The following is a 69348-nucleotide window of genomic DNA, read 5'->3' as shown; positions in this document are numbered from 1 at the left end:
AGCCGGTTGGCTTCGGTCAGGCCGGCCCAGTAGCCACCTGCGGCCACCGTGCCCACAGCCAGGATGAAGATGACCAACATGTTGTAGTCGATGATGGGCTCAGGGGGCGCATACATGGCCACACGGACGATGGCCTCCCCATGAGTGTGGCTGAGGATGTCCAGCATGTCAGTGTAGTGGAGCATAGCCACAGGGATGGTGAGGTCTCCCAGGGGCTGGTGGGGATCCTGGGGCACCAGGGTGGTATCTGAGCACTGTTGGTCACTGACCCGGCCCACGATGAGCAGCCCATGGGCACCTTGGCCCTGAGCCAGCCAGCCTTTCGTGTGGAAACTGCAGTTACCCATCATGACCATGGCGGTGGTCTGGTGGAGGGGCCGCTGGCTGGGGGAGCTGAGCTGGGCCTGGTGGGGGGAATCCTCGCCTGGGCACCAGGGTGCCTTGGTGCCATCATACAGGGGAAGGAGTGGGGCGTGGTGCAGGTCCCGGGGGAGGGTGACGTAGTCGGAGCTGAACAGGATACAGTAGTCCTTGCTCCAATTCTCTGACACCACGTGGGCCACACCGTACTCTCCGTGGGCCATGGTGCTGATGATCAGGAGGAAGCCCACGGGGAGGAGGAAGCCCAGGCACGCCATCCTCAGCTCCTACTGCAGCATCCCCAGGGGGCAGCCCAATCCCCCTCCTAGGGGCGGGCGTGGCCCTTTGTCACAGAGCAGTCTGGACACCTGTCCTGGAAACCAGGGCCACACCTACTTAGTCATAAAGCTGTGTGGTCCCCAGCCGAGGGCGCTGCTGTGGGGCACAGGGTCCCTCTAGAATGATGTCCCACAACCCTGGGAGACCAGGGGAGAGGTCATCTGGACCCTGCTCTCTGCCCAGACCCTAGTGGGATTAGACCAGGTACTTTGAAATAAAAGGTGTGAGGACGGGGTCTGCAGGCCAGATAGGATTCTGAACCAACTTTTTTCCTTACCCATGGGGAACCCAGCCCAATGTCACTCCGCTCTAGGCCGTTTCTTTAGCTGTAAAGAAATAAGGAGGTTGAGCCAGAGAGTTTCTAAGGTCCCTTGGAGCTCTGAGCTCAGTAACATTGAGCACTTTTACTGAGGGCTTACTAGGTGCCAGGTACCCTAGCTGTATCTATTGCACAGCTGCAAGGAGGTGTCATTATAACTGCTCAGCCTGAGGCTGTTCCTCAAAATCGGTCCCCATTTCTACCAGGTGCATGACCAGATTTCATCTCCAACTCCACTTGCAGCTGGGAACAGACAGGTGACTAAGGAAACTGAGCAAAAATGATGTGAACTCTTTACATCAGAGGCTTAGGCTGACAGACTGTGGGGCTCCTGGTTTACCCTCTCTTTCCCTTTTTCAGGAGTCAGAACAAGGACAGGCCTGTGATGTGTCTGTGACAAGGAGGACAATGTCCTAAGGAATGGAGAGGAAGAAAGTGAAGGGAGCCAGGTCCCTGGATGTCCATGTGAAACAGTAGCCCAGGATGTGCTCTGTGGACTGCTACAAGAAAGAGAGAGACTTGATCTTCCTTAAGGCATTGATTTATCATGGGTCTCTTTGTTGTAGCCACTTAACGTTACCTTAATACACCCACTTCATGGATAAGTAAAACTGAGGCTTGGAAAGAAGCTCACATTGACACAGCAAAGAAGGCTGGGACTCTTGTGCTGGTTAAATGGACCTTGATGTCTCCCAAATGTTTTCATGCTGGATGCTGAGCCACTCTGCTGGCTGCAACTCTGAGGCCGGGCAGACTTCCCGCTGGAAAGAGAACTTGAACACTGGTGAGAGGTGAATTTGAAGTCAGGAGCCCCAGGTTTTGGCTCTGCAGGTTTGCACCCAGCTCCGTGGTGTGTGCTTTCACAGGTCACCCAGGACCTCCTGTCCAGGCTTCTTCAGGCCACCCATGATGGAGTGGAGTTGAGGAATGAGGTTTTCAAAGCAGTTAGCGTGTGGGAGAGTAACCCTGGGGCCTCCAGAACCAGAAGGGAGGGATTTAGGGGCTGGAGCTTGGCAGTCCAGGTTCCATTGTCCTCATGTTCTCCCCACTGGCCTGGCCTGTTACTCCAGCCTCTGCATAGGTTGTCACATGGCATTCTCCCTGTGTGTCTCTGTGTCTCTTCTCTTCTTTATAAGGACATAGTCATAATGGATTAGGGCCCACCCTAATGACACCATCTTAACTTGATTATGTCTGCAAACACCCTACTTCCAAATAAGGTCACATCGACAGGTACTGGGGTTTAGGACTTCAACATGCCTTTTTTGGGGCACAGTTATGGACAGCCCCACAACACACACGTAATTTTAACCTCTAAGGAGTCAGCATGCTTTATTTATTTATTTATTTATTTATTTATTTATTGAGACAGGGTCTTGCTGTGTTGCTTAGGCTGGAGTGCAGTGCCATGATCTCAGCTCACTTCAACCTCCACCTCCTGGTTTCAAGCATTTCTCTCCCCTCAGCCTCCCGAGTAGCTGGGATTACAGGCCTGCGCCACCATGCCTGGCTAATTTTTGTATTTTTAGTACAGATGGTGTCTCACCATTTTGCCCAGGCTGGTCTTGAATTCCTGGCCTTAAGTGAATCGCCCACCTCGGCCTCCCAAGGTGCTGGGATTATAGGCATGAGCCACTGTGCCTGGCCAATCACTGGTCTTTCTCAAGGACTCTTCTTCTTCTTCTTCTTCTTCTTCTTCCTTCTTCCTCCTTCTTCCTCCTTCTTCCTCCTTCTTCCTCCTTCTTCTTCTCCTCCTCCTCCTCCTCCTCCTTCTTCTTCCTCTTCTTCTTCTTCCTCTTCCTCCTCTTCCTCTTCTTCCTCCTCTTCCTCCTCTTCCTCCTCTTCCTCTTCCTCCTCTTCCTCTTCCTCCTCTTCCTCTTCCTCCTCTTCCTCTTCTTCCTCTTCTTCCTCTTCCTCTTCTTCCTCTTCTTCCTCCTCTTCTTCCTCCTCTTCTTCCTCTTCTTCTTCTTCTTCTTCTTCTTCTTCTTCGACGGAGTCTCACTGTCCCCTAGGCAGCCTGGAGTACAGTGGCACAATCTTGGCTCGCTGCAACCTCCACCTCCCAAGTTCAAGCGATTCTCCTGCCTCAGCCTCCAAAGTAGCTGAGATTATAGGTGCCCGCCACCCCACCCGGCTAATTTTGTATTTTTAGTAGATATGGGGTTTCACCATGTTGGCCAGGCTGGTCTCAAATTCCTGACCCCAGGTGATCCGGCCACCTTGGTCTCCCAAGGTGCTGGGATTACAGGCGTGAGCCACCGTGCCTGTGAAGGCCTCTCCTTCTATTACAGGTCCGTCTCTTACAGTCCCACACTGCTTTCCTTGGGAAACCCACAGGGATGAAACATCATCTCCAACATCAGCTGTTGATTCTTTGAAGTGGAGGGCGAGTTTAAAGGGCCCTGTGAAGTGGTCAGCAAGTGGAACCCACCTGTGATTCTGACAATTCTCTCCCACCCAGTTATTTACACTCGTCTCACCCACACCTAATTTGCCAATATTTTTGGTGACTCAACTGTAAAGTATCTTTCGAAGCATTAGCCTGAATTTTCGTAAGAAACATCTCTCCTTGTTAGTGCACTTCTGATTCATCAGTAATATAACATTTAGTTAGATTACAACAGTAATTACAATGACAAGTGAACTGTCAGAAACATGTTCGGGAACAAATGCAAGTGACTGGCAGACACTCCACCAGCCGGTGTGAGGAGAAGCAGGCAGAGCCCAGGGGAGGAGGCTGCCAGCTGTCCCTTCCGAGTGCTCCCATTTCAAAGGGGAGGTTGGCCAGGAGGGTGGTTAGGAGAGGGAGGCTCCCCCGTAGGGTTCTTATCACAGAGTACAGCAGTGTCTAAACTGGGCGCACCTCTCTGAATCCGAGCACATAGATGCTGGGCACAGCAGGGCAGGAGGGCAGGCAGCCCCTGACAGAGGGCTGCGATAGTAAAAGCCTTTCTGGCCCCCCAGCAATGAATGAGCAACCTAGGCTTTCACTGGGGGCCCTGTTCTCCACCCAGGGAGTCGTGGATCTTTTAAAAAACAAGAACCAGCACATCCACTTTGTCACAAAACCCAGACAATCACAAGCTTTGTGGAGGATATAGGGAAGCTGGGACCCTCATACACTGCTGGTGTATGGAAAATTGTGCCGCTGCTGCAGGAAACGGCTTGGCGGCTCCCAGATAAGTTAAACAAAGAGTTACCATATGACCTCACACTTCTACTCCTGGATATATATCCCAAAGAATTGAAATCAGGCCTTCAAACAAAAGCGTGCACATGCATGCTCACAGCAGGACCATTCATAATAACTTGGAATAGGTGGAGAGAACCCAAACGTCCATCCGCTGACGAATGGAGAAACTGCCGTCTCTCCACACAAGGGAATCGCGTTCAGCCATAGGAAGGAATGACGTTTTGATACCTGCTACCATGTGCATGGACCTTGAAAACATTATGCTAAGTGGAAACACATTATGCTAAATGAAGACGCCAGACACAAAGGGACACATATTGTACAATTAATTCTGCTTACATGAAACAGCCCAAACAGGCAGAGAGCAGATGCGTGGCGGGCAGGGGCTGGGGGAGGGGAGAATGAGGAGTGCCTGAGGGGTGTGGGGTTCCCATTTGGGGTGATGAAGAAGTTCCAGAACTTTTTCTCTCTCAGCGGTGACAGTTGCATGCCATTGTGTATTTAAAGTCACTGAATTGTGCACTAACATGGTTGAAATGGGACTTTTTTTGGGGATGGAATTTTGCTCTTGTCCCTCAGGCTGGAGTGCAGTGGCACAATCTCAGCTCACTGCAACCTCCACCTCCCAGGTTCAAGGGATTCTCCTGCCTCAGCCTCCTGAGTAGCTGGGATTACAGGCACGTGCCACCACGCCCGGCTGATTTTTGTATTTTTAGGAAAGACAGGGTTTCACCATGTTGGCCAGGCTGGTCTCAAACTCCTGACCTCAAGTGATCCACCCACCTTGGCCTCCCAAAGTGCTGGGATTACAGGTGTGAATCACTGTGCCCAGATGAAATGGAGCAACTCCAGTCCCCTCCAGCTGCTCTCTCCTCAGGACGGGTCTCATTTTAGTTCTTCCGGACTCCATCAGACCAGCACATGCCCCAATTTGGGGGTCTGCACAGACACCTCAAGCAGAGCTTGCTCCTGCCCCTTCTCCCAGATCTACCCGTGGATCTACCCAGGGCTCAGATAATTCTCGGAAGGCTCATTCCCTCCGAGACTCTGCCTGGGACTCCGCTCACAGAAGGCTTTCGCGGTATGTTTGATCACTGCTTCCCCAGGTCCCCCATCCCTGTGCCCACCCCCATCCATCAGCCCTGGAATCGCTCCTCTGGTGGCCACTTGGAGCCTTGGTCAGTGCCTTCACATGAGTGGCTGATGCTCCTTGAGGCTATGGCCCACTGCCAGGCTGAAATCCTGCTCCAAGACTTCAGCCCTGCCACCCTCCCCACCCCCACCGACCTCCAGATTCAACTCCTTTCCTGGAGGGCACCCCCTGCATCTGCGACTTTGTTCCCCACAACTCCCCCTCCCTCCCCGCACCCTACTGCCCCCTCAGCTGTGGACTGGGCTCTCAGGGTGGCTGCCCAGAGCAGGCTGGGATAATGTCTCTGCTTTCTACTTGAGGACCTACGTACACCTGGAACATTTAACTTCACTACACAGGGCAGCAAGGGCAACAAACCCTGGGCAGCGGGTCTCGGGAAGGGTGGAAAAGGGCCTAGTTCACCTGGCCCCTCACCTGCCCCTGCTGCCCTGCCCAGCAGCTTCCCCACTGCATGTTCTAGAGTGGATTGCCGTCCACTCCCTCCCCCTTCCCCTGTATTGAGCATGAGCCAGGCAGGCCCACTGGCTGCTGCCCCCATGCCCCTCACCCTAGCTGATGCCTGCTATGCCCCCAACCTGGGCTCCTTAGGCACCTAAGAGGCCCCCACCCCTTCTTCTGCCCCACTTGCCTTGGCCCAATGGGCAATGAGGCTGGGCAGCAGGGATCAGTCCAGGACCCCTTGGAGGGACGGAAGCTGGTAGGGCTGCTATCTGGTGGCCAAGGGTGGTCTCTGGCCTTATCTCCAAATAATGGTCTCGGTGTTCCCAACCCACTGAGAGTTTTGATAAATATATACAGCCCAGGTCTCTCTTGAGCCTGGTCTGCCAGCAGGACCTGCAGGGGCTGGTGAGCTGAGGGCAAGGGTGGGAGGTGATGCTCCGAGGTAGAGCTGGGATGGGGCTGGGGACAGGGGACTGGCAGCTGCAACTGGCTTGGAGGCCCGATTTGGGGAGTGGGCTGCCCGAGGCCCACGCTCTGCAGGCTCCAGTTCCTTCAGCTAGCTCATCTCTGAATGCTGTTTGACCACAGACAGGGGATGGAAGGATTTCCCTGGGGAGGGGATTGGAAGGGGCAGTGGGGCTGGGAGGACAGCCTTACTAAGAACTCCCACTGCATAGGGGTTAAGCTTCATGGATGCCTAGTGTAGCCTCCCTGGCTTTTCATCCATCCGTGGGTGCCATCAGGCAAGTATCTTAACCTCTCTGGGCTTTATTTACCTTATCTGTTAAACAGAGGTAACAGTCCCTGGCTCATAGGGCAGTGTAAAGAGTCAATGGGATAAACATGTGAGGGGCTAAGCAGCACCCGATGCCCGGTAAACAATCAATAATGATCAGTGTGGCTGTTAGCAAATTGTAGAAAGCATTCCCCTCGGTTTGAAGCAAGTGTGGGCAGCTGAGTTTGAAGTCAGTTGGCAGTTTGGATGAGGTGGCTCTGAGATACCCCTGGGCTGGAGGCCAGTGGCACACTGCCTGACTGGTGTGTAGGGAGGCCCACTGTGGTTGATGGTCGCCCCGGCCGCACTGTTTGAAATGAAGCATCATTTTAAGGAGTGGGGGTGTGGAGGATGTCGGGAAGCTGGGGAAGGAGATGCTGGATCCACAGAACTCTTTTTGCTTCCACCCAGCTGGGCTCGGTGGCTGGACACTGGTGGGGCCATCTTTGGGAACGTCCCATCTTCACGTGGGGCACGTCCCAGATCAGTCCGAGACCCTGAGGCCTCCTTGCTGCCCTCTTGCCACAGAGCTCTTCATTGGCTCTGGCCTCCCAGAACCCAAGCCCCAAAGACTTCAGTTCACTGAGGGGTGAAAAAAGCCTTAGACTTGGAACCAGACCTTCAACCTCAGGGGAGCTACCAGGCCTCAGTTTCCCTGGCTGCAAAACAGGCGGGTTACTACCTCTGTGGGCTAGTGGAGGATTAGAAGACAAATGTTATAAGGACATTTGTGGATGGCAAAGTAATCTACAATACCCACAATGAAAGTATTAGTCTATGGATTCAAAACCCACCTCACCCGCTAACACACGGTTTTCCCAGTCTGACTCCCCTCCCAGTCCTGGTCCCAGGAGAGCTGAGCCATCAGTAGCAGGGGGCTAGAGAAGGAGGCCTGGAGGTGAAGCTGAGGACCTCTGGGCAGGGGCTGTGCTGTCACACTAAGGGACGGGGAGGGGGTGGCCTGAACTGGAAAAACAGTGGGGTTTTGCCTCCACTGCTGTTCTGTGCCCATGAGGGAGGATGTCAAGGAGAAATGGGCTTAGGTGGGGGTAGCATTAGGGGACCGCAGCCTTTGGGCATGGTGTGGAGAGAAATTCTTCTAGGCATGAGGTCTTTCGGGTCTTGGAGGGCCTCCAGTGACCCTCCCCCACCACTGCAGCTTGGAGGGCCCCCAGTAGCTCCCCCAACTCTGTGTAGTCGCATGTGTGTTTTTTGGCTCATCACACCCTACTCACTCCCACAGGGGCCTCGCCACCCCAAGCTGCACCAGAGCGGAATGGCCCAGATGCCCCGTCTCAGGGATGCGTTCTCTGCGCTGAAGCCCAGAGCGCACGTCTGCCACGGGAGACAGAACTCTGGGCCTCTGGGCTGCAGGTTCTGAGGCTCAGATGTTTCTGGCTGTGCCCTGAAGCAGCCCCTCCACCCTCAGAATGGGAGGGGAGCCCCAGGCTCCATCTGCCTGCCCAGGGATTCCGCCTCCAGCTTCTCAGATGACCCCCAGACTTGTCTTAGAGCTGTCCTCTTGGTGGCCTTCCAGAGCCAGAGACTCTGAGCTTTGTATTTTTTGGGGTACCGGGGGTCCCCCCTGGGGTGGCTGCTCATCTCCCTCTCACCCAAGGCCTAGCACAGTGCTAAGCACACAGTAGGTGCCCAGAAGGTGCCTGGCAGTGAGAGCTGCCAGGAAGCCCACGCAGGAAAGCGAGGTGCGGCCAGGCTGTGCTTACGCACACTTCCTGGTCTGTACCATCCCTTCCCTGTCTCCCCCCTACCCCCACCCTCTCAGCTCCTCCACCCCTGGGGTGCGCCCCCCATCCCATCCCCACCGGCATTGTCTCGGGAAAGCCTTGCCTTCTCATGTCTCTGCCTTCACTGGGTGAGAGGCAGATTTGGGAAAGCCGTCTCTGTTGTGGCCATTAGAGACTCAGGTCACTTCTGGTCTCTCCAGGCAGCCAGGACCCTTTACTTGGCTTCTCTCCACTTCCCACAATACCCCCAAGTTGCTCTGGAAGCCTCCAGCCTGCCTCTGTCATGGTGCTCCCTGGGTCCTCCACCCCATCTCTACTTCAGGGCACAGAGCTTGGAGAATTGGCAGAGCAGAGTACCCCACAGGGCCTTCAAGGATATCCTTAGCTACCCCCGAGCCCAGGCCTTTCCCAGTGAAACCTGCCCTCCCTCAGCAGGTGCCGCGGGGCTCCTGGCACTGCGTTGACTTTGTCTGTTCCTGGTGTCCTGACGCTGCAAGCTCTTGTGTGCGCCTGGGTGCACAAGTGCACATGTGCATACATACGCCCCACCCATGGGCTCTCCTCCCTGGTTAGAGAGACCCAGAGACAAGGCCCGGGCTTCAGTGGGGCCCTGTGTCGAGTTCTGGTGTTCCACCCACACCCTCTGCCCCTCCAATGCAGCACACACTGGCTTCCACCCACCTGCGCGTTTCTGTGCCTAAGAACTCGCTCTGGCCCTCTGTAGCCTGATGTGGGAATGCAGAAGAGTTCATGTCCCCCTGGGAGCAGCCCTCAACCCACAGCTGATGGGAGATGGTGGATAAATACCCCAGCTCCCTCACCTGTTGGGTGGGATGAGGGAGGGCTTCCCCAGCGGAAGGGAGCTCCAGGCACCCGCAACAATGTTGGAATGTTGGTCCTGCCCCAGAGGCCACCCAGGGCTACAAGCTCCAGCTCAGAGTTGGGGGCACTGAAGCCAGCAGGCAGGGGAGCCCAAGAGCGTGCTGCCCACATCAGAGCGGCACTGGCCAGGGCTGGGACATACCTGTCTCTTGCTCACAGGCTACTGTGTCCCTCTCTAGCCTCCCCCCTTTCCCCTGCCTTCCTTGCCTGGCTTCACTCCCTGTTGCCCTCTCTGTACTCCCCTTCCCTCGAGTTTGCACAAGAAACCTCAGGGTCTCAGGGATGGTCTCTTGTGGTGCCCAAGCGGAGATAGCTGCATTTCTGGCCTGTCCGGTGGCCCAGCACCCTAATTCTGCTTCCCATTCCTCAGCTCAGCTCCTGCCCAGGGCTGGGACACACTCCTGTCTCCTTTGTTCCTTCCCCTGACCCATGGTGTCCCTCCTCTGCATCCTTAACCCTGGTCCTCCTCTCCCTCTACTTGACCTCCTCACAACAAGCTGTCCCTAACTAAGGGGGCCCTGGCCAGATCCACCTGTTCCTCGAAGCCCTCCCTTCTGCCCTCACCCCTCTCCTGGCCCTCAGGGGCTCTCCTGGCACCATCCTTGCCGGGGTGAGAGTGGGGTCAGGTTTCCCAGCAACACAACAGCCCCTGAAAGCTGGGAAATGGCTCCCACTTCTGTGAGACACCCTCTCCATCCAGCCCCCTGTGGAGTCCAGGCCTTCACAAATGCTGGTTGAAAAGATAAATATTATTATTTATACCAGCCACCCGCCTCACAGCCGATACCCTCATCTTCTAGTGCCCCCCAAAGCCCTGCTCTGGCTGTCCAGTCCCTCTGGACATGGGCAGGTCAGTGGGGGCTGTAGCCAGTCCACACCTAGAGTGTAAGCAGCATGTTGTCCCAAGAGCCACTTGGGCAGGAGCCTTCTCCTGGCTTGTTTAGCTAGTGGTCCTGCCCCAGAGGCCATCCGGGGCTACCAGCTCTGCCCCAGAGGCCAGGGCTGGGACACCCCTGGCTCTTGCTCACAGGCCACTCTGCCCCCTCCAGCACCCTCTTCTCACAAAAGAGGAAAAGGGGCAGGAGGTGACTGGTGTGGGGTGAGGGTACTGCCTGTGGTTAAGTGAGGGGAAGCTGGCCTGGCCTGCAGGGTAGTAAATGTTCAGGATGAAGGCAGCGAGGCAGGGCATTGCTGGTGGCAGTGCCACAGTGTCAATGAGGTTCTGGAGGCCTGGGGGGTGACTCTAGTGCTGTGGCCACACGTCTGACGATGACACCTGACTTCTGTCTCCAGGGTTCCTGAGCGAGGGCCCTTGGTTCCCAGTGGTGTCGGAAGGCATCACCGAGGTCCAGAGGCGTCATCGTGGTGAGTCAGAGGCTGTCACGAGTTGCCCATGATGCCCCGGGGCAGCAAACGGCCTCCCCACAGTTGCCGAGGGCAGCCCCAGGTCCCAGTGGGCTGGACTTCTTGTGCTCTGGGAGAAGACAGCCTTGGAGGGACGCGCGTGCTGCTGTGGGTGTCTAGCAGCCCATTTCCATTCATTTCCACGTCCCTTCTCCACGGAGGACTGGGCAGGGAAGCCAGAGGCCCCGGGACTGGCCCAGTCCTGTAGATGACTTTCCACTCATGAGCTACAGTCCTGCACAGCTGCAGGGGGAGAGTGGCCCCCCAGGCTGTCAGTGCCAGCTGCTCCTGGGGGAGTGGGCATGAGACCTAACAGGTCGCCTCCACAGGCAGGGTGGTCAGGGAGCCTGGCCATCATCCCCCCAGCCACAGCTCTTTGGGGGCTGCTCCATGACCTGCCAGCTCAGACTGCTGTGGACTGCTTGATGCTGTGAAAGCTGACACGGGTGGGGGAGGTGGGGATGGACATGGCGCGGGCCACTCGGGCACGGATCGAGTGCTTGTCCTGCCACCGGTGCCATCTCTTCCGGATGGCAGAGCGGACCTGTGGGCACAGGAAGGAGCACGACATCTGAGCCTGGGGCTCAGGACCCCCTCCCTCCCCTGGGTCGGCACGAGCAGCTGCGCAGGTAAGAGGCTGTGCAGGTCAGCTGAGTACACAGAAGTCCTCAGGAGGCGACGGCACTCACAGCCTTAACATGGCTGCTTTGCATATTTGCCAGAACAGATTTCTCAAGTGTCCTGGGGAAGGGGCACCCTTTTCTAACCCACACGAAGGCACCATATGGCCTTTGCCATCAAGGCTTCCTGCTCTCAACCCACACATATCCCCTGCCCAGGGCTCAGCCCTTCCTGGTTGTCACAGGCTCATCAAAGATACTGGAGCTCTGGCTTCCAGCCTGGTGCCAGCGGCCTCTGAGAGCAAAGGAGAGAGCTGTCACTGTGGGAGTGGACAGGTGGGAGGGGCCGGCCTGGGGCTCCCAGCAGCGTCCCCCTAGGGACCTAGGAGGAACAGGGAGGGAGAGAGCCAGCCCTGGGAGGGGAGGAGAAGGCTCTAGACCATCGCCAGCCCCAACAGGCCTTGCAGCCCTCAGCCCCGCCGCGGGGCCCCCAGGTCCTCACCTCACTGTTGAGGAAACAGTAGAACACAGACACAAAGAAGCCCTGGGGAGGAGAGAGGAGGCGTCAAAGGTCGGTCACAGGTGTTGCCCACCCAGCCTCTGGGCTGCCCCTTGCTTCTCCCTGGCCTCCTACCCTCCAGGCATCTGCTTGGGAGAATCCCCACCCAAGGAGGTGCCAGTGTGCCCCTCCAGGGCTGTACCTGGAAGGATTCCAGGAAGGAGTTGAAGTAGATGAAGACGACCCGGGAGACCTCATCCTCCCCGGGATTGACGAAGAACAGCATGTAGGTGATGCCCAGGAGGGGCAGCAGCACCAGAGTGGCTTTCACAGCCTTCCTGGGGTGGGGCAGGGGGGGAGGCTTGGAGTCACAGCCCACCCCAGGACTGGCTGCCCGCTGGCTCAGCAGAGGGCCAGGTCGGGGGAGGGAGTGGCAGGTCTCTGGCACGTGAGAGGCATGGGGAGCAGGGTTTCATCAGGAGGAGGCCTGGGGGAGGTGGTACCCAGTTACCTGTACTGAATGGTCTCAGACGTGGTGGATGCCCGGAGCTTGGTCATGAGGATGCGGACGATATTGAAAAGGAAGATGAAATTGATCTGCAATTTGAGTACACCAGCGGGCTGGAGTGTGCAAGAGGCTGGGGACCCAGGCTTCTCAGTTCTGGCCTCTCTGGCCTCAGTGCTCCTGCTGTTCTCCCTCCTCCTCAGGAGCAGCTGCACATCCCTGGCCCATGCCCCCTCCTTGGGTGACCCCCACCTCTAGGCAGAGGGGTCCTTTCTGTCCACGGTTGGCATTGATTGCCCCTCCCCACTGGGCCCTGTCTCCTGCCCCTACCCAGGTTCTTACCAGCAGGACCAGGATCATGGGGCCCTGGTAGATATAGTCGGTGTACACCCCAGGCCTTTTGCCAAACCAGCACCTAGAAGGCCACAGAGGAAAGGGGAGGAGTCATCATCTGCATCTGCCTCGGTGGCATGGGGAGGGACAGTGCTTGGCCAGGACAGGACTGGGGCTGGAAGCCAGGAGGTAGATGTCCCAATTCCAGCCCTGGCAGAAGGTCAAGTCACTTGATCCCACTGCCAAGCCTCAGTTGTCCCATCTGCAGAATGGACAGCATCCTCTGTGATGAGATGCAAAGTTGGAAGCAAGCATGGGGCAGGAGGCAGACAGTGGGAAAGACTGAGTGGCCGGGAACGGGCGTGGGCTCAATATGCAAGCTGCATCCTTGGCTCCTCCTCACGGTCCCCTGGCTGTGGCTGAGGCCCAGCATGTCCTCTGGGGGGCTGCTGGTGGGAGTGGCACCACACCTGTCACCCAGTGGGCACCCAGCAGTTCTCAATCTCAGCCCGAACCTGTCCAGTCGCAGCCCGAACGACCTTGAGAGGAACATCTGCACAGGTTCTACCTGCTGCAGGGGGTAATTGCTTTGCATTTTCCTGAGTGTCCCTCCAGCAAGCTCCAGGGAGGCCTGGGGAGTGGGTGGGGACCAGACAAACTGGAAGCCCTTATGTCCTCGTGGGTAAGAAGACCCCCAGTGGCTAGATCTCATAAGCCAGAAATTGAGATTTGTATACGAAACCTTTGGATTTTTTAAAGGTTGGCTACAAAATCGAGTTTCCAGAAAACACCCTGCCGGCCACACACAGCTTCTGTGGGCTGGGTCCAGTCCTTGAGCCTCTGGTCTGCAAGTTCGTTTCTGCTTTCTCACACCCAGATCCCCTCTGTTGCAGTGTTGAATTTTCACCACCAGGTGGGGCTTCAGAGCCGCTCAGACTCACTTTCTCCTTTAGCCCAAACAGTTTTTGTTTTGCTTTGTTTTTTGAGGCTTGTGGAGTCTCGCTCTGTTGCCCAGGCTGGAGAGCAGTGGCACGATCTTGGCTCACTGCAACTTCTGCCTCCTGGGTTCAAGAGAGTCTCTTGCCTCAGCCTTCCCAAGTAGCTGGCACTACAGGTGCGCACCACCACACCCAGCTAATTTTTGTAATTTTTTTTAGTAGATATGGGGTTTCACCATGTTGGCCAGACTGGTCTCAAACTCCTGACCTCAAGTGATCCGCCCGCCTCGGCCTCCCAAGGCCTCAGCTAGCCTGAGTCAGGAGGGAGTCAACCTCATAAACATGCAAGATAATCTTCCAGGCTCCTCCATCAGCCCAATGAAGCCATGCAGGCCCCCTCCCCTCCGTGGGGTGAGGAGAGGGCTTGTCACTGTGGTGGAGGCCACTTGGATGCCAGGCCAGTCAGATAGGTTCCTGGGAACACCTGTTTGGCAAACAAGGTCCTGGGGCTCCCCTGCCATCCACGTCCACCTTTTCTGCCCCCCTCTCTCTCAGTGGTTCTCAATCTTAGCTGCACATTAGAATCACCTGGGCAGTTTTCAAGAATTCTGGGTGCCAGGCCACACCCCAGACTAATTACACCTGACTCTCTGGCGGTGAAGCCTGGGCACTGGTACTTTTCGAAGCATCCCAGGTGATTCTAATGTGAGCCAAGGCTGAGCACCACTGCAGCAGAAATCAAGTTTCCAGGCACGACTGGAAACACCTGAGTCCGTTTCATAAGGAACCAAAGAACTTCAGAGCTGGAAGAAGCCTCTGGGATCATCTAGGTCCACTTCTGTTAAATTCACGGACTCTTCTATTAAGATGTCTTAATATTACGAGAACACATTTATACAGCATTTGCTCTATGTGCCAGGTCCGATTCTAAATGCTTAATATAGATGGACTGATATCACCCCACAGCAGCCCTTTGAGGCAGTATGTCCATTTTACAGATGAGGAAAGTGAGGCACGCTGCAGTAATCCGTCCAAGGTCACACAGCTATTTAATGATGGAGCCACGATTCTGAACCTGGGCAGTCTGGCTCCAGGCTGTTTCCTGTGTAAGCTCAAGGCAGATAAAGGAGGCTGGATCCTGCTTGTCCAGTCCCACCCAGGCAGAGCACAGGCAGGGACCCTCTGAATGAGTCCAACCCCCCAGATCCCTCCCTTTATAGATGCAGAAGCCATGGTCCTGAGGGGAAAGCCAGCATGGCCCAAGGCCCTTGGGAGTGTCACCAAGCTAGGCTGGGAGCCTAAACCTTGGGAGCAGGAAGGGAAAGGAGGTGACTTACTTCTCATTGTCGTAGTACAGCTTCCCAATGGCCCAGGCCACAATGATGGGGAAGGGCACACCTGGGGGAGAGATGGGCTGTCACAGAGCCCTCAGTGGGGGCTGGGGGATGTGGGCCTGGAGGACCCCAGTGCAGCCCAGGCTCCAGGCGGTCTAGGGTTACCCAGGGTGGATCTCAAACTCACACACCTCCTTCAAGGTGCTCCTGCTGCCCCCCACCCCCAAGAGGAGCAGAGGGCTATGGCGCACACCCCACTGCCCCAACCCGACCTCCATCCCTCAGGCCCCCCAGCCCTCTGGCCTGAGTCTGGGTGAGGAGACGGCAGCACGGTGGCTGCCACTGCCCAGGCTGGGGAGGTGGCTGCCCAGCTCACCCCAGCCGATGCAGATGAACATCCACTTGCGCAGCCGGTCGGTGGAGTAGGTGAGCACGATGGCTGTGTGCAGGTAGCAGCCCTCACCGAACATCCAGAAGAAGTTGGTCACATGGAAGTAGTTGTAGGCGGCGGTCACCAACCTGCACCAGCCCTGCCACCCCACCCCCAACCAAAGATGATGATGAGGGGCAGGGGCGGCACCAAACCCTGGCCCTGGGCCTCCCCCAGGCAGGACGGGGCACACCCTGGGATCCCACTCCTGTTCTGTGGGCTCCTCCTCTGCAGGGCAGGCCCACCTGGGCCCCTTCTCTGACGTGGGTTTGGCCTGACCTGCTCCCCGCTCCCCCGCCAGGACGCACCACGTTGCTCTGGTGGACCTCAGGGCTCATGGTTAGCTGCACCACGAACCAGGTGGCGTTGCGCAGGATGAAGGCGGAGATGAGGTTCCAGTGGATGATGTTTCGCAGGCACCGGATGCTCCTGGTGCAGCAGGGCAGGTGGATGATGGGAGCGACAGGAGAGAGAGGATAAGGGGCAGGCCACCCACATCACCCCAACCCTGATGTGTAGATGAGGAAACTGAGGCACAGGGTAGGGCTGACTGGCCAAGTCACACAGGGAAGTGACAGCAAGGCTCTCCTAATGCCCCATGGAGCCCTTCCTGCCTGCAACCCACCAAAACAAAAGCCCCAGGCTCTGCCTGGCACTCCATGGACCAGGGCAGCTGGCTTCCTGGGGATGCCTGCTTCCCCTGGGGGTGCCTTCCACTCCCTGCCATTCCAGGATGGACAGTCACAGGGGTCAGCCTTGCTCCCAGCCTCCAGCCCTGATGCTCGGCTCCTGATCCCAACCATCCCCATCCCTGGCTCTGCCACCTGCATCCTTGGCAGTAGTGCGGGGGCCCAGGTACTTTCGAACCTGAAATGGGGCACCACTCCATGGAGCCCCCACCTCCAGGGCTCCATCTGCCTGGTCACCCCAATGGGTGCAGCCCGTCCTGGGTGTGGGTGACATAAAACAAGCTTTGTCCCTCCCCACCATTCCAGCAGCTACTGGGGAGGGGGCAGAGCGGCTCTGCCAGAGGTTCCCGGAGACCTGAGACTCTCGGATAAGCCAGCCCCTGCCACCCTCTCCCAGCAACCCCCACCCCGACCTCGAGCTGCTCCTCTCACTTCTCCACCCTGCTCCTGCTCTAGGGCCCGGGGACAAGAGGACGAAGTGCTGGGGTCTTCTCACCTGAGCCGCAGGAAGAGGACAAAGGCCACCAGGAGGGCCACCAGGGAGATACAGTGGCCCAGGTAGTTGATGATGACTGCGACATGGTAGTGCACCTTGCTTTTTTTCTGGAGCAGGAGAGAGGGGCAGAGGTGAGCCTTCTGCACAGCCATGCCCTTGCGCCTGCTGGATGGGAGCCGCTCTATGAGGACATTGCCTGGGGGTGGCTGGGACGGAGCAGGTCATGATCTCAAGGGCCACTCCCCCTTCCTGAGTACCTGCTGTGGGTCAGGCCTCGCTGCAGAGCAATGCTGTCCAGTTTGAGGCTCTGTCTGTCCCTGAATCCCATGCTCTGTTCACTGCTCTGTGTTGTGTCTGAGTCTCCACATCACGTGGGATTCCCCACTCCACACGGACGCCCCCTCTGCACGCATAAGCGTGTGTGGCCGGCTCACAGGTGCGCCCTCACAGTCGCATCTGCCCATGCTGCCACCCGGTTGGAACACCAGGTGGACCTCTCAGCTGCAGAGACACCAACCTCCCGGGATTTATCTTCTCCACCCATTTCTGAACTGAGTCACCACCGTCTCGGCCGCCCTTGAATCCCTCCTGCTGCAACGCCGCCTGCTCCTGTGAGCGAGGAGGGGCCGGGCAGCTGCTGGGCTCTGGCATCCACAGAATCAGCCGAAACCATAGAAAAGTCTCCTTAGGCTCCATAACTCACTTTCCAGGGCCTTCCCCATCCCTGGCCCAAGGGGATCTGTGCAAAGTGAGCAGGATCCTCTCCCAGGACTGGAACACATTCCCCGGGTTTATTTCCTAATGAATTTAATATACTGATGGAGGTCACTGCCCTCCTCTTTACAGCAATCTTAAGTTCCAAGAGTGATGAAGCCTTCCCATTTACAGAGGATTTTCATATCTGTTATCGTCTTAAACCATCAGGGCAACCCCATAGGGGGAGCCGGAAGGGCTTCTGGGCTTTAGTTTGTAGGAAAACAGCACAGAGGTTATGTGGACGCACTGGAGGTCGCGCAACTTCAAAACCACCTCCTGCCTGCGCGTGCAGATGGGCAAAAGGTACAAAGGCTGCAAACAGGCCCCAGCCTATACCAGGGGACTGGCCAGTCCCCATGCCCAGCTCTCTGCAGACTCCTGCCCCAGAGCAAAGCCCCCATCCACACTTTTATAGGTCCCAAGAAGCAGGGCCTAGAAACCAAGAGCTTGACACGCAGTCGAACTCCGAAGCAGTGTGTGAGTGAAGGAAAGAAAGACAGGTGTTGAAAAGCAGGTGGCTTTGGGAAAGGAGGGGTCTCTGGCAGCACCTCCCTCCCTCCCCGTTTCCAGGCTCTGGGGTGGGGCTGAATGATCCTGAGGCACAGAAGCGGGTGACATGCAAGCGCCGAGAAGTGGGGAGCTCACAACGGCCCTCATCATCCTCTCAGAGCCACCAAGGAGCTACTCCACAGGCCTTCCTGTTGGAATTACAGAACCTACACAAAACCAGAGGTCAAGTCCAGCCCTATCCACCAGGCATCCCAGGAGGAGCCAAGACCCTATGCCCAGTTCCGCCCGGCCACTAAGGCCCTTCTGAAGGGGCATCCTCATCGGGAACCTCTTAGGTCCAGAGGCTCCTACAGAAGCTCTGTTCTCAGAGCTGGTTTCCAGGCAGAGGCTTTCTGGAACATGGCAGGAAATTACATTAACAACTCCAGCCTCCAAAGGACTGGGATCCAGGGAGGTGTAAACAAAGGCAGGAGAGAGACAGAGGGGAGTGAGGAGAGGGGACCCATCACCCATGCAAGTTGGGGGGGGGGTCGCTAAGCGCCTGGCGGCAGATGCCCCAATCGGGAGGCTCCGGAAGAGATGCACGGATCACAGGCTGTCTGGAACTGGTATTTAATATCCTTTTATTAAATTTTCCACAAATCCATGCTGAGAAGCCCCTGGGTAATGACAGCATGTGTGGAGCCGAGCATGGCATGACACCCCGGCCTTGTTCACAGGCCCAGGCTGGGCGGGAGGGCACAGTGTGCAGGCAGACCATTCACTGCCACCTGCCAGGCCCCACCTCGCTCCTGAGTCAGGCCGCACCAGGCCCTTGGGGTTGGAGTGGGGAGGAGTCATCTATTAAGCACCTGCTGTATGCTGAGCATTGTGCCAAGAGCTCTGCAGATGCCACTGCTTTTCTTTCCCACAGCTGCCCTTGGAGACTGCTCCTCTCATCCCAGTTCTTCCCGTCGAAGAGACTGAATAATTGGCCACGCCATGCAGCCGGCACTGGAACCTGAGTCTGCCTGGCTTTGAAATCCCTCTTTTCCTGGTTTCCCAGGGACATTTCTTTTTTTGGGTGGGGGAGGGATGGAGTCTCACTCTGTCACCCAGTCTGGAGTTGTGCAGTGGCAGGATCTTGGCTCACTGCAGCCTCTGCTTCCTGGGTTCAAGTGATTCTCCTGCCTCAGCCTCCTGAGTAGCTGGGATCACAGGCATGCGCCACCACGCCCAGCTAATATTTTGTATTTTTTGGTAGAGATGGGGTTTCGCCATGTTGTCCAGGCTGGTCTCGAACTCCTGAGCTCAGGCAATCCACCTGCCTTGGCCTCCCAAAGTGCTGGGATTACAGGCGAGAGCCACCGTCCCCAGCCCCCTGGGAGATTTCTGGGAGGACAAGCAGGAATTGAAAGCAGAGGCACTCTCTGGGGTGGTCTCGCTCCATTTTGGGCCCAGGAGCCTCGGGGGACCTCCTGCCAGGAGGATAGCACCCATGAGGGCTTTTCCCCAAGAGCCTGAGAGGGAGAATCAGGCGAAACCATTCCCGGAAGACAGAGTCTCAGTGTGGCTCCCTGAGCAGTTGGGCCTGGGCCAGGTTCAAGCTCTCTCTCTTATTGGTCACATCAGCATGATGCAACCTGAGAAACAGCTTGAGAAGACAGCTGGAGAGACAGCCTGAGGGATGGCTGCCGATACCCTGAGACAAATACACCCTGCATCACCCAAACAGAAGCCAGTGACACTGTGACATTTCCAATAACAACCAGAGTTCTGGACAGCATTATTTAGAGAGACAGCAAGGCCTTAAAAGGCACCTAGAAACACCCTGAGAGGTGGCCAGTGACACCTGGAGAGGAGAGTCAGCAGCACCCCCAGGGACAGCCAGTCACACACCGACCGACAGCCACGATAACAGCAAAGCAGCTGGGATGTCCAAAGGACAAATGGGCACAGCTACCCCTGGGGCCCTGACCAGCACTCCCTCTCCGTCCAGTCTGGAGACCTGAGACCAGCAGGCACCCCGCCCTAAGGAGGGTGGCACAGCATGGTACTTGGCAGAGGCCACTCCGCTGTACCCTCAGTGACCTGAATTGAATAAGCAATTAGTGCGCGGCTGACTCTGACACTACCTCGTCCCAGGTGCTGCAGTGCCAGACCCGTCCCGATGCCTCTCTGGGATGGTGGCAATGAGACCTCCCTTCCAAGCTCCCGCCGGTGCCCACTCCATTCTGGCACCTCCTCTCCACTGAAGTTGCCAGAGCTACTCCTCTTACCCCACAGCGGGCACTCACTCCAGTCCCTCAGTCCTCAAAGGGCAGCCCCTGGCCCAGCAGCAGCACACAGAGGAGCTCGCAGAGATCTTGAGGAAAGTGGAATGTGTGCCCTACGCTAGGCCCACGGAATCGGAGCTTCGTTTTAGGAAAAAGCACCTATACAGTTCAGAAGCCCTGGTCCAACCATTGCCCACCTCTCCCCAGACGGTGAGCAATGAACCTTGGCCCACAAACCCAGACCCCAGATTCCGTTTCATGTCCCACCAGTGTGCCCTCCCAGACTGCGCCTGAGGCCCAAGCTCCTGTGCTCAGCAGAGTGTGGGGAAAGGGAATAGAGTGTGTGCAAGTGTCAGGTGGGTAGGGGAAGGTCGGACAGTGGGGAAGGGAGTGAACAGTAGTGGAGGGAGGTGGTGGGGGGAGGAGAGGGTGCTGATACGGGGAGCAGGTGTAGGGGTTGTAATGGGGGCTCAGTGCCATCCCCGGGCCAGCCATGCATGCAACAGGCTCCCCAGTTGCAGGCCTGTTCCCTGGTGGTGCTGGCTGCGGGCAGATCTCCTGGGGTGCCTGGCCTTGGGGTGCCCTCGCAAGTCCCATTTCACAGGTGGACTTCTGCGAATCCATTATCTGCAATACCCCAGGGCGCTGGAGCTTAATTAGGGCTTAGCCCAGGCCCAGAGCTGAGAAACCTACCACTCAATTAATTGGATACTTTCCTCTGCAGTTCTGGGAGGGGTCTGGCGAGGCTGGGGGCTGGCAGAAGGGAATGGCATTTTCACTAATTAAATTAATCGATTACCCAGAGTGCTAGGCACCAGGCCAGCAGGGGCTGCAGAGGAAAGAGGCGGCAGAGCCAGGCATGGATGGGCTGGGGGGTGGGGCAGGTCACTCCCCCAGGTGTACATTACAACCTCCCCTGACCTCACAGGGGAGATGAGAGACAGGGGGCGGCAGGTGAATGGAACATCTCCCGTAGGCCAAGACAGGCCAACACCACCCTTCCATCCCCTGAAGGCAGAGATCTGAATTCCTGGCCACCAGTTTCGGGAACTCGGTGGGGTTAAGTTGCCTCCTCTAGGTCATGCAGCAGGTTCCCGTTGAAACCCAAACCCTAAGGTCTGTGCTATTCCCACTGCAATGCAAAGAGCGGGCTGATGAGACCGGGCTCCTGATCCTCTTCCTTGTCCTAACCCTGCTGGTGGAGAGAGGGAGAGACCCCTGTCCTGGCAGGGGTGGGCGTTGCAGGGCGGGCCGAGGGTGGCTAACCTACTGCCCTTGAGCCTTCGAAGGGTGCTGGGGAAAACGGGGGCTGCCGAGTGTCCCCATCAGCCAACTGAAAGGAAGGGGCTTACATTAGAGCAGGAGAGACAGGTGAAGACCCCGCCCTGATCCTCAGGAGGGTTGAGTGCAGGGCGTGAGGCTGGGACAGACAGTGCGGCCTGCAGCCTGACCTCGTGGCTTAGCTGTACCTCCTCAACACCATCCCTCTCTGGCATGGCGTGTGGTCCTGAGTCGCTGACAGCACTGACCCGCTCTTTTGAGCACCAGCCCCGTTTCCTTTCCTCCCACCTCCTCTACTGTGTGCCAGGCTACGGATTCCCCACATCCCTGAACGGTCTTGCCCGCTGCCACTCCCCCAGCCAAGGCCATCTCCTCTGGCCCAACTAAGTCTGCTAACCTGGAACCCCACCTCCTTCCCTCAGTCCAGGAAGAGCCCTCCTCCCAATCCCAGGACTTCCCAGGTGGGCTCTCCGTGTGGGGGCTTAGTAAGCTGGGGGTGAAGGAAAGTGATTCTTTATCCTTAACTTTGTTTCACGCAGATACCTGGCAGTGGGCAAAGCAGAGCCTGAGCTCCGAAGCCCTGGGTTCCAGGCTCTGACTTACTCTGGCCATGTGATCTTGTGTGAATCAGTCCCCAATTCTGGGTCCCAGTCTGCCCATCTGTAATGTGAATGGGTTGCACTAGATTAGAGTTTCTCACTTTTGCCCCATCAGAAGGCTCCCCTGGGGCACTCATGAAAGACAGATTCCCAGGTCCTCCTTGGACGGTGTGATTTCTTAGGTGTTGGGTGTGGCCCTGGGACCTGTATTTGGACAGGTGCTCTGGGCGATTCCATATACTTTTTTTTTTTTTTTTTTTTGAGACAGAGTCTTGCTCTGTCACCAGGCTGGAGTGCTGTGGTACAATCTCAGATCACTGTAACCTCCACCTCCCTGGTTCAAGTGATTCTCCTGCCTCAGCCTCCTAAGTAGCTGCGATTACAGGGATGCGCCACCATGCTCAGCTAATTTTTGTATTTTTAGCAGAGATGAGGTTTCATCATGTTGGCCAGGATGGTCTCGATCTCCTGACCTTGTGATCTGCCTGCCTTGGCCTCCCAGAGGGCTGGGATTACAGGCATGAGCCACCGCAGCTGGCCACATTTTTTTGTTTTGTTTTGTTTTTTAATGGAGTTTCCCTCTTTTTGCCCAGGCTGGAGTGCAATGGCATGATCTCGGCTCACTGCAACCTCTGCCTCCTAGGTTCAAGCAATTCTCCTGCCTCAGCCTCCTTAGTACCTGGGATTACAGGTGTGCACCACCACACCCGGCTAATTTTGTATTTTTAGTAGAGATGGGGTTTCACTATGTTGGACAGGCTGGTCTCAAACTCCTGACCCCACGTGATCTGCCTCTGGACGATTCTTATAACCAGGCGGGTCTGGGAACCTCAAGATGGGAGGGAGAGTCTCCAAGGTCTCTTCCAGCTCTGATCTTTAGGCGATGGGATTCTTGGGACTGCCTAGGTCAGTCCCTCTCTTCCACAATCAGAAGCCCTGGCTCTCAGACAGCCTGGAGTGTCCCCCCTTCTGCTCTTTGACCCCCGCCCTCCTCAGCACTGAGGGAGACAGCGTCGGTGGCAAAGGAGACCGAGGGCAACAGCAGTTCCAGGATAGATATATTTGTGCCTCTGCCAAAAATCACCCTTCAAAGATTATTCATTGCAGCACCATTTGTAATAACTGAGGACTGAGAATAAAGACTGGTTTAAATAAATTATGGTTCATTTTGTGATATTATGCAAATGCAAAGAGAATGAAGATGCTCTTTATGTACTGATATGGAACCATCTCTAAGATAGATGATTATATGAAAAAAGCAAGGTGTAGACAGTGTGCGTAATATGCAACATTCAGGTAAAAACAAAAAAGAATACGTATATATAATTACTCATGTATGCAGAGAATGTCTCTGGAAGGACACTTATGAAATTGGCAAAATGGTTGCCTCTGGGAGGGAATCCAGTGGCCAGGGATGGGGTGGGAGGGGACATTGTATTCCCATTTGTACCTTCTGAGTTCTGTGTAAGCAACATCTGCTCAGAAACATTTAACATTTTAAAAGGCTTTCCAAGGGCTTTTTCAAACTGCACTGCTACCTCCACCCCATCCCTGGTTCCCATACAGCCCCGTGGCTGGAACTGGATGTATCTGTCAGGCGTGTGTGGTGGAAAAGGGTGGGACTCCTGTGACCGAGTCTGGTCTCCCTTTGCACCTCCAGGACAGTCCCATGCCCAGTGCAAGCAGCTGCCCGATGAGCACAGGGGGAAGGAAGGAAGGAACAAGGACCCATCTCATCACCATCAGAGCTTGCCCAGTGCCCCATTGGTCCAGCCCGCCCTCGAGGGTGCCTGCTCATGGGCCATTTCCAAGTCAACAGCTCCAGCTCCCCAGTCAGCTTCGCTAGGACAGGGCCTTGACATTAGCCTCTGGCTCCCTGACTCCAAGAAGCAGGCACAAAACTCTGCTGGGGACCCTGGACCCCCCTTCACATGGGCAGCCTCATTCGGCTCAGCCTCACCTCCTCATTGAGGATCTCCTGGCACTCGGAGTAATTCACGCGGGCGGCCCAGCTGCCATTGGCCAGGCACTCCCGGTAGCCATTGTCTGGAAAAGGAAGAGAGAGGCAGTGATGGCAGGGCAGCCCGGGCCCCTCTCTGGCCATCCTGGCCCAGATGGATGCATCGATGGATCTGTAGATGGCCAGCACAGGCACCTGCTGGCTGGGGGCTGTGAAGCTGGGGAGAAGGGCTTCCTTACCACCCCCATCTTCCTGCCTCTTTCTGCCCACTGGCCTCCAGCAGGGGTTGGTGGCTCTCCCGATGCCCACCTGTGGACCTGGCTCTGCCCATTCAAGCTGGCACAATCATGCCCACAGGACTGGCCCGTGGACAGGCTTGGCCAGCTCCCTGGGCTGTTTCCTTTCAAGTCCTTATGTGGTGGCAGATGACAGGAAGGTGCTCTTCTGAGAAATCTCCTGTTCAGGGGTCTTGTAAGACAGCAAAAAATGGTGAGACCTCATGAGTCAATTTTCACGAGGCTGGGCATGACACGGTGGAAGGGTATGCGGTGACAGCTCACGTGGCAGGTGGCATGACAGGGCTTCTTGTGGTAGAGCCATCTCACAGAGGCTGCCGTGGGAGGTCCTCCCTGGCCGTGCTGCACATGGGGGCTCAGAGTTCACGGGGCAGATCTTGGGGAAGGTCCCCAGGGGGGCACTTCTCCATAGCAGTCCTGTGTTGGAAGGTTGTGGTGGGTGGGTGGGGGGAATATCCATGATGGAGGTCTCTTGGACAGAAAATGACAGGTGACAGGCATGTGTGGAGAGATGTCATCACTCAGGTCTGCCACAGCTGCTCCTAGACTGGCCCATGTCACTCAAGGAAGAAGGCAGCAGAGTGGTCCAGGGACATATGGAGGTTCATGCAGTCACCGGCCTGGATTGTGGCCCAGAACCTGTCACCTTCTAAGGAGATGGGGAGGGGCCCTGTGAGTCGAATTGATGTCTGACTTTAGAGCCCTGGGATGGGCAGAGCTGCCCAACGTGTTCCCCTCGCCCTCCTTCCTGCCTACCAGGCTCGAGCTCCAGAGTCCTGAAACCCAGCTGGGAAGGGACAGCACGAGTTCTAAATTCCATCTCATCTTCTCTGCTGGCAGAGGTCGCCCCACCCCACCCCGTACCCGGCTCTGGCCTCAGTAGCTCTAAACATGCTTCCTTGAGTTAATTCTGGCTCTGACTCCAGGCAGAACTGCCTGGCAGAGAAATGAAGCCCTGAGCATCTCCCCTGGAGTCTCCCTCACTGTAGGCCTTCCTGTGGCTCCCACTGGCCCTTGGGGCTGGAAGAGGGCTGGGAAAGCTGCTGGAGTCCCAGTCCTTGAGTCTGGAGCCCCATGGGGTAGAACCCTGTGAGGGTCTGGAGGCTGGGGCCCTGGGGCCAGCCCAGCTGCTGCTGTGCTGCGTGAGTGACCTCTGGGGACCCCTTCTCATTTATAAAAGGAGGGGCTGGACCAGCTGATCCCCAAGGGACCATCCAGCCTGGGAGTTGCCTCTGCTGGCAGCATCAGGACAAGAGGGTGATGATAGGGAGCCTGTCCTGGCCTCCCGGGCTGAAAGGTAGCCGTGGCCTCTTCTCTCTCGCTCTCCTCCCGTCCATTCCCCTCCTAGGTCCCTCTGCTGAGGAGCTGCTCAGCTACAGCTGGCCAGTGGGAGATCTGGCTAAATGGATTCTTAAGGCTCTTCCATGTCAGTGGACTGCAGTCTCGGGGAGCCTCAGGCCCTTGGGCAGAGTTGGTGAAGAGGCTGCTGATTCTCTCCTAATTGCTAAATGAGGGATGAGTTACCGGAGGGCTGAGGCTCACCCAGCAGGTTTTCAGGGAGGTCTGAGGGGAGGGGGAGGCGAGGAACCACGGCAACCCAGTGTCTCTGCCATGGCTGGGAAGTCCCGGGACCACAGACCGCTCTGAAATACCTCCAAGGAAAGGGGCTTGGGGACAGAGATCTGGTTGGCCGGGGCCCGGGGGTGGTGGGATAGGGTGGGGTGGTTCTTGAGTTAAGAGGCAGCATGGAGTAGTGCTAAGAGTGTGGCCCCTGGACCCAGACAGTCTAGGGTCAAATCCTGGCACTACCTTCCACTAGCTGTGTGACCTTGGGCAAATCCCGCAACTTGTCAGTTTCCTCCTCTGTAAGTTAGAGCCTCTGAACAGCGGCTCCTACTTCAAGAATTGAGTATTTTTAGTTAACATGCACAAGGTGCTTGGAACTGTACCTGGCATGTGATGTTGGCTGTTATTTTTATTTTTATTGTCTTGGAGCTATATTTATATAACCTTACACGAGACTCAGAGCGTGTCACTTGTCCCCATCAAAGGGTACTGGTGGATATTGTGGGAGAAACCCCCTTTGCTCAACACCCTTGCCCCCCATGGCATGTGAGGGAGAGCCAGGAGTCCCGCCAGAGGCTGCGTCACCCAGAGAAAGCAGGCTTTGATGGGAGAAAGGAGGTGATCTGAAAGAAAGCAGGCCCAACAAGCAGGGAGCCGCTGCCAGGGAGGATGCGACCTCCTTGTCTTTAATTGCTGAGCTGAGCAGTCCTCCCAAAGAATCACGGGAAAATGGATATTTTTGGAAATGCTTCCCATCCCTTTGAAGATCGGATGCAGCAGGAGGGAGGGCATTAGGGAGAAGGCCTAGACGTCCTGGCAGCAACTCATCAGTAAATGGATTAATTAGTGCTTAATGATGAGGTGCAGCTCTGGGTACCCACTTGCGACTGATTGCATGGGCGTGCTCCACCTCATCTGGCGCTGGAGGCACCTGGAAAGGGGTCTTCCAGCCCTGTCCTGACAGATTGACCCCATGTCGAGGGGCCATCACCCCAGCTCCTTTCCTGGGATCACAGAGGGAAGCGCACGGGAGCCTAGAGAGCACCACACCCAATCCTCCTACCCATTCTGCAGGTGGAGAAACTGAGGCCCAGAGAAGGTCTGTGCCAAGGGCTCCTTAACCAGCTTCACATGCAGCTGGAATGAGAACCTAGGACTCCTGGCTGCCACTTCAGGCAGGGCCAGCAAGTGAAGCGTGTGCCCAGGCACTGAGGGCTGGAAATGTTTATTTGGAGCATGTCAAGTAACCCTTTGCAACGGGAGTAGAGGGAACTCATGGCGGGTGGTCAGGGCTGGCTGCAAAAGGCGACAGGGCCATGACTACAGAAAGCCGGGCAGGTCCCACCCAGGAGCACAGGCCTGACCGCGGAGGCCACAGAAGAGTGGATTCCAAGTGAAGGAGTGACCGATGCAGATCTGAAACCTGAGACTGGGCAGTGGCGCTGGGGAGTGGGGGCAGGTAGGGCCAGACACGAGAATCACTCTGGAAGTGGACATGACAGGATCTGGTGCCTCCTCCCGGAAGCCCCTCTGATGTGCAGATGCTGCCTCCTTCCTAGGGGCTCCAGAAGGACTCAGCCCCCAGCATCGTAAGAGTTCTCGTCCCTGGGCTGTGACCCTGCCTCCAGGCTCTGAGACCTCTGATAGATTATTAGCCTCTCTGTGCCTCAATTTCCTTATTATAAGATGGGCCTGACTATATTGGGGGCTGGCCAACTGTGCACCCCTTGGACTGACCTGGCCAAGAGGCCCTTCTTCCTTTCTGCACTTCCTCCCCTTGGTCCCCAAGCCCCTCCCAGTGTGTCTTCTCCCTCTCCCAGGTCCCTCCCATGGCCAGGACACGGTACAGACACACGAGGTTACTGGATCTGGCTGCCCCAGCCTCCTGCCCGGCCCTGGCCTCCCAGGTCATTCCCTGGGGAGCCACTCTCTGGCTGGGTCTTCCCACTCCTCTCCTGTAGCCCCTAAATCTAAACCCCCAAATCCATCTGGTAGAGGAAAGAGGGGCAGAAAAAGGAATTCTGGAGTTTTTGAGCTGGGAGACATCTTAGAAGCCAAGCCATCTGGCCCTCTCCATCCTCAGGTGAGGGGCCGAGGGCCAGACAATGTGCTGCGAGGTCACACAGTGAGTCTTGGAGTAAACTACATGGTGTCTGGGCTCACCCCTGTGCCCTCTTGGGGCTCTGAGTTCAAGACCACCAGGACCCAAGGGTACACACAGGAGGCCCCAGTTGCAGGGATCAGGCCCCCAGCCTCCCCTCAGGTAGGTTAGGGCCCCTGGCCCACAGCTGTTGCTCTCTTGATAAGCAGGGACCTGGGTCATTGACAGGAGAGGGCAAATTAATTCTGAGAGTGGCAGGCGGAATAGCAGGGAGCTGCAAAGCCCAGCCATGGGGGTTCTGGGCCTCCGGGGAGCCAGGTGTTTACATGAGGATCAAGTATCCGATGGAGCCTGGGTCAATCCCGTCCTGTCCCCACTCCACCTATGAATCCAGGATGCAAGCTGAGCCCCTGCCTGTGCATCTAAAACTCTGGGTCCCCTGCCTCCTGGCTGGAGGGCCGGGGTAGGCCTCAGAACCTCTCGACTCAGGGTTCTTATCCACACAGCTGGGGCTCGGATGATTCCTGCCCTGCTTCACGGTATTACAGCAGGCTCAAACAGACTAACCTGAAGTTTAATGGCAGAAGGAAGTGCTAGGCAGACGTGGATGCAAATTCCAGCTTCACCCCTTACCAGCTGCCAATGGGGCAAGTTCCCTAACCTCCCTGAGCCTCAGGGGCCTTAGTTATAGGAGGCGTGATAGTGTCTTGCAAGGGTATTGTGAGAATCACCAGTAATGAGCATAGGACACTTGGGAGAATACAGCGCTGACCTTTGGAAAACAGGGGCGATCCCCACAAGAGGTATTACTGTTATTGGCATCACCATTCTTACTTCCCCCACCTCCAAGCTCTTCCCATCCTGTCCCACCTCCCAGCAGATGGTCCACCCTCCACTTCTTCCTTACTTGTGGTGTTGTAGCGGACACCATAGAAAAAGGCAGGGCAGGGCCGAACAACTAGCTGCCCTGCAGGGCTGCGGGGCCAGCAGGTGCCAATGAGGTCCACGGATGCGTTGCACTGCAGTCCTGGGGGCAGAGATGACTGGTAAGGCACAGCAAGATATCCGGCCAAGGCCCCAAGCAGGCAGAGGACATTCCAGAGTTCTGCCCACCTCCCCACTGGTTCCCACTCACACCAACTAGGGACAGGATGACAACAATGACCAGTGCAGAAATGAGCTCATCCTATGCAAAGAAGACACAAGGGGAAGAAATCTGAATCTGATGCTATGGTACTAGGGAGCCAGCATGGATTCCAGAGCAGAGGAGGAACAGAAATGGCTGGAGGTGGTGTTAAAAGCTAAGGTCCTGGCATTTAGAAGAAGCTTGGGCATGCTTCTGGTCCCCTGCTCCGTAGCCTGAGGACTCTTCCTTGGCCCCTCACATGGTGATAGCCTGGAGCTCTGAGATATCACAGGAACACCCTGGAACAGACCCATCCAACCACTGATCCAGCCCCTCACGTGTCTCTGCAATCAAACCACATCTACCCTGGCCCTGCAGGGAAGAACCAGCTGAATAAAGTTGGCCCTTCTTCCGGCTGGCCTGTTTCTCCTTCCAGCTGGCCTGTTCCTTCTTCCGGCTGGCCTGTTCACCACACTTACTGACCATACATTGTGTGTACTTTGTTCTGTGCAGAGCCCTAGGACAGGACTGACGGAGAAGTGAGCTATGGAGAGGAAAGGGAGGGAGACACCATCTGGGGGAGTGGAAAGGGCACTGAACTGGGAGTCTGGACCCACGGCTTCAGAATGGGCTGTGCCACTAATTTGCTGTGTGACCATAGGCAAGTCACTTGCCCTCTCTGGGTCCTAGTGTCTTGTCTTCATCTATAATAAAATAAAGTGGTTGAACCAGATCAGAAATTCTTAATCTCAGCCCACTGGAAACTTCAACAGTTCGCAGAGACCCTGAATATAATGAAAATATTGGTGTACACATGCATTTTAATGGGGAAAGCAGCCCATGGCTTTCATTAGATTCTCAAAGGGGTCTGTGACTCAAAGAGAGATAAACACCCGACCTAGAAAGAGGATGTCAAAGGCCCCTTCCAAATATTTGCTTTTTGGAGGGGAGAGACAGAGAGAGAGAGAGAGAGAGAGAGAGAGGATGTTGGGGCAGAGTTGAGGCGCCAGTGACACTTCAGGAGGGGAGGGCGGGTATGGCCTCCAAAGGGTGGGGACTGGCACAGTCCTGGCACCCCCTTGAGGCTGCCCCTTCTTTCTCTGCCTTTTAGTGCCTCCCTCTGAGTGAGGCTGGCACAGCAGTCCTCTTCAGCCCTAGTGTCTCCAGGTTAATAACCTAGAATTGGCACAAGCGTGGACGGACAAGCCAGGGAGGGCCAGGAACCATGAACCAGTGTGGGTGGGGGCAGCCTCTTCGGGCTTGGGCCGAGGCCCTAGCAGCTGCCAAGCCCTGGCTGGGGCCCGCCTGCCATCTCCTCCCCAAATTAGCTTGTCCCCAATCTCTCAGGAAACAGCGCTGGGTTAAATTGGCTTCCTTTCCCTGTTGGACTCAGGGCAGTGCCGAGCAGCACTTGTACCAAATGCTGGTTTTTCTTTCTAATCAAAGCTATTCATAGGGCATTTGTGCAAATCAGGACTCAAGGGGCAGAGGTCTTCAGGCCAAGTGGCTTAATTGAAAGAGAAAGAAATCTGGATTGGGGCTTAATGGACACGAGGTGACTGCGGGCCAGGCGGCTGGAGTGGGCCAAGCCCAGGTGCTGTGCCACAGCGGAGTCTCTGTGAATGTCATCACGGAGTGGCAGTGGAAACACGGGAGTGATGAAGCGGGGCCATCCGAGGCAAGGGCGTGCCAGGCTGGGATTTTAACCTGTCCTAGATCCTGCTGACAGTGTTGAGCCCGGGGACAGGGACTTGGGTAGAGAGCTGGGAGCATGTGGTCGTGGGGAGGGGAGGATTGTATAGGGGCCACGCCCTGCTGTTTCAAAGCTCTTCTTCATCTATTTCGTTTGATCTTCATACATCCAGCAATGTCATTATTTCCTTTTCACAGAGGAAGAAATTGAGGCCCAGGGAAGTTAGGTGACTTTTCCAAGGTCATGGGTCAATGGGTGAAAGAACCAAGTCTCATAGGCAGGTATTTTGGACTCTAAATCTAGTGCTCTTTCCATTATGCCACATTGTGAGTCAGTCATGGAGGTGATGGACAGTTAAGGGGGCAGCAGGAAGGCAGCAGCGTTTGTCGAGGGCTGACTGTGTGCCAGGCACATGTCAGCTGCATGACATATGCCATCTCATTTAATGGCACCATTGTACCTTCCTCAGTAGCTTGCTCATTCACTCCTCACTCATTCATACACACTATCTGGTGAGCTAGGCTTAAATGTAATGTTCCATGTGGCAGCGTCTGGAATGAACACACGGAATACACCCTCTCTGTCAGTGTGGCACCTGCCCTCCCTTCTTCCCTTCCACGGCCAGTCTTCTCGCGACTTGCTTTCGCAAGGCACGAAGGGCAGGAAAGGACTGGGCACCCGCCACAACCAGGACCAGGCCAGAGCCGAGGCAGAAGCCAGCCACTCAGGATGGGCCTTCTGGCCTAGAGAACCTGCACCGGCCACTGCTGGGAGCTCTAAGGGCTCTAACCAAAGGCCTGACTCCGTCCACAGCTGGCCAGGGACGTGCAGACCTTCAAGGGGCAGGCAGGTCAGAAGCCATTTGCCCCTCCTCTGTAGTATGGTTCCCAGCCACCTAGTATGCCACCGTGGGTGCTAATTCTCTCTTGTTTTACAGATAAGAAAACTGAGGCCAAGGTGGTCAAATGGCTTATTCCAGGACAATCAGTAAGCAAAGAAACTGAGACAGGAGTGGATTTTCAATGCTCATCTTTTGATGCCAGCTCAGGGTGCTGCCCACAGCTGCACAGCTGGCCCTGATCTGGGCAGCTGCCCATTGAGTGTAGAGCTGCACCCCGGTCTCGGCCACTCCAGTTCCCCAGCAGCGCCGCGCCTCCCCCTCCCTCCTGACCCCCGCAGCTCAGAAGGATGCGTAGAGAGGGCGCCCGGGACACAGCATCGGTGGCGATCTTTACATTAAGAGCCCAAAAAATCCTGGAAGGAATTGAAAGTCTGTGTGAGACGGCAAGAAAGGGAGAGAGAGGCTGCAAGAACGGGGAGGAGAAGTCAAATGAAAAGGGACGAGGAGACAAAGTTCCCCCTTCCCCAGTGAAAGGTCAGCACTCCCACGGGGGTCAGGTGCTGGGGGGCGGGTCGGGGAGGGGGCGTGGCCAGAGGCGCGAGGGCCTCAGCCGTGAGTGGAGTTAGAGGGGAGGGGACCTAGAGGTCAAGGGCAGGGACCAGGCAGCAGGACAGGGCTTCAGGCGCCACACTCCTGGCCAGTTGGCATTGTCCACTGGACTTCCCGGCCTGGGACGGCCTTGTGGGCTTGGTGCCTTCCCACAATGCCTCGGGGTCCTGCCCTCTCTGGGCCTTAGTGTCTCTGTGTCTGAAATCCCCACAAGGGATTTCAGATCGCCGTCCTGCGGACAACCGGTCCGGGGAGGAGAGTGGTTGGGGGTGGGGGGTCCCTGGGATCCGGTAGGGACAAGGCCTCAGAAGGGAAATGGTGTATAGGACTTGAGGGAGAACATTAGTTGGACACTGCTATAATATATACCAGGCACTGTGAAGGGTGCTTTGCATGACGCAATTCATGTCACTCATTTAAGCCACCTGACTACACCGAGGAGGAGAAAACAGACAGAGAGGCAGGGAGGTGGGAGGCCAAGTGGGCCAGGAGAGAGGTGGAGAGAGAGAGGAAAGACGAGGGAGAAGACACTAAGGAAGAAATAGGGAGAGGCAGGTGGAAAGTCAGGAGAAGGAGGCACAGAGAAAGATCATTTCACAGGTGCTGGGGACAGAGAGGGTGTTCATGCCCTAGTTGGGAAGGGGAGAAGGCAGGAAGTCAGTTTCTGGGTCACTCAGCTGGATGGCTATAAGGACCTCAAGGACCTTCTGATTCTTGGGCCAATGTCCCCTCCCTCCAGTCCCAGTGCCACAAAAGCCTGACCTCTTCTGCTCTCCTGGCAGGTGGAGGTATTTTCCCACTCAGCTGTCATAGTCCTGGGATGAGGAGGAATTTGGACCACAGTAATCCAACCTTGCAAATAGCCAAGCCAGTTTACCAGCCAGCTGCACAAAGGCAGAGGTGCTGTTAGATGCCAATGCCCCCTGACAGCTCCCTGTCCTGCAGTGCCTCTCCTGGTCAATTAAGGAATAGTGGCTTTGCTCTTTATTTAACAAGTACAGTTGTTTCTCCATATCCATAGGTTTTGGGGAAAAGTACTGAACATGTACAGACATTTTTTCTTGTCATTATTCCCTAAACAGTACAGTATAGTAACTGTTTATATTTATATAACGTTTATATTGTATTAGGTATTAGAAATAATCTAGAGATGATCTGAAGTATACAGGAGGATGTGCATAGGTTACATGCAAATACTACTCCATTTTATATCAGTGACTTGGACATCCCTGCATTTTGATATCCATGGGGAGTTCTGGAACCAGTCTCCCATGGATACCAAGAGACAGCTGTTATTTACTGACTACCTAAGAAATGTTCAAGGGGCTTGGGATATAATAATGAATAAAATAAATGCCCTGTCCTCATGGTGCTTACATTCTAGTGGGGAGGCAGCAAACACACACACACACACACACACACACAGTCACACACACATTTCTGTTAACCAATGAGAAATACTATGGAGAAAAGCTAAGCAGTGCAAAGAGATAAAGGCTGACAAAGGTGCTCTTTTAGTGTGGTGTCTTCTAAATTACTACCAATTAAGCAGATAACTAAAGGAAGTGAGGGAGAAAACCTGGGGGGAAAGTGTTCTCGGCAGAGGCAACTGTGAGTAGGAGGGCCCTGGAAGAGGTGTGAGCTTGGTGTGTCTGAGGTGTCAATGTCCCTCTTGCTCTGTGGCTCACTCCCTCATTTACAGGGCAGGTAGATGCATTCAGGGTCTTTCCTGGCTGGGGATGTGGGAGTAGAACCAACCCACTCACCAGCCCTGGTCACCACAGGCCTTCAGGTTGGGGGTGAGCTGGAGGGAGTCAAGTGGGCTAAAGTAATGCAAAAACCGGTTCTATATCTTTCTCCTTCCCCACACATGCACAGAACAAATGCATGGGAACCGCATTCTGCTCAGACTGCCTCAAATCCCTGCAAAGCGAGAGCAGAGGAGAGGGGGCAGTGTGGAGGGCTCCACCTGCCAGGGAAGAAACCCTGCCGGGTCAGGGTCCTAGGAGGGCTGCTTTAATGAACAGGTAAGAATCCTTTGAAGGTGGCCTATTTAATGCTGTGCACAATCGGGCACTGGCTTCTTCCCCCAAGTAGGTTACACAGTTTGCCTCCCATCAGGCTCAGGGTCCACATGTGCTTGGCAGATCCGCCCATGGTGGATAACTTCAGAGGAAGCTGGAACCTGGCTCTGTCTCAGTTATGTTGGGTCTCCCATCAGCGGCTTCTGGATGTGGGCACTTGGCAGCAGCCCTGTGGCTGGGAAGCCCTTCCCCCTATTTGGCTTAAAATCAGGAGGGGGACTCAGCCCAGGCTGTCCAGAGGGGGAGCAGCCAGGTGGCCCAAGGGCAGCCTGTGAAACACACATTCTTGCCCAGTCAGAGGAATGTGCTATGGGATGAATGGGCAGGGCCTCTGCCTGGGTCCCCTGGCATGGAGAGGGTGGCAGAAACCTTGTCTTTGCTCAGCCATCTCATGGCTGAGCTGCCTTCTCTTTGGCTGGGCAGAGAAGAAAGATGCCTGTGTAGGGTGTGTGATCCATCAGGACAAGAGGATGGCCCTCCTGTCCTGCGGGTTTGTGGGCTCTTCACTTTTGCCTTCCCAGCAGCTAGTACAATGCCAGGCATACAGGAGGCATGGAGGAGAATATGGGGCCATGTGCACACCTAGTGTGGGTGTGGGTGGCACTGCAGGGGTGGCACTGCACCCCTAGATGGCTGACTACACCGGGCCCTGGGCACTCTGGCTCTGAGTGGCCACATAACGCGGTGCTGGTGGCAAAATCTGAAATCAGACCCACATGGTTTATATCCTGCAGCCACTGCTTAGTAGAAGCTTAGTGTGTTTGGGCAACTTGTTTAACTTATCTGAGCCTTAGGTTCCTCTACTGTAAAATGTGGATAAAAATATTTCCTGACTACAGTATTATAATGATTGAATGAGATTAAAGCACTTGGAATGGTTTCCAACACATAGTGGCCACTAAATAAATATTAGCTATTATTATTGTTATTCTTATTTGAGACAGAGTCTCGCTCTGTTGCCCAGATTGGAGTGCAGTGGTGTGATCTCGGCTCACTGCAACCCTGGCCTCTCAGGCTCAAGCGATTCTCATGCCTCAGCCTCCTGAGTAGCTGGGATTATAGGCGCCCACCACCACGCCTGGCTAATTTTTTATTTCTATTTTTAGTAGAGACGGGGTTTCACCATGTTGGCCAGGCTGGTCTCGAACACCTGACCTCAAGTGATACTCCGGCCTCGGCCTCCCAAAGTGCTGGGATTACAGGCGTGAGCCACCACGCCTGGCCTAGCTATTATTAATTATCATTCACTACCTTAAGACCAGAGATGATAACTGATGACCCCAGGTAATTGTCAACTCAGATTCTATTTGTCTGTGATGTCATTAGTAAATAATTCTATTACTTTCTGGCATTGTCATACTCATGCCATGATTTTATGAGTCGCCAAGTCTGTGGTCTGCCACATGATAGGCCTCAGCCCTGGGGACCCACTCTCTCCCGGTTCCTGGCATGAGGCATGTGAAAGGCCCCCCCAAAGGCCCTGGCTCAGTGCCAGCTGCCCCAGCCAGACACCCATCCATCAGTCTCGGCCCCTCTGCCCCACCCTCACCATCTGTCTCTACCAGTGCCCATCAGTCTGGGTAGGTCTCTGAGTCAGAAGACAAATGGCCCATTATCAGAGGCCATTGTGGAGGGTGATGGATCGCGTGCCATGCAGCCAAGCAGGCTGGGCTGGGCTGGGGGCACCGGCACAGAGTACAAATCGCCAGGGAATGAACGCTATTCATCATGGCCTGCTGGTTCCAAGGACAGGTGACACCTTCGTGGGCTCAGGGATGTCTCTCCTCCTGAGCATAACGAACAAGTTGATAGAGCCTGACCTGGCCCCAGAGCATGGGGGGCTGGGGATAGGGCCTTTCCTCTCAGGCCTAGCCTCTGAGCAGCTCTCCTCCCTCCCCATCTCTCTCTCCTAGAACTCCAGACTCACGCTCAAGAACTTACTTCCCCATTCCCCAAGCACAGCTTAACCAACTTTGCAGCCAGATGCTCTGGGCTCCCAGTACCTTCCCGGTTTCCCACTCCTCTCTCCTCACTTCTTCCCGGTCCTTCCGCCAAACTCACCTACTGGTCCTTGCTCACCTCCTGCTGTAGCTCACAGCACTGGCTCTTTTCTGCCAGTTCACACTGACAGTGTCTCTTAATATTCACCTTGAAACCTCCTCCTTCAGGAAGCCTCCCTGGATTTGCACCACCCCTGCCTAGCCTCCCTGCTCCCTCCCTTATTATGAGCAATTACTGGCAAGTACCTTCCCTTCATTCCAGCTATACAGTAAGCCCTTTAAAAGCCTGCTGAGGCTGAGACAGGAGGATCACCTGAGCCCAGATCTGGCCTGCAGTGAGCTATGATTGTGCCACTGCACTCCGGCCTGGGCAATCTCTACAAAACAATTTTAAAAAAATTAGGCCAGGTGTGGTGGTGTGCACATAGTCCTAGCTTCTTAGGAGGCTGAGATAGGAGGATTCCTTGAGCCCAGAAGATCGAGGTTGCACTAAGCTATGATTGTGACACTGCACTTCAGCCAAGGTGATAGACTGAGACCCCATCTCTAAAACCAAACCAAACCAAACCTAGTACTGGCATGACACTCTACAGTTTACAGTTTGTGAAATATTGCCATAAAACTTAGCACACTGAATCTCATAAGAGATCCTTGGGGCAGGTAACAGCCCCCTATCCCTCTACACTTAGACAAGGTGAGGTTCAAGGGGGTTGAGGGTAAGGTCATCCCTGTGGCTACCAGTACCCGCCCCTAGCCAGGACATGACCTGGCACCTTCTGGGAGCCAGCACAGGAACCCAGTGTGCCTTCTCCAAGTCCAAGTCTTGTTCCTCTGTCCCCAGGCTCTCCCTAGTGAAGGAACAGCTAGCCAGGAAGCAGATGCCCTGAGTTATGGAGGCCTCCTGTCCCCACAGAGCCAGCTTCAGAAATGAAGGCCTCCTGCCTGCCTGCAGACACTTGCGTCTGTTTCTTCACTAGCATGCGTCTTGCACTCTGCCTCATTGCACATGCATTTGTGGATTCGACTCCCAGACTAGACTGCGAGCCCCTCTTGTTTCCCCAGTACCCTGCGTGGGGCCTGCTGTGTAGTAGGTGCTTCATGAAAGAGTTGGTGTGAATCAAGGAGAGGCTTGAAGACTTAAACAGAAGGTCCACAAGCCTCCCAAAGACACTCAGGGGCAGGGAACCCTCTCCATTTTTGCCCCAGCAGCAGCCATGGCCAGGACCACACCCAGAGTTTTAAAACATGCCCTTGACAGCCCAAAGACCTAGATTTGGATCCCAGTCACTGCCATGTACTGACCACGCTGTGCCATGGGGGTTATGTAACTCTTCTGTGCCTCCGTTTCCTCAACTGTACAAATGTTGGGCTTTCAACTCTTGTGAGGATAAAATAAGGTGATTATGCAAAAGCACTCTGTAAATGGTAAAGTGACGCAGGTATTAATAATATTTGCAGCCATGCTGTCTTTTCTGTTGGAGAGGTACAGAGCACGGCGCTGGAGACCACAACAAGAAGTTGGGCTGCCCGTGCTCCACTCAGGGCTCTGGCGCTCACTAGTTCTCTGTACCTCAGTTTTCTTATGTGTAAAATGGGGACAACAGCACCTACCTCAGAGGGACGTTGAGCAAATTGGGTTAGTACAGCTCCAGTCCTCGATCAGTGCCTGGCATGTGTTAGCACTATGGAGTATTACACTCTGGGCATTTTTAGCTGCAGACTGTGGCAGCCTTTCTTCCTCCCTTGAAGCCTCCCTGAGTCACAACTCAGCAGCAAGGGCTGGGATGACCTCCCCTGTGCCCACCCTAAAGCAGGGAAGATAACTACTCAGAATCCTTCCTGCAAACTCCAGGTGCCACCAACCAACTGCAGCTCTTCCCTACCAACCTTACACCCAACTTCAGGATCCTTCTCAACACGGCACTCCGTGGAGATGAGAAGAATTGCTTGCAGCCCTGGAGAGGAAATGACTCTGCGAATCCTGCCTTAGGGCATGGTTCTGTGTGCAGGCTCTGGCAGACCTGGGGTGGGGGGCATTGTGGTGACCAGGAATCTTGCAGCAGGGGGTTGAGGGAACTCACCTGAGATGTTGCTGGCCAGGGACAGGCTCTCGCAATGCTGGTCCTGGAGGGAGGCGGAGACGGGGTTCAGCCCCAGAAGGAGAAGGGCCTGCAGGCACAGGAGGCGAAGGACACATTAGGCAGGTGCCATGAGCCATGAGCCTATCGCTCCATTGCCCAGGAAAACTGCAGGGGTTACACTGCACCTGCCTGCTTTCCCTCCAACCCTGTCACACATCAAGTTGCTTCCCAGACATCCACCCCCTGTCTCCTTTCTCCTCCCTCTGGGTCCTCTCTGCCTGGAGGGCCTGGAGTTGCCCTGCTCATGGAGGGGCCTGGCAGGGAGGCTGACAGGAGCAGGAGCCCAGGCTCCTAGGGAAGACGTGAATTTTACCCCTAGGGGCTGGGGTGCTACCAGAGGAAGCCACCTCCATCCCCATGGGATCCTGAGCATGGTCCAGCAGTGTCCCACCACGTGCACACACACCCCCACCTGCCACTCCCACCGGCCCGCTGACCACTGCGGCTTCACAGATCCCCATACGTGCACCCCCTTCCCTCCCTCCCTCCAGAGCTGGCCTCTTGTTCTGTGAACTGTTTCCCGGGCCCTCATCCCTGCCTGCCTAATTATCCGTCATCACAAATTGTGCCTCACCATTTATCAAGCTCTTGTACATCTGCCGTGGCGCACAGTTTTCCCTGGGGCTGGTGTGGCTGTGCCTATTTGCAGATGAGGAAACTGAGGCACAGAGAGGTAAGGGATAAATGTGTCTGGAAAGATGGGCACCCTATTCTAGGGCAGACCTTTGCCCTTTAACCTCCCTGAAGGCTCCGTGTCACTCTGATTCCAGAATTTTAGCCCAGTTGGGAAGGGAGTGGCATAGGCCCTATACCTGGAGGACTGACCCTTCTTCAACTAAACCCACCCACACAACCATCACGTTACCCCCCTCCCGACAGGGTTAGAGTCAAGAGAGAGGCCGAGTGTCCAGCCCCCCATTTTGCTGTGTTGTCATGGGCAGGTGACTTGACCTGTGTGTGCCTCAGTGTCCTCACCTGTAAAACTGGGCATAATGGTCCCACCCCCTTTAAGCTTACATGATGTATGTATGTAGAAGTCCTTCAAATAGCCCTGCATACTCTGTGGGGGCAGGGGTTTTGTTCATTGCACTCAATTTTGCTGAAGAAATGAATGAATGACATTGTGTTTCTGGTATACAATAGGCACTCAAGAAGGATATGTTGACAGATCTGAACTTGGTGGGTTTTTTTTAGTTGTTGGAGGAGAAGTGGCTGTTTCCCCTGGGATTCTATTCCAAAGGGATTAAGAAGCATGAGTGAGGGGCAGGGAGAGGGGAGCATTGTAACCGGCCCTTGCCTCTGGCTGTGGGGCGCTGGGTGCCCGGCCACCAGCAGAGTTCCCAGACAGGGTGGTGAGCCCGAAGCCCGAGAGGCCTCATGGGAGGCTGCTCTCCTCATCACTGCTCTGCTGTTTCTTCTTGGGGTCCCCGACCTCATGGCCAGGTGTCTCAGCCCCAGACCATTTCCGTACCAACTGCAAATTTCACTAAGGAACCTCAGACACAGACCCTTAGCTCTGGAAGCCAACTTAGGATTTCACAGCAGGAAAATGAGATTGGGAGAGAGATAGGGGCTTGTCAAGTCCCTTAGTGAGCAAAGCTGCTAGGTTAGGGTGTAGGCTAGAAGCAAGTCGGTGGTCAGCCCAGGCAGCACGCAGCCTTCTCACAAGGGGCCGGGACTCCATGTGGTGAGTGTAAAAGTGAAGGGAGCATCGAAAAACTTAGTCGTCAAGATACAGAATATTTTAACATATTTTTTTAAAATAAAAATTAACACCAAAAAATCCATGATGAGCAAAATATCAAAAACTCTTTAAAGGAAAATAGGCTCAGTAACAGTGCCGGGCCACGTTGGAGCTTGGGGCAAAAAGGGAAAAAGTCAGGAATGATATTAAAATATTATCTATCACGGCCGGGTACAGTGGCTCACGCCTGTAATCCCAGCACTTTGGGAGGCTGAGGCAGGTGGATCACCTGAGGTCGGGAGTTGAGACCAGCCTGGTCAACATGGTGAAGCCCCGTCTCTACTAAAAATACAAAAATTAGCCAGGCATGGTGGCAGGCACCTGTAATCCCAGCTACTCTGGAGGCTAAGGCAGGAGAATTGCTGGAACCCGGGAGGTTGAGGTTGTAGTGAGCTGAGATTGCACCACTGCACTCCAGTCTGGGCGATGGAATAATACTCCATCTCAAAAAAAAAAAAAAAATTATCTGTTGTGATTACTGAGGTTGCTGGCACCTCCTTCTGGGGTGAGCTTGAGGAAATGCCTCACTTGCTTTACTCCAGTCGGGTCCTGCTCATGCGTCGTCTTCCCAAGCCAGACTCCATTCCTCCTTCCCTGCCCGCCCCATACCCTCCAGGGCTGTCAATCCTCTCTTCCCTGGACTCCTCTCCATTCACCCTTTTCAGATCTCAGGACCTTCCCCCTATCCTTACAAGCAAACTGATCTGCCTTTTCCATGTTCACCTGCTGGGAATGTTCTCCCTTACCTCACACCACCCCACTCCACGAGGGCCAACCCCTTTCACGGTACCCACTCCCTCCCACTCCTGTCCTGATGATGAAGGCAGACTCTGCTCCCCTCTCTCCCACTCACATTACAAGGTCCAGGGGAACAGTGGCCATTCATCGTCACAGCCTGGTTCCCACTACCCATCACTCACCCACATGGTCCCCTGAGTCTGTAGTGCCTGAGTTTGTAGTGGCTTTGTTCACTCCATTCCCTCGCTGGCACTCTCACAGGGGACTCTCTGCCCTGCACCAAGCTCCAGGTTCTGAAGCACAACCCCAGCTCCACACCCCCACCCTGTGCTCTGCACACGGGACACTCAGCAAGATGGCACTGGGGTTAGCCAACTCGCTCCTGGGACTCAGGGGTGATGATAACAAACCCATTCATCTCTCTGGCCTCAAGGAACTTCCAACACTTTATTAATCAGTAATTAAACTTCACCATCTCCAAAGAGATGGAGAACTATCTTTATCCTCATTTTCCAAGTGAAAATGCAGAAGTAGAGAGAGGAGGAGGCCACCAGGCCAGCCGGTGGCTCTTGCCAGCTAAGCAGAAAGCAAAGTGTTCTCATGACAAAGCTGCACTGCCCGCTCAGCAATCAGCAGGGACCCAGACTCGGCCCTGTCCCCAGAGAGGGGCAGCTCAGATGCTAGGGCCAGAGACCCCTTCTATTCTAGAAGGGGACTAGAAATCTTTGCTCCTCATTTCCCACCCCACATCTGCCCACGCCACCTCCCAACACACACACACACACACACACACACACACACACACACACACACACACATACTCTCTCTCTCTCTCTCTCTCTTTCTCTCTCTCTATCAAACTAGGGCTCCCAGAGCCAGCTAAGCTGCAGGCAAATTAAAGAAACTGGAGACACTGGCCAGGCATGGTAGCTCATGCCTGTAATCCCAGCACTTTGGGAGGCTGAGGCAGGTGGATCAACTGAGGTCGGGAGTTCGAGACCAGCCTGGCCAACATGGTGAAACTCCCGTCTCTACCAAAAATACAAAAATTAGCTGGGCGTGGTGGCACGTAACTGTAGTCCCAGCTACCCAGGAGGCTGAGGCAGGAGAATCACTTGAATCCAGGAGGTGGAGGTTGCAGTGAGCCGAGATCGTACCACTGCACTCCAGCCTGGGCAACAGAGCAAGATTCCGTCTCAATAAATAAATAAATAAAATATATAAAAAAGAAAGAAAAGAAACTGAAGACATCCTATTTGACAATATCAGCCCCATTGCCTGACATTCCATTTATCCAGCTAATCCTTAAGCTGTGCTTCGTGCTCTGGTCTTTCAGATCCCCCACCGCGAAGGCACATCATGTTCTATTTCCATCCAATTACTTATCATCTCCCAGTATCTGGGATCCTTCTCAGGTCTGCAACCCTCTGCCCATGCAGTCCGTGCCACCCTCCTGGTCACCTGTCTACTCTCCATTCTTCAGACGCCAGTTCCAGGGCCCCTCCGCTTAGCAGTACCTGCCCAACCCTCCAAAGCAAAGCAGCTCAGTTCTCCCTCCAATGTACCCCTTTTCCTAGTGCACTCTGTACACCCACTGGACCCTGTGCTCGTGAGGCTCACGAGTAGAGCCCTTGGACCAGCCCAGGTGCACTAAAACCACCTCGGCACAAAGCACTTAGGACCCAAGACACTAATTAGATGGCAAATATACAGGCTGTAAGTTCTTATTCTTGCATCTTAATGTCCTGGCATGCACAGAGGAGCAGAGCAAATCTTTATGTGTCAGAAAACGAAGCCAAATACCAGGCAAAGGGCTAGTCTGCCCTTGGCTGCCTAGAACCCTGACACTTGGGTCTCTTTCTTGAATGTGATGGTTCACACAGCCATTTTTGACACACAGAGGACTGGTGTTGCATTATGCAAAGAAAAATGCTTCTTAAAATTCCCAAACCAACCTTTTCCTCTCCAGAAAGGTCTGCTCTGTAGCAGAATCTGTGCCTGTGCCACCTCTTGCTCTGGGGAAGGTTTGTGAGGGCTTATGCCTTATTCCTGAATCACACTTCTCTGAAAAGTCCCAAGATTTCCTGCATATTTCCTTCCACCATCTGCTGATCTCCTCTTCAAGCTTCACTGTGGTTTTCTATCTCCATCAACAGGCAATTACTGCACTGGCAGGAACAGGCTCCCAAAGTTTCAAGGATATTGTTTGTTTCCCCTTAAAACAGAGAATTCTGTTGTTTGTTTGCTTTTTGAGATGGAGTCTCGCTCTGTCGCCCAGGCTAGAGTGCAGTGGTGCAATTTCGGCTCACCGCAACCTCTGTCTCGTGGGTTCAAGCAATTCTCCTGCCTCAGCCTCCCTAGTAGCTGGGATTACAGGCCTGCACCACCACGCCTGGCTAAATTTTGTGTGTTTAGTAGAGATGAGGTTTCACCATGTTGGCCAGGCTGGTCTCAAACTCCTGACCTTAGGTGATCCGCCTGCCTCGGCCTCCCAAAGTGCTGGGATTATAGGCGTGAGCCACCGCGCCCGGACAAAAACAACAATAACAAAAAAACGGAGATTCTGAACCTGGGGAACAGGCAGTATGAAGATCTGCAGATAAATGCGGTCAGTGTGTGTGATGAAAACCATTTTCCTGGGGAGGGTTCTTGGCTTCCTCCACTTCTCACCAACAACTAGCACCCCCCAAACAGTGGTAACTACAGTTGAAGCATATGGTAAATGGGGTGAACTGAACATGTCATCTTCTCTGAAATCAAACCAAAGCGCTTTTGGCCTTTCTTGGATGCCTCTTGCTCTTCCACTCCATCACCAGCCCCAGCCACTGGCGCTCCTTTCAGAAACAAGTTTTCAAGACTTCATGTGATTTACTATCTTCCAACTAGTAGAGAAAATCAAAACGGCACTGAAGCTGAAGCTGGCAGAGCACGAGGTTCACTCACCGGCTAATGCCTTGCTTCCGTGCACCAGCCTGGCAGCTCCAAGGCCCCAAATAAAACTTGCATCTCAGCTACAAATCTCTCCACTCACCAAAGAGCCAAACCTTCAAGGTTAAAATCTGAGGCCAAGGGTGTGTGCAGCTCAATTATAGCATCCCATAAAAGGATTTGCCAAAGATCTAGAGGGTCCCTGCCATGGAAGGGAAAGCAGACCAGGCGGGTATCATGCTCCCATTTTAAGTCTGGGGTAGTTGATGTGCCCAGTGTCACAGAACTGTTTTTAGGAGCTGGGATTCAGCAAGCAGGTGCTCCTGCCTGTCTTTCAAGGAGATGAAGCATGAGGAGAGTCGCGCCTTCTGGCTGGCCAGGAGCAGGTCAAGACAGGGCTCTGGCAGAAGGGATGGGCAGGGGAGAAGGAGGTGGTGCAGGAGCCTGTGGAGCGGGTGGAGGGCCGGGCTCTGACATGGCCTGCTCCAGTCTGCTGCAGCTGCTACTCACATCCCCACCCCCAGGGCCAGCACAGAATGGGGCTGGAATGAAGCTGCCATCCCAATTCCCAGTGTGATTTTGGCATAAAGGTTAATCACACCCAGAAAATGCTTATTAGAGACCATAAATAACCGTGTTGCTGAAGCTCAGTTTGGTCTTTAAGGCACAAAAGTGCAATTTCCTTTGATGTGATGATTCGGTAATTAACCTTTTGGGGAGGGTCCTGAAGGGCCACTGGAGGGAGGGAAGGGTGGCCTGGAGGCAGCTGAGGCATCTCAGGCCTAGTTCCTACAAGTTCCTGGGGAACAGGGAAAAGGGAGCCTGTTTTCCCTCTCCTTTCACAGCTAGCACTGATGCTCAGCTTGGGGGAGCCCCCAGAGCCCCCAGGGGTCAGGGACCGGCTGGCCTTTGGCAGAGCCACAGCTGGAGAGCCATCCTTCAACACAGTTCCTCATCCTTCTGCTGAGCCCCAAGGCAGTCCTGCCACTGCCTGTGTGGCTTTCGGTGAGTCACCTGACTCTTCTGAGGCTGAACTTCCTCATCTGCGCAGTGGGGGCAATGTGGTCTTTCTTACCCCCTTCACTGGGAGATGGGCTACTTGGCGGGAACCAGGAGAGCTGCTTCTGCCATGTAAAGTCCCTACAAGCATCAGCAGGCTCATCAGCACGGCTTGGCTGTTCTGGGCCCCAGAATGCGCCTCCATTGCAGACGGCTGGCCTGGAGCAGCTTTCCTGATGTCCCTTCCGGGCCCTGGGGGAGGCCTCGCAGGCAGGACGTGGCCTCTCCTCATTTTCTGCCAGGTCCTTCTGCCTTCTCAGGAAGCCTTCCTTTGGGAAGGAGTTTTTCCTGCTTTTTAGGTTTGAAATCCGCTGGATCGAGTGGTGTCTCCAACCCCCTTGGTGGTCTAGGATCCTTCATTCAAAGAGTACAGGACTACATATACGTGATTTGGAAAAAAGGAAAGGAACTCCAAAGAGATGGGGAAGGACAGACAGACACACACGTACATGATGATGGCAAGATGAGGTGCAGACTGAGGGCAGGGGACCATGGAGTTTCCGATGGGTCAGCACCATGGCCGTGAGGGCAGGCTTCCTGGGGGAGGTGAGCTGGAGGATGGGGCAGAGTGGATGTGGCTGTCACAGGGAGGGAGAGGGCCTTCCTGGCAAGGGGAGGGTCCTGAGCTTGTGGGGGTGTAGCAGGCTGCCTGTGGAGGGCCTCAGATACTGGGCTGAGATGGATCCAGTCGGCCTGGAGTGCCATGGCAGGTTCCTGAGCAGTGAATTATGCCAGCTTGTCACCCTCATCATCGCAGCGAGACAGCCGACAGCCACCTGTTCCACAGAGGCAGTTCAGCAGGTCAGGGCGAAACCAGGCCTTGTTGCCTTCCCTGGCCTGGGAGACTCTGGCAGACCCTGACTCGGGGCCCAGAGAAGCCCTTGACTCTCCAGTGTGTGGCCAAGATTGAAGCTCTCCCTGGTGACCCCAGAGGCAAGGGCCCCAGCCCACACTTTCCATCTGCTGGCCAAGGTCCTGGGTCCTGGGGTCCTGCAGGCTCCACAATCCCAATATCCGACCCTTCTGACTCTGCTTTGCTTTGCATTGTCTTCAGGTGGAGCCTATTTTAAGCAAAGGCAAGAGAAGAAAATCTAAATGCCGAAAAAGAAATGAGGTCATAAATGAAGAGTTCTCTAAAAAGCTGGGTCCCCCGTTGCATTTAAATACTGGGATCTGGTTTGCAGAAATAAAGCATCTGTGCAATCAACTCTTCAGAAATGTCTCTGTACCTACGGGGGATATATCTGTGGTTATGGACTAATTGAATATAAGAGCAGGGCAGGCCCCACATGCAATTGTGTGGTTTCTGCAGAATTTCTTGCTATAGAAGTGCCAAGCGGACGGGTCAGTGGGGGATAGACTTGCAAGATGTGTATCAGCAGAGGGGCACCCTCATGGGGTACCTTCTTCCCATCCACCCAGAGGTGGAGACCAGCCAGAGTAAAACTAGACTATGGACAGAGGACAGCGATGCCAGGGGTCCTTTCTCAGCCCTCTTGACTGCCCAGGCTTCTCCCCATCCTGCCTTGGGCCTGGGCCTCCTCCCACAGCCTCTTTCTGTGACAGCCACAACCGGTCCCCATCTCAAGGCAAAGAGCCAGTGCTTCCCCTCAAAGTGCGTGAGCACTGAAAGATTTATTCCAGGCAGCTGAGAAATAATTTATTGTTACATTTAATTAACTTAAATTGCTGTTGTACAGAGAAGAAAAAATGGAAAGGAAAATCTCCTGCCTACAGTTAAGGGAGGGGGGGGATGCCTGGGTGTCCCCGCCCCCGGCCTTCTCCCTGGGGCCCCGGCTCAGGGTGTCCCCTGCCCGCCCTCCCTGCTACTTCACGCCTCTGCTCCCCTAAGAAAGCCTTGCAGCAGGGCTAGAAATAGTGGGTCACCTGCCTCCCACACCCTAGGGCAGCGAGGGCCGTGAGACCCCAGCTTCAGAGTCACACACGCCCTTCCAAGGTTCCAGATGCACTATTATAAGCTTGGGTTACAAGCTCCCTGCAGGCAAGGTCTGTGTTTGGCATTTTTTTTTTTTTTTTTTTGAGATGGAGTCTCGCCTTGTTGCCCAGGCTGGAGTGCAATGGCGTGATGTCAGCTCACTGCAACCTCTACCTCCTGGGTTCAAGGGATTCTCATGCCTCAGCCTCCCAAGTAGCTGGGATTACAGGCACCCACCACGACACCTGGTTAATTTTTACATTTTTATTAGAGATGGGGTTTTGCCATGTTGGCCAGTCTGGTCTCAAACCCCTGACCTCAGATGATCCACCTACCTTGGCCTCCCAAAGTGCTGGGATTACAGGCGTGAGCCACCGTGCTCAGCCCCTGTTTGGCTATTTTTGTATCCTCAGTGGGGCCCGATAGAGAGCAGGCCCTAACATGTTTGTTGAATGAATAAATGACTTACATGTTTGTTGAATGAATAAATGACTGAATAAGTGAACAGACGGGTTTTCACTTTCTGCCCCCTCTGACCATGGAGTCTCATGATGATTCCCAGTAGGAGATTGTGAGGGGCCTGTTTCCTTTTTCTCATTTTCCTCTCTGTTCCTCCCGCTCAGCAGGAGCTCCCTCTCCTCTCCTTGCTCCCGGCATAGCCCCGCGCCTTGGAGTCCAGAAGGGTGTGCTAGAGGGAAAAGCACTCTGGGTGGGAAGCACAGAGCTGGGACCGCGTTCTGACTCTGCTGAACTTGCTCCATGATGGTAGAGAAGTCACTTCCCCGCCTCAGTTTCCTCATCTGTAGAATGGGGAGGTCACTGTGTTCTCTACATTCCTTTCCAGGTCGGAATATGCCCTGGCTCCAGGATGTACAGGAGAGTAGAAATTCAAATCTCTAAACTTGGGGCTAGAGAGATGCTTGTTGGAATCTTTTATCCACCCCTTCCTACCTGTGTGACCTTGGGAGAATCACTAAACTTTTCCGAGCCTCATTTTCCTCATCTGTAAACGGGGCTGACAGGGATAAAATATTCACATCCCAAAGCTCCTGGAGAGATTCAACAATGTGGTGCATATAAAACAGCATGGGGCTGGTGCTCAGGCGGCACCAATGGACGCCACTCTGTTATTCAACCTTGCACGTTCTTCCTTCCTGACTGGGCCTTTCTCCCCAGCAGTGCCCCTTGCCCAGCCCCCTGCCCACTCAGGGCATGCACCCCACTTTCCAGCACCACTCTTTCCCAGAAGCCAGCAGCGGTCACCTACAGAAGTGGAGTGTACATCCGGATCAATGATACAGATTTGCTGGGCATGGGAGCAAGGGGTGCCCGGAGCATGGCTGACCTACCATCCTCCTTGTCTTCCCTCCGTTTCTGCCTCTCATGCATTCGCTTGCTCCCCATCTTAGTACGATTTGCTCTCAGATTCACTCATGGATATGTTCTTGTAGCCCGTGCCTTCTCGGCCTCCTGCCTCTCTCCTCCCCATCTTCCTCTCTCCCTGTCTTAACCACCCTATCTTTCTCGGTCTTCCCTGGCTTCCATTTTCCTCCCTCCCTTCTTTCCTTCCTTTCTTCTTTCTTTCTTCAGCTTTTACTGAAGGCTTGCACAGTGCCAGGCCCTGTGAATTTCTTCATTTAATCCTTCTCGACCCCTGCAAGCCAGAGCCTTCACTATCTCCCCACTGTTCAGACGAGAGACTGGTGCACCCAGAGATGGTAACTTACCCAGGGTTTTGACTGCAGTAACTAGAGGGATGGAGGGACTGGGATTGCAGCCATGCTCCTGTCCCTGGGCAGTACAGCCTGTTTCCCTGCCTGCCCTGCCTGCCTTCCCTTCCCTCCTCCTCCTCGTCACAAGCCTGGATCCGCCAAAAGACACATGAGTACAGGTTTCCTTTGCCTTTCAAACTCTGGCTCCTGGCTGCAGCCCAGCTCCCCCAGAGCTGGAAGTAGGAACGGGGGGATGGGGTAGACACCAGTAGGACCCTGCCAATGGATGGGACTCAGGAAGGGCTCCGTTTGGCTCTCACAAAAGAGGGGAGCCCAGCCCGGGGTTCTGATCCAGTGCCTGCCCCTGGGAGCTGTTAGCTGTAAGTGGCTCCCAGACACTGGGAAATCGTCCCTGAGGGGGTGGGAGGCAGAGCTGAGGTGTGGGGACAGCCGTAGAGACACCAGCTACGCAGGTGACACTATCAGCTGTGCTCTCAGCTCAGCCGCTCTCTGACAAGTGTAAAGTGAGGGGGATTTCAGTGTCGGCAGAGAAAAGATGTCCTCTATGGAGCTGCGTTTTAAAAGGGATTTACAGAGGGCCAGGAAGGAAGAGTGAAGCTGGTGGCTGGAAATTAGGTTCTATTTTATTTAAAAATGCTAAAGGCTTTGGGGCTGTTTTTCCTGGAGAAATGACTGCCTTCCAAGGCCAGAGGTCAGTTTAAAGGGGGCTGCTGGACCACTAAGCCCCACCGAACAGGGATATTTAGGGCAGAAATTAGGACTAACCAGACAGTCGTCCATAAAACGGGCAACGGCCCCGTCCTCTGATTCTCTGCTTGTACAGGCAGTGACTTAGACAAAATCAGAACCTCCAGACAGTGCTTAACACCTGACCTGCGAGACGGAAAATCCCATTTCTCACACCTCACCCCCAAAACGGGGGTTCAGTAGGCCTGTGGGGAGCTCAGGGACCCTCATATTTCTAAAATGCTCTCCAGGGATTCTGAAGCATCAACAGAAGTGAAGATAACTCGGCCAGCTCAGAGATTCTCATCTGGAGGCCATTTTGCCTCCCGGGGACGCCTGGCAATGTCTGAAGATATTCTTGGTTGCTATAATCAGGAAGGGGGAGGTGCTACTGGCATTTAATGGGTAAAGGCCAGGAATGCTGATAAACATCCTAAAATGCACAGGCCAGCCCCCACAGTGAAGGATTATCCAGCCCCAAATGTCAATAGTGCTGAGGTTGGGAAGTCCTGGGTTGGAGGGTTGCAATGCTCCGTCTCAGCTTTGAAGACACTTGCCTGCCTGCCCATTATGGGGGTGGGGCGGGGGAGGAAGGTGGCTGTAGGGGGGACCTTGGGAAGAGTGTGTGGGGTTACAAGAGGGAGGCACCTTCAAGGCAGGAAGAGGACCTGGATTGTACTCGGTGAATTCCCTGTGAGACCTTGGATCAGTCGGTCTCCCACCTCCTGGCCTCAGTCTGAAGGCAGGGGGCTGGTGGAAATGACCTTTCCTGGCCAGCTGGGCAGATGGGAACTCCTTCCCCCTCACTCACTCTGTCCTGGCCCTGCTGCCAGCTCCTCCAGATCTCCTCCTGTATGGGGTTCACGGGAGATGCAGGAAGGTCTGCCTGCTGATGCAGCCAAAGTTGAGGAATGAGGCAGCCCAGAAAGAGCTCAAACAGCAGCCTCTTCCCAGAGTCAGCAAGCTGAGCTCACCCAGCCAAAGCTCCACCAGAGCCTCCCCAGGGCCGGCACCTCAGAGGCAGGAGGCAGAGCCAGGTCCTGGGCCCTGGGGAAGTTGGGTTCCTTTCCCTTGGATGAATGCGGGGACAAAGGGTAGAACCAGTGTGGGGCTAAGTCCTGTGAGCTTCGGGGAACCCACACACAGCAAGGCTGCCCTTGCCCCACTAGGGGCTGCGACCACTCATCATGGCTCCTCAGCTCACCTTGGTGACAAGTGCAGATTGATGAGTGTGACAAGGAGGGGGAAGGGGCCTGCTCAGAACCCGCCATTGGGTAAAGGGTCTGAGTAAACCAAAGAGTTTCCTCCTCCCAGACAAGGGTTCTTCCTTCTTCCGTCACCCAGCCTTGGCTGCCAGAAAGAGCCACTACATCACTCACATCCATGCAATGGAGACGCACAAGCGCAAGAAGCATGGCAGGAGGGCCAGGCTGTGTGAAGGGTGAACCAGAGATCTGGGCCAGGCAGTGAATTCTGGCCCCAAAGGAGGGCTTTAGGCCCACACTATTCAAAGGGTGGTGAGGACTGGTCTAATTGGTCAAGTTTGCCAACCAACCAATGATTGGTTCCTGGTCTACAACTTGAGAAGTACAAAACTGGAAAGTAAGCATTTGATGTGAATCCGTCCCTGCGGTGACATCCGAGGATGTAGTCAGGACTCATCTCATCAAACAGGGTCTAGACCAATTCAGATGCTGTCAGACTTGCCAGGTGAATCACGTGGTGCAGGCTGCACAGCAGGACAACATGCCAGTCTGCCACGGATTGGAAAAATCCATGTGGTCCTTCCGCACAGCTGGTTTGAGAGCCCTGCTTTAGCTGGAGGACACAGTGTGATGCCTGGCTCACTGGGGAAGGCCTCATGGAGGAGACGGGTCTTGAGTGACAGTTGGGTTAAGTTTTGGGGGGAGTCCTGGGGTGGGACTCCCACCCACGAAAACAGCAGGTCTCACTGACCTTCGGTGGGAGCAGGCCCCTTGCCGCAGCACAGGCATTTTCTCTTTCATTCTGCATTGTGGTCGGTACAGTAAAGAGGACACAAAGGTCCAGAGGGATCGTGTGATTTGCCAAAGGTCACCCACCCAGGAAGGGGCAGAGCCAGCTCCAACCCCAGGCCTCCTGTCCTGTTAGCTTTAGGGACAGTGGTCCTTCCTCCAGGGTGCATGTGAGCCCCCACCACTCCTAGCCCCTGCCATTTCACAGCCTTGCAGCAGCTTCCAGTCAGGCCATGAGGCCCCTGCCATCAGAAGAGAAAGACGCCCCAGGCTGCCCCTCAACACCGACTCACAGGGAGCTGGAGGGCTGGGATGCCAACGGACAGGATCTCACGAAGGTACCAGGAACGCCGGTGCTCTTGGCACCCCTGCCTTGCCTGGCTATTCCTGTCTCATGACCAGCAGAACCAGGACAGCACCAGGGAGGGAACCCCAGGATGCCACCAAGGCCGCCTCCCCAGGCCCCACTCGGGGGCTACAGCGCCCTGGCCCTGCTCTCTGGAGGCCCCAGCTTCTGAGACCTTCTTGTCCCTTCGTTTCTAAGCCCAGCGCCACAATTCCCTCTAGCAACATCTCCCACCATCCCTGTCCAGAACTGCTCATGAAGCAAAATGCTGCCCTTGCATGCACGTGGACAACGCCCTCGGTGCTGTGGGGACCGGAGGCGGAACACAAGGCAGTGCTGGAATCTTTTAATGTTACTAAGCCGCGCCGCAGTGTAGCCCTTGATAAGCCATTGAGTCACAAATCCACACGCGGAGGCAGAGAGGGACCTATCTGTCTGGCTTGTCACTTGTGTCTTCTATCGCCATAGCACTTCCACACTCAGACAGACGTTCATTGGGGAGCGGGAGCAGAGAGAGGCCCTCCATTTAGTTTAGCATTTATTGTGTACCTACTGTGTGCACAGTTCTGGACTAAGTTCTGGGCACACAGAGGTTTTGTTGTTTTGTTTCATAAGAGAATCTTTCTAGTCTAGGCAGACCTCGTAATCTACGGTGGGAACAAGGGCTCAGGTTAGATGTGGGTCACCAGGGATCCATGTGGAATCTGGTTAGTAGGTGTTTTTGAACCCCCTGATGGGGGACACATCAAAGAGCTGTAAGACCTCATGTTGTGGGACAGCCCAGGATCCACCATGAGCTAGAGGCTCACACCAGGGGACAGGACGAGGTGAGAACAGAAGAACAACCAGTGAGAGACAGATTTAGACTGGAGGGCTTCTTGGAGGAGGAGGTGGGGACAGTTCAGGAAGGCTGTGGTGGACATGACAGATGAAGATTGGCACAGAGAGACCTGGGGGCAGAAGCTCCTGTAAGAGAAGTGTCAGATATGAATATTCTGTTGAGTGGCGGTTGGCAGGGAAGGAAGGAGAACAGTGCAACTCAGGCAGAGGGCCAAGAGATTTGGGGAGAGTCAGGTTCTTTCCCCTCTAGAAGGGGATGGGAGGACTCAGTGGGGTCACTTGTGTGGGCCTTAGTGCAAGAGCAGCTCAGTAAATGGTGCACCTGGCCAGTAAACAGTGTACCTGGTTAAAAGAACCTGGGTGGCATGGGCAAGGGACAGGAGCAGAGTCGGGGGCAGAAAGAGGAAGGGGAAGGGCGTGGCTCAGGCCAAGACCAAACCCAGGACACAAGGACCAGCCTCACTCCAAGGACTAGCCTTGCCCTGCCTGTCTGGGAAGATGAAGGAGTGGCTGAGCCTCTCGGGCTCCCAGCCAGGCACGGGCAGCCAAGGGATGCCATGGAGGCTGTCTAACCTGTTAGCCACTCACCTGGCTAAGCCCGTGGTCCCCGGGTGCTCAGCTGCTCCTCTGGAAGTCAGCCTCCAACCCTGGCCTTGAGGTGGCATTGCACACCTGCCATGCAGGTCTGGCTGTGCTTAGAGGAGAGGTGAGGTGGTGACCACACAGTGGCCTCTGAGGGGGGTGGCAGGTGCGGGTGTTATGAACACTGCAAAGTAGCTCACTCGCCAGGGTCCCAGCATGTGTGTGAGTGTGTGAGTGTGTGTGTGTGTGTGTGTGTGTGAGAGAGAGAGAGAGCGAGAGAGAGATTGAGAATGCCCACTGAGAAACACATAGGCCCACAGAGGCAACAGATTCTATACCTTCTGCACCCTACTTCTGGGGAGGAGGAGCAGCCCTGGGGACGGTGGGAGGGACTGGGATCGTGGGGAGAGCTCCTTCAGGGCATCCCTATGCCCAAGGCTCTCCTGACAGCTGAGGACGGCTTCGGGCACCCAGGCGCCAGGATAGGGATAGGTGGAGGAATTCTTTTGAGAAACAGAGAGGAAGTTTCCAGGAGATGCCACCGCTGGCCTCAGAACCCGGGCACAGGCTCTCTTGGCTGCTAGGGAGAAGGAAAAAAGCAAGAATGACCGAGACAGGCAGGTACGTCTTTTTCTTCTCCCTCCCCTTCTGCTTCTCTCACTGTCTGTCTGTCTCTCCACATCTTCTGTAAGAACGAAATCATCCACCCTGAGCGGACTCTTGGACACCCTCCTAGACCCGTGCTCTGACAGTGTAGTCAGGGCCCCCAGTGCAGGGGGCCTGGACCTGTAAGGACTGTGCCTCAGATGGCCTTAGCCTCTCCTGCAGCCCTTCCCCCAGGGTAAAACCCCTGCTGGACCCGGTTTGCTTTTCCAGCCCACACAGCCCAGCCCCTTGTCCCCCAACCACACTCCTTTTCCCTGTCTCTGTGCACAGGCTCCCCGCCCAGCCTGGTACCTCTGGCCTCTGCTGAGCTAGGAAGGGCTTTCTAGAAATGAGCCCTTCACACACCTTGCCAAAGAGGCTGGGAAAACAGGCAGGGAGAGATGGATGGATCACAGAAGGAGAACACTCTCCACTGGAAATGGCAATGCTGCAGCCATCACTTGTCCTAGCCTTTCACCCCGGGCAGGTGCCTTTCAGCTCTGTGGGCTTTGGTACTGACCGGGGATGATGACCAATATATTGTCCCAATTCTCCTAAAGCCCCTGACATCCCAGCACTCAAAGCTTCAACTAAGGTTCCCGCTGTGCTTCCTGATAGCCCCCACTACCTCTTAACACTCCAGTGGGTGCACCCTGAAGTCTAGCAGTCAGTCTAGAACAAGCCCTGCCTCCCTGGTTCTGCAGCCATGAAGTGACTGGACCCGTCTAGCTGGTTTTTTTCTGGGCTCTGACCTAGGCGCACTGGCTCCCAACCAGACTGGCTGGGGCTTGGAAACCAGCTGACATGTGGAGGTGGCAGGTGTACACCCCACAAACCCCATCTCAAAGCACCTCGCTGAGGCTGCTCTCTGGGCCCAGCAATGCCAGGCAGGTGAGACAGACAAACTGCCTGTGCTCATAGGGCAGAAAGAACAGCCACAAATATCTTCATTTGTCCCAGAAACAGTTTTATGGCTGCTGGGTGGACAGTCGCCAAAGAACATGTTTGGCTAAAGCATTTGAATCCGCAGTTCGACGTGAAGGGGACCCGTCTTCCAGAGCCAGATTCTGACATGCCCGTTTCATGAGGTCCGCCTCCCTCCCTTCCTGCTATCCTTTCCATTTTGTTGAAGCGGATGCCACGTACTCAGAAAACAAGTGATTAAGAATCTGTTGTCTAATAGAATCCAGCCAGTTATTTTCAAAATGATTGTTTGCATCAGTGAGTGAATCATTTTGTATTATCCTCCCTACATATCTACTTTTATTGTCAGGTTTTTCCGTATCAGAGATGTTCAGGTCTGTCCATGACCTTCAAGCTCAGCTGATGGCTGGTAGCTGATCCCTTTTCCCCAGGGACTGTGAAAAGTGCTCTGAGGCAGCAGGAGATTCTGTACACCAAGTACCCTTCCTCTACCCCCATCCCTCACCACTCCTCCTTTTCATGGCCTTTCTTAGACTGAGGAAGTTGGTAAGATTTATTAAGTGATTACTATAGCTAATATTTATTACGCACTTACTGTGTGCCAGACACTGTAACTGTGCGTAATTTCACACCTGGCATCTCGTGGTCATTATGATTATCCCATAAAGTAGGTATTATTTCCCCCGCTTTAGACAGACGAAGAAATTGAGGTGCAGAGTGATAACTTGCCCACAGCTTCAGGGCAGAGTAAAGATTCAGGCACACATTGGCTTCATCTGCTGTTCCCACCCATACAAGAAGATGTTGACTGCCACACTGGGTGGGGTGAGGGATGGCTGGCCGAGAGCAGCAAGTCCAAAGACAAGCATTTTAAAACAATGCAGGCTGGGCACGGTGGCTCACACCTGTAACCCAACACTTTGGGAGGCTGAGGTGGGAGGATTGCTTGAGCCCAGGAGTTCGAGACCAGCCTGGGTAATATGACAAGACCCTGTCTCTACAAAAAATTTTAAAATTAGCTAGGTGTGGGGATGCATGCCTATAGTCCTAGATACTGGGGAGGCTGAGGTGGGAGGGAGGATCACTTGAGCCCACGAGGTTGAGGCTGCAGTGAGCTGTGTTCGCACCACTGCACTCCAGCCTGGACAACAGAGTGAGACCCTGTCTCAAAAAAAAAAAAAAAAAAAAAATTCCTAGGGACTCTGCTGACAGGGACCTCCCTGAATTTAGGTAGACAAGAATCATTTGTAGTTAATGAATTCATTCTTTGACTATTAAAACTGCAGCTGAAATCTCGACCTGGCTTTACCTTCAAAATGGGCTCACCCTTCTTTGGTTGATACTGTGAGTGGTTAGGATAGAATCAGAGCTGGGAGAGATCACCCTACTCCCTCTTTTCACTGAGGAAGAAACGGCCCAGATCACTGTGAGCGACCTGCCCTCCTCCAGACAGCAAAAGCGCTGGAGTTTCACTGGCTGAGGCTCTACCCTCAAGGGATGCTCCAGATCACCGGGGTGCTGCACTGGCTGGCTGTCGTTTTCTCTTTTTTAATAACCACAGTGGGCTTAAGGGGGAGTTCCAGTCCTTTCTGCATCAGAGATGGCTTTTCTGCTAGGGTGGTTTGAACATCTCTCAGCCTTCTGTTTTGACATGACATCTGCATCCTGTGGGAACAGAAACGAGTTCTTTCCAATTGTACAATACCAAACAGAAGAAGCAACAACAAAACCATCCATGAAGTCGACAAACATTTGTTAAACACCTACTATGTGCAATGGATTATGAGGCCCAGTGCCGTGAAGGGTAAAAGATGCAGAAAATGTATAATATATTGCATGTCCAAGAGCTGCTAGTTGCTGTTCCTGCATTAACTTATTTCCACTGAGAGTAGCCACCTTGCAGATTTTTCTGAAAGCAGACTGTGCCAGGAACGGTTCCAGGCACTTTCCATGTATTAATTCCTTTTGTCCTTACCTCAACCTCCTGAGTTAGGCATTTCCCCCATTTTATAGCTGGGGACAAGGAAGCCCAGAGAGAGTACTTAGGTCCAAGTACCATGTTCCAAGGTCCCTCAGCTTGAGCAGAGCTGGGAAGGGGGAGAGCTGGGAATCCAATCGGTGGCACCTGCCTCTTTCTATGTGAGGTCATGTCCCTAAGGAGTATTTGAAAACACAGACCTTTCACAGAGACATGAGAAGTAACAGAGAATCCAGTCCAATATCCCTGTTTACAGACAGATAAGCTGTGACTCAGAGAGGGAAAGTGACCAACCTGTCATCACACAGCTGATTGGAGGCAGAGCTGGGACCAGAGTCAGGTTCACTGACTCCCAGCCTGATGGCCTTTCCCCTTCAATGGCTGCTGAAATTATCAGCCCAGCACCTAACCGCTTGCTTCTAGGCCACATGGGCACTTGGGTTGGTGGCACCTTTGACCCCCAAACTCCTTATATGTGGCTGAACTCAGCTGCAGGCTGATGCTGTCTGAGGAGCCAATGTTAGGGTGAGAAATGGATTTTCCACTTGAGCTCGTCCTCACTGGCTCTGGGTGAGTGTTCTACTTTTCCATAACCTACACATTCCTCTCTATGGCTGGTCATTTCAAATCTAAGGGGCTTGGCCTGGCTTTCGCCACTCCCCATTTTGGCCCCCAGTCTGTGGCCAGGCCAGCAGTCCCGTACGCCACAGCAGCTCACTGGCCCACCCTGGGCTCACTGTTTCGCGTTCCTCATGCCTCCTGCCAACGCTCCCCTCGAAAACCTGGCTCCATATCGTTTAATCAAAGAAACAACTTGGAAATGGCCCAGATATGCACCGATATAGGGATGGCAAAGTCCATTCACTCACAGGCAACACGCAGACATTGACAGTCTCCTGCGGAGGCTCGGGAATAACGTGAAACAGACTTGGGCTGTGACACTGGGGACAGGGCTGCCCAACGGCCACAGCTGTGCCCAGACAGGTGCTTGAGAAGGGGACCTGTGGGGGTTATTTTTTAAATGAATTATACAGCAGCCAGATTAAGAGAGTGAGGTTGCAATCATTTTCCATTCTGGTTTTCAAACTTTGCCTATTGCTGCTAAATTGCTTATGTAAGAATAACAATAGCAATAAAACCAGCTCCCTCCTGGGAGCTCACTCTCCTGTTAGAACCCACCGAGAGGCCTTGCCTTCTGTACCCCTCACAGACACGGGGGTCCATGTTTAGAGCCACACTCCATCTCCCTACAAAGAGCTGCAGTGGGTGTGTGGTTGACTCCGAGGTGCTCAGGCCCCTGCCCCTCCCTGGGGATAGAGACAATGTCTTCTCTGTCTTCTCCCGACTCACGGCCACTTGCACACACATTGTCTCTCCCCACTCACACGCACACTTTCACACACCTTGTCTCTCCCCATTCACATGCATTTCCCCCAGGACTCTATAAGCGGTATAGTGTGAGGCCCACAATACAGGCCCCAGAGGGAACCCTTTCCCAACCCCAGCTGACTTGTTGGGGACAGAGCTGGATTTGGGATTAACCCTAAATCCCCTAGATTCATACTCTCATGCTGACAAAACTACCTGAGCGCTCATCTGGCTGAGCTCTACAGTGAAACTTAAGTGGCTTAGAATATTTTCTGGTAATGGCCAGGCACAGTGGCTCATGCCTGTAATCCTAGCACTTTGGGAGGCTGAGGCTGGCTGATCGTTTGAGCCCAGGAGTTCGAGACCAGCCAGGGCAATATGGGGAAACCCCATCTCTACAAAAAATACAAAGATTAGCTGGGTGTGGTGGTGCATGCCTGTGGTCCCAGCTATTCTGGAGGCTGGGGTGGGAGGATCACCAGAGCCTAGGGAAGTTGAGGCTTCAGTGAGCCATGATCACACCATTGTGCTCCAACCTGACCAACAGAGTTCGACCCTGTCTCAAAAAAAAAGAAAAAAGAAAAAAAAGAAAAAAAAAAAGGATATTTTCTGGTAAAAGCAAACAAAACAAAGACTTTTATCAGAGTGTCTGGGTTTGAATTCTGACTACTCACCGGTTGTGTGACCTTGAACCAGTTACTTAGCCTCTCCGTGTCTCACGAATAATTCCTACTTCCTAGGGCTGTTAGGAGGACTAAATGACTTAATATTTGCAAAGCAAATAAGCAACATTAGAATAATGCTCAGGGAATTGTACATGCTACATAAATAAAAGAAGAAAAGCAACTATTTAATTGTAACCAACATTTGAAACCAGTATTTGCTGGCCATTCACTCACTGCCCCACATTCATCTGGTGTTTATTGAATGCCTACTGAGTTTATTAGGCCAGGCATAAAGGGCAAATACCTACCATCTAGTAGGAGCAACGGAAATAAAAATACTTTTTAAAAAGGAAAACATCATCATTCTAAACAGAGATTTGCACACAATTCTAAGAAAGGCCAGAAAAAGAACATTGATCTATTTCCGTGTAAACCTGGAAAAAAAAGAAAGAAAGAAAGAAAGAAAACATCCACAGTTCAATCCTTTGAATCCATTTAAAAGACTGACTATTTGGTCTAACTGGTTTGTGCATTTAGACCTGGCTTCGGTACACACGAGACTTTTGGAAAATATTACCATTCAGTGCCATCTATTCGACCTCTCTGGATGTTTTTCTTCTACCTTCCTCACCTGTCTGTCACCTCAAACGCCCGGAAAATAATCTGTGAGTTCATCCCTAGCCCTCAGATAACGGATGAGGGAGGGGATGTGGGTTCAATGAGACCAACCTCGGTCATTTTAAGAATCAATTTATAAATATTTGGGGAGGGGCAGGATTAGAGAAAAATCTCAGTAACTTGTAACGTCTCAACTAAGGAAGCAGCAGCTGCTGCATTTAAAAATCTTGGTGGCTTAACTCAAACCAGTTGGTTTAATAACTGATGGAAAAATGAAATTCCGCCAATCTGCACCCCTCCCCCAAATCCACCGAAGTCTCTCGAATGTAATCGCTCTGAATGCCCTGAGCCGGGTCAAGCTGGTGTCTATGTTTGGCTGGAGCGGACCCTGCGGAGTCCCGAGCCCCGGGTGAGGCGATGCCCAGACTGGCGCGGCGCGGGGTTTCCCGGCAGCCGCGCAGAGGCCCACCCGCCTCTCCGGCCGACTGCAGCGGGCGCGCCTGTACTCTACAAGACCAAAACGCTTTGGAAAGCGCTCCGGGCTGCAAGTGACGCCTGGCACTGGCGGCGGGCCGGACTGCCGGCCTCCCAGCCCTTCCCGGGCTCACACAACCCGCGGGCCGCCCCCGCCGCCCACGAACTTCAGCGGGCAGACGCTGGACGTGCGGTCTGGCGACTTTCCTAAACTCCAGCGCCCGATCCGCGTCGCAGGGTCGGCCGCGCAGCGCGGAGATCGCGGGTGCCCAGGCTTGCAGAGCGAGCGTCGCGCTCCTGGCCGCGGTGGGGGAACAGGAACCGCCGCCGGAGGCACAGTCTCCTCCCCTGAGACTGCTATATTGATCAAGGGCTCGCAGGCGCGGGCGGCATTCATCTCCCCGGGCTCGCAGCTTGCCGCGGAGGGGAAAGGGCAGGACGCGCTCCCAGGACTAGGGCGGGGGCGTGCGGAGTCGGGGAGCTGTGCGGGGGCTCTGGGGTGAGGTGGGGAGCCCCGCTTCAGACCCTCCCGTCCCGGGGCCGGGGTCTGCAGGGGGGCGTGGGAGGTGGAACCTCCCCTCCCCTAGGCGTCTGCCCCAAAGCCTAGAGCGATTCTTGGCGCGGAGCCGGCTACCCGGGTGGGCGGACCCCCTCCTCCGCCAACATCCCGGCGGCTTCGCCACGATTTCTTGTCTCAGGTACCTGAGTCTCCCCCTGCCTACCCAACCCTGGCTCCAAAGGTCCCGAGAGTTAGGCTGCCCGGGAGCCCAGCCTTCCCGGACCTGAGCACGGCTCTCCCAGCGCCCCCGCCCCCATCGCACCCACAGCCCAGCCCCGTCCCGCGTCCGCCAGGGGCCCGGGACGCCAGCGCTAGAGGACTGGCCGGCGGGCTCTTACCTTAACGAGCCGGAGCTGTGGATGCCGTCCCATCCTCGGGCTCGCTCGGCTACCGTCCTGAATGCCCGGGTCCCGCGGACATCCCAGAGGGGCCGGCGGGCGGCTGTGGGCTCGGGCGGCACGGGGTGGGCGGCCGGGCTCCTCGGTCGCTGCCTGGTGCGGAGGTGCCCGGCTCGGTGGTCCCCGGCCCCGCGGCCCGGCCTGGCCTGGCTCTCGCTCGCCCCTTCCCGGGGAAGTCTGGCCGCCGTTTCCCGACTCAGCCTGGCCCGCGGCCGCCTCTTGCCGGCCTCGCCCCCGCCGCCTCCCCCACGGTCCGCGCCGCTCCTTGCCTCGGCTCCCCGCCCCCTCGCCCAGCTCGTCCCCTCCCCTTCCTCCCCCTCCCTCTCCCCTCCGCTCCCCTTCGGTCCCTCCCCCGCGCCTCGCCCCTCGGCTCCCTCCCCGCTCCTCGCCTCCTCGGTTCCCTCCCCTTCCCCCGGCCAGCTCCCTGCGCCCCGCCGCCAGGATCCCCTTTCCTTGCGCCCGCGTTTGCGGCAGTCCTCGGGGCGCGCTGGCAGCGGTGGCGGCCGCCGCAGCCCGGGGAGAAGCCGGGGATGGGGGAAGGGGGCCGCGGTAGAGGGTCAGCCTTCCGCCCGGCCGAGGTCGGGGCCTGGGAAGTCCAAGGATTCTAGGGGGACTTGGGCAGGGGTGCTCAGGTGAATTTATGAGGGCGAGGCTACAGGGGGCTAGAGAACAGGGCGGTCCCTACTGAGCGGAGCCGCCGCGGAACCCGGTGAAGCTGCGACCTGCGTTTGGGCAGTTCCCGCCCTGCGGCTGGCTAGGAGGAGCTCCTCGCCGCCCCCATTCCAGCCGCGCCGGGCGCTGGGCCCGACCCCCAGCACCTTTGGCACTGATGTGCCTGGTGCGCGCTGAGACGCGAACGCTCTGCAGGATGAGCCCTTATTCATTCCTTGGTTTCTTCCTTCATTCGTTCATCTTACAAACTGAGTGCCTGGCCACTTTGGCTCAGGCAAGAGGCTGGATCTGGGAACCCTTTGGACCTGGGAGCCCCAAGATGAAAGGGAGACGGCGGTGCCCTGCAGGACAAGCGGGCACTGAACGCTGCCCAGGGGAAAGCCGGGCGCGCATTGCGCTGCAGCACGGCGAACGCCGCTAGGAGCCCGCGGGCAGGGCGTGGGGAGGACACAGCGCCCCCTCCCGGCCGAGCCCTCAGGGCAGCGGTGGGCCTCCCCGCCAGACTCCGGGGCCGTCTTTTGGATTGGCTCCGGAGCTCTCCATCCCAGGAAGCAACTCCCAGCCCTTCCAGATGAACAGAACTTTTGACTTCCTCTTCGCTCTTCCTCTCTCCTACCAGAGCTGAAAAGGGAGAATAGGAGAAGAGGAGTCACTGGGAGGTAGAGAAAAATTCACTCCGCCAGCAAAGCCTCGGCCGCCTGGCCAATGCAGCCCCTGTGGGCTACACCAGAGCACCTGGAGCGGCGGGCAGCAGGCTTTGAAATCAAACTGAACCCACCTGCCCTGCACCCTGTGCCCTGCCGTACCCACCCTACTCCTCTCTCCTGCCGACTTCTCAGCACACTGGGCAAGAGCCAGCGTGTTCATGGGTCCACTGGCCTTCATTTGGAGCTGCAGTTATTTTAAGAGATCATAAGATGCAACACACACAGTTTACTGGTGAGAAAATGGAGGCACACAGAGGGTAAGCCTAGTCCCTTCCTCTCCTGATTCCCAGCTCACAGTGCCTGGAGGGCTGGGCCCTAAGGGGGCCTGGGACATTGACGTGGGGAGGGGCATTGCCCAGGAAGCCAGCTGCTCACATGGCTTATCCACACACCTGGCACTTTCTAGGTGAAGCACACAGTCCTGAGTCGCAAAACCCGCATTAGGTTAGTGCTCCGGAGCTGTTTGTGCCGAGGTGGGCACTGACTTGCCCCAGTCAACCCCAGAAGGGATGGACATGCTAAGCAGATCGACAACTAACTGTTCCAACAACAGTTAAGTGCTGTGCAGTCTGATGTCCTGCAGGTTCTGGAGTCAGACGGCCTGAGTTGGAATCTTGGCTTTTCCACTTACAAGCTGTATAAACTTGGATAATTATTTAACAATACCTCAATTTTCTCATCTATAAAGTCGGGGTAGAAACGCTACTTCTGAGGGTGGTTGGGGAGTTTGAAGGAGTTGATATTTGTAAAGTGCTCGGAACGGAGCCTGGCACATAGCAAGAGCTTAATGAGGGTTAGCTGTAGTCACCAATACTATCATCATCATCATCATCACGATGGAGTGGACTGGATGCTCAAGTGTGAGGGGCAGCTTGGTCCCACCCTCTAGGCAATTCTTTGTGGGGAGCAGAATTCTTGATCAGAAATTCACCAGCAGCAGTAGGCTGTGGAATCAGAGGAGAGGAGGCCAGTTGGTCCTCTGGCAGCTTTGCCCAGGCCCAGCCAAGGCCTCGCTCCCTCCCTGGCCCCACCTTGGAGCACGCTCTCTAGGGACTAGATGGCTCCAGCTTCTCTCTGCTTAATAAACACCATCAAATTTTGCCTCTCTGAGCCCCATTGTCCTCCCCTTGACATGATCTTTAAATATGCTAATGCCATCGATTGGACTGCAATCAAGTCTTGCTCTTCCTGACTTTTTTGCCCAGGAGTCAGACCTTCTCGCTTTCTGAAGTGGCATCTACAGATAGCTCATTTCATCCTGTCTGTGTTGATTTCACTGACTTAACCTCCACCCCACCACTTTCCGCCGACTGACAGGTGAGGGGAGGGAGGCTTCTGCCTCATTCCTCGACCTACTTATTTATAGTTTGGGCCTTGGCAGCCTCAGGGGGGTTATGAGAGTTTGGCGTTCAACATTCCCTCTGTAAAAAGGTTCAATATCCCCTTTTCATTTGTCCTGAAACTACCTCCTTTCACCTTCAAGGGCCTGGCTGTCATCTGCTGGGCTTGGTGAAGATGCTAGTGTCTGCCCTGTCCCTCCCTCCTACACCCTTCCTCCCCTCTCAGCCCCAGCCAAAGCAGCCTCTGCACACCCTCCTCAGGATAGGCTCCTACTCCATCCCAGCATTCTTTTCCCAGCATGGCCTTTTCCAAACTCTCTTCTCATCCCATCCCTCCCTTGCCCTCTCCCCTTCCTGTCCAGGCTGGCAGCGGAATTGGCTTTCATTCATTTAATCTGCCAGATTTGGAAGAAACGAGAAATGTGAGGATTCCAAACAGGAATAAAAGACAATCACATGTCCTTCCAAACAGTAGGAGAGACCAATTTGATGTAATGATGGGTGAGACCCAGGGAGGCACGGCTGAGTAGGCACCTCCTGCCTGTGGGGTTCCACTGGCTTAACCATCCTGGGAAGGTTGCTGGTCTGGAACCATACTTCTCAGACAACTGTGGCAAATAACTGGTTCCGTATTTTAAAATGTCTAATCTGTCACAGGCCAATATGATTGCAAAACACTGTGGGAATGAATTATTAGAAAAATGCAATAAAAGGCCAGATGTGGTGGCTCATGCCTGTAATCCCAGTACTTTGGGAAGCCAAGGCAGGTGGATCACTTGAGGTCAGGAGTTCGAGACTAGCCTGGCCAACATGGTAAAACCCTATCCCTACTAAAAATACAAAAACTAGCTGGGCGTGGTGGCATGAGCCTGTAATCCCAGCTACTTGGGAAGCTGAGGCAGGAGAATCGCTGGAACCTGGGAGGCGGAGGTTGCAGTGAACCCAGATCTTGCCATGGCATTCCAGCCTGGGCAAGAGAGTGAGACTCAGTCAAAGAGAGAAGAAAGAGGCCGGGCGCAGTGGCTCAAACCTGTAATCCCAGCACTTTGGGAGGCCGAGACGGGCGGATCACCAGGTCAGGAGATCGAGACCATCCTGGCTAACACGGTGAAACCCCGTCTCTACTAAAAAATACAAAAAACTAGCCGGGCAACGTGGTGGGCGCCTGTAGTCCCAGCTACTCGGGAGGCTGAGGCAGGAGAATGGCGTAAACCCAGGAGGCGGAGCTTGCAGTGAGCTGAGATCCGGCCACTGCATTCTAGCCTGGGCGGCAGAGCGAGACTCCGACTCAAAAAAGAAAAAAAAAAAAGAGAGAAGAAAGAGAGAAAGAGAGGAAGGAAGGAAGGAAGGAACGAAGGAACGAAGGAAGGAGAGAAAGCAATTTAAAAAAAAGACAAAACGAAAGCCCAGTTTAAACACTAGCACATCAAATGGACATAAAGCTATTCTGTCTAATGGCTTAAAAATGTCAAAATGTAGCCAGGAGCAGTAGTTCACATCTGTAATCCCAGCCTTTGGGAGGCCGAGGCGGGTGGATCACCTGAAGTCAGGAGTTCAAGACCAGCCACCACACCCAGCCCAACCTCACCAGACTGCCCTCACGCCGTTGTCTCCTGTGTGCCTCTGCCCTGGAATGCCCCTCCCCATTATGCCTTCTTCAAGGCTCAGAACAAACATCACTTCCCGCATAGAGCTTTCCAGAACCTGCCAAGTTAGCATGAATGTTCCTGTTGAGTCCCTTGACACTCTGCCAGTGATGTGGCTGAGGCATGAGCTGTGGATCAAACTGCTTGGGTCACCACCTCCACCCTACCACTGCCCTCTAGGACCTTGGGGAGTTGCTGAACTTCAATAAGCCTCAGTTCCCCCTGAAAAAAAGGATGATAACAATAGTTGTGGAGATTAAATATGAGCCATGGGCCGGTGCCATGGCTCACACCTATAATCCCAGCACTTTGGGAGGTCCGGGAGGGCTGATCACCTGAGGTTGGGAGTTCAAGACCAGCCTGACCAACATGGAGAAACCTCGTCTCTATGAAAAATACAAAATTAGCCGGGCGTGGTGGCGCATGCCTGTAATCCCAGCTACTCAGGAGGCTGAGGCAGGAGAATTGCCTGAACCTGTAGGAGGCGCAGGTTGCAGTGAGCTGAGATCATGCCATTGCACACCAGCCTGGGCGACAAGAGCAAAATTCCCTCTCCAAAAAAAAAAAAAAAAATTGCTAAATGCTTATTCTCAGTTTCTGCACTTACCTGGTCATAAACTGGCAACACACAGTTTGCAGACAGGTGCCGATCTGTAGATCATGCTTGGAGTAGCACTGGTCTGGAATGTTTGTGAAGTATGAGGCTAGGAAAGTGGCCTCTTTAAAAATCCCATGAACATCGGGGGATATTGTGTTAATTACTCCATTCATCTGTGCATTCATTCAACAAACATTTAATGAGGAGCAACTACGTACCAGTCACTGTTGGAGACTGAAGCTAATAAAGATAAATATAACAGGGTCCTGGCCCTCAGGATGTTCACAGCCTGGAATGGGAAGCAGCCACTTTGATAAATAATGAAGAGCTGGTGAAATTAGGTCAACAATAGACCAGGCACTGTGGGTGTGGAGGCAGGAATATTAATTCTGCCTGAGACCAATGGGGAAGACTCTACCAGGGAGGTGATGCTTGTGCTGGGGTTTGGAGGCAGAGAGGCAGGTGTTTAATCCCACATGGCTAGCCGGCATTTGACAGAGGAATTAAAATATGTAAAGTGCTTAGCACAGTACCTAGCACATAGTAAATGCTTCAAATGTTTGCTATTTTTATTATTCAATATTATGAATGATCGTCATTGTCATTGTTACTATTCACCTAGATCTGCCTGGCACTGTGCTTAGTTTGGCATGGGGTTGTGGAGGTCACAATAGGTAATTCAGCTGGGGAAAGAGGTGATCTGGCTTTGAGCCCACCCCCTTTTTCAGAGACAAGATTTTCCTGGAAGAGGTGGGTTGGGAGCTGGGTATTGAAGGAAATGGGTATGGATATGTGAGAGAGGGAGACTTTCAAGGCGGGAAGGTCGCCTAGAGAAAGAGCCCAAGGAACAAGTATAGGGTAGGGGAGGGGGCTGGTCTGATGGGAACAGGAGATGGGATGAGGCTGGGGGGTGCAGGGGAGGGGCTGGTCTGATGGGAAGAGGGGATGGGGCGAGGCTGGGGGCTGCAGGGGAGGGGGCTGGTCTGATGGGAAGAGGAGGTGGGATGAGGCTGGGGGCTGCAGGGGAGGGTGCCGGTCTGATGGGAACAGGAGATGGGATGAGGCTGGGGGCTGCAGGGGAGGGGGCCGGTCTGATGGGAACAGGAGATGGGATGAGGCTGGGGGCTGCAGGGGAGGGGGCCGGTCTGATGGGAAGAAGAGATGGGATGAGGCTGGGGGCTGCAGGGGAGGGCCTGTGGGTTTTCCAGGCCTTTGGATAAGGGGTGTGATGTTCTTCATTCTCTCACTTAGAACAAGAGATAATAATAATAATTAAGATTTGTCTTGCAATTTGCACTATGTAGCTCCTTCACAAACATTTTCCCATTTAATTCTTTTAATAACCCCACGAAGGAGGTATTAACAGCCTCACTTTACAGATGAGAAGGCTGAGCTCAGAGGTCAATACCTCTGAGTCTGAGGTGACACAGCTGGCTTTGGCATAGACAGGATCGGAGCCCATGTCCCCAACTCCCACTCCGGATATTTTTCAGTGTACCATGGAGAGGTGACCTGAGCCTAGTCCTCTGGGGAGCTGGGGTATCACCTTTATCACCTTCAGGAGGCCCCAGCTCCAGGAAAATGATGCTCTGGGGCTAGTCTTCCCTTTTTGCTTTTCCCAGTGGATGGGCTAAAGTGGGGAGTGGAGACAAGCCATGGGATACAGGTTGGCAGTGACAATAGGTGAGGGCCACAGAGGGCTCCTCCTTCTCCCTCCAAGTCTGACTTGTACCACTCAAGGGCGAGTGAACTTACCCTGGGCACAATTACCATATTTTGCATTTATTAAGTGTGGCTAAGAGGGCCATTGAAGTTTGTTGCTTTTTTGTTGTTGTTGTTAAGAACACTTTTTGGCCGGGTGTGGTGCCTCACGCCTGTAATCTCAGCACTTCGGGAGGCCGAGGCGGGCAGATCATGAGGTCAGGAGATTGAGACCATCCTGGCTAACATGATGAAACCCCGTCTCTACTAAAAATACAAAAAATTAGCTGGGCGTGGTGGTGGGTGCCTGTAGTCCCAGCTACTCGGGAGGCTGAGGCAGCAGAATTGCCTGAACTTGGGAGGTGGAGGCTGCAGTGAGCTAAGATTTCACCACTGCACTCCAACCTGGACGACGGAGCAAGACTCCGTCTCAAAAAACAAACAAGAAAACAAAAAAACACTTTTTAAAGGTGAATTTGAAATAAGAAGAGTTGGGCGGATGAGAAGGCGTCTTGGAAGTGAAAACACATCAGAGATGTCAGCCGGAAGATCAGCATGGAAAGGACCTACACACATCCGCTTATCTTTACAGAGAAGTTGCATCCCACCAGCCCAGACCAGTGGCTCTCTCCAGGGGGGACGTTTCACAACATCCAAAGACATTTTGGGTTGTCACAGTTGACGGAGTTCTACCGGCATTTGGTGGGTAGAAGCTGTGGTCCAGCTAAACATCCTACAGTGCACAAGACAGCCCTCACGACACAGAATTATCTGGCCCAAAATATCCATGTGCTGAGGCTGAGGAAATCTGGCCTTGACAGCAGTGTGGCACCATGGACAGCAGAAATGCAGCTCCTCCGTGAGGCTGTGATCCAGACCCATTCTGTCTGAAGAGGCTAGGGTCTGCCACTCTGCATTTCCTGAACTCCATCATTTCCAGAGCACTGGGGCCATGGGAAGGCACTGGGGTGAAAGCCGTGGTGGAGCATCAGCGGGTAGTCAGGCAAGCCAGGGCCTGAGACTCTGGGCTTTTGGTGGGAATGTTCCTCACCCTGCCCTCCCCTCATCTCTACTACAGGTATAGGTTGTCCCTTGTTTTCCTCTTCATAAAATCCCACTTTAGAGCCAGAAAGGACTTTGGTCGAAACCAGCCGCTCTAATAGGTGAGGTGCTATTTTTCCATTTTACAGATAGGTATACTGAAATCTAGATGTTAAATACACAGGGTATGTGCTTAGCTGATTCCCCCAAGAGCTTCGAGCTCCCAGAGGGCAGAGACAGCTTTCCAATCATCGCTGCAGTCCCAGCCTCTGGCAAAGTCGTGTCTCAGCAGATGCCAAATGAAATGTCTTCAGTTAATGGTCACTTTTATCAGTGACTTAGGCCCCACGCTCCTGCCTGCAGGAGAGCGCACTCTCTGAGCACCCATCCTCTTCTGCATCCTGCTCACTACAGCGAGGCACCCCCCTTTTCTGGGGTTCAAGGCCACCCAGTCCTGGATGGGAACAGCCCCCCACCCGACCCCAGGCAGGCAGCTTCAGCCTCCTGGTGGGAAGATGCAGTGGCAGCTTCACCAGCCCTTCACTCTTTCCCTCCCCTCCTTTCCCCTCTGGCCTTACAAAGGGCTCAGGGCAGGACAAATCCCCCCTCCAGGCTCTTGGAAATGTCTTCACTGCGCCCAAGGAAGCCCACAGAAATGGCCACCCTGACCTTCAGCGGCCACTTCTAACTCACAGAGCAAGACCAAGAGAGACTAAAGAGACCTATCAACCAGCAGCAATATGTTATGTGGACCTCACTGGGACTCTGACTCTTTAACAGATTTTTAAAAACAAGCAAAAACCTATAAATAGACAATTGGAAATATGAACCCTGATTAGCTATTTGACAATTTCAGGAATGGTTGTTAATTTTTAAAGTGTAATAATGGCATTGTGGTTATGTATTTAAAATGAGTCATTATTGGCCGGGCGCGGTGGCTCAAGCCTGTAATCCCAGCACTTTGGGAGGCCGAGACGGGCGGATCACGAGGTCAGGAGATCGAGACCATCCTGGCGAACACGGTGAAACCCCGTCTCTACTAAAAAAAATACAAAAAACTAGCCGGGCGAGGTGGCGGGCGCCTGTGGTCCCAGCTACTCGGGAGGCTGAGGCAG

The 69348-nt window shown here is 54.5% G+C and overlaps 2 protein-coding genes and 1 long non-coding RNA gene across 8 annotated transcripts in view; 1 reads left to right on the top strand and 2 right to left on the bottom strand.

Moving 5' to 3' along the window:
* SPPL2C (signal peptide peptidase like 2C) overlaps nucleotides 1-701 on the bottom strand; it is a 2229-nt gene extending 1528 nt beyond the window's left edge. The window contains exon 1 of the mRNA XM_025361794.1: nucleotides 1-701. This exon is cut by the window's left edge and continues 1528 nt beyond it. Coding sequence (XP_025217579.1) covers nucleotides 1-638 — 638 coding nt within the window. The 5' untranslated portion in view covers nucleotides 639-701.
* An 83-nt stretch (nucleotides 702-784) lies between these two features.
* Nucleotides 785-2187, top strand: LOC112609256. Its single transcript, XR_003116178.1, has 2 exons — nucleotides 785-903; nucleotides 1379-2187. It is a non-coding gene; the product is annotated as an uncharacterized LOC112609256 (long non-coding RNA).
* A 7748-nt stretch (nucleotides 2188-9935) lies between these two features.
* CRHR1 (corticotropin releasing hormone receptor 1) lies at nucleotides 9936-60794 on the bottom strand. Of its 6 annotated transcripts, XM_025362102.1 has the most exons (14): nucleotides 60469-60794; nucleotides 38214-38301; nucleotides 28687-28806; nucleotides 23817-23902; nucleotides 16456-16562; nucleotides 16130-16216; nucleotides 15579-15699; nucleotides 15217-15370; nucleotides 14844-14904; nucleotides 12578-12650; nucleotides 12242-12327; nucleotides 11933-12068; nucleotides 11734-11775; nucleotides 9936-11155 (listed from the first exon to the last, which is right to left on the bottom strand). In XM_025362102.1, exons 1-14 carry the CDS (start codon nucleotides 60499-60501, stop codon nucleotides 11015-11017), a joined length of 1335 nt encoding a protein of 444 aa, XP_025217887.1. In that variant the 5' UTR covers nucleotides 60502-60794; the 3' UTR covers nucleotides 9936-11014. The 6 variants fall into 6 exon arrangements, with proteins under 6 accessions (XP_025217887.1, XP_025217888.1, XP_025217890.1 ...); XM_025362103.1 differs by lacking the exon at nucleotides 16130-16216; XM_025362105.1 differs by lacking the exons at nucleotides 11734-11775; nucleotides 16130-16216.
* Between the last annotated feature and the right edge of the window lie 8554 nt (nucleotides 60795-69348).

This window comes from Theropithecus gelada, chromosome 16, assembly GCF_003255815.1.
Source record: "Theropithecus gelada isolate Dixy chromosome 16, Tgel_1.0, whole genome shotgun sequence".
Classification (NCBI taxonomy): Eukaryota; Metazoa; Chordata; class Mammalia; order Primates; family Cercopithecidae; genus Theropithecus; species Theropithecus gelada.
The sequence above is the reverse complement of the archived record's forward strand: the minus strand, read 5'-3'. Positions and strand labels throughout refer to the sequence as shown.

Bases quoted from the DNA above. Each gene is read 5' to 3' on its own strand.
- CRHR1 (XM_025362102.1), bottom strand. From the start codon at position 60,501: ATGGGACGGCATCCACAGCTCCGGCTCGTTAAG. The intron at 15,700-16,129 runs GTACCTGGGCCC...CTGCTGCACCAG, and splicing joins GCCCCATTTCAGGTTCGAAA to GAGCATCCGGTGCCTGCGAA. The intron at 12,651-14,843 runs GTAAGTCACCTC...GTGGCCTTCTAG, and splicing joins CTGTACTACGACAATGAGAA to GTGCTGGTTTGGCAAAAGGC.